Source organism: Ornithodoros turicata, chromosome 2 (genome assembly GCF_037126465.1).
Source record: "Ornithodoros turicata isolate Travis chromosome 2, ASM3712646v1, whole genome shotgun sequence".
In the NCBI taxonomy this organism is placed as follows: Eukaryota; Metazoa; Arthropoda; class Arachnida; order Ixodida; family Argasidae; genus Ornithodoros; species Ornithodoros turicata.
This window is the reverse complement of record NC_088202.1, coordinates 74,739,363-74,811,451: the sequence shown is the minus strand read 5'-3', so window position 1 is coordinate 74,811,451 and position 72,089 is coordinate 74,739,363. Positions and strand designations below refer to the sequence as shown.

General features: G+C 47.2%; 1 protein-coding gene across 1 annotated transcript; it reads right to left on the bottom strand.

The window, feature by feature from the left end:
- Nucleotides 1-23,501: 23,501 nt before the first annotated feature.
- LOC135384776 (uncharacterized) lies at nt 23,502-27,254 on the bottom strand. Its single transcript, XM_064613961.1, has one exon. It carries the CDS (start codon nt 27,252-27,254, stop codon nt 23,502-23,504), a length of 3,753 nt encoding a protein of 1,250 aa, XP_064470031.1.
- Nucleotides 27,255-72,089: the final 44,835 nt, after the last annotated feature.

Here is a 72,089-nt window from a genome sequence, read left to right as displayed (position 1 = left end):
GTCACAAAAATGGCTGCGCCCATGCCTTGTTTTGGTTCCTTTGATGAATTAATTTTCGTAGTAGGAAGACAAAATTGAGAAACGAAGGTGCGTTTCGGGGGCAGTTGGATGTGCTCGTTCTGAATATCACAACCGTTTCAGCACATCGGGAAATCGGCGGAGCTGACCTTTAAGCACAAACTGCAACCTGCGTCTGTATAGCGTACATACTGAGGTGCACACCTCGCGGCAGAACTCTAGGGAGATCTGCGAGTACGAGACTGGACAGAGTACCCCTCCTTACGGAACCCCTGCAGCTACCCTGTTGATATTGTTGTATTTGTGGGAGCTAACTAGCATTCAGCCACACAGGAGGAAGCCCAGAGATCAACTGTTTATTCTGCGGGCACGCGTGCCCGCTGTTGCGGTAGTCTTCTTCTCCGGTAGGTGGCCGCCACAAATACTACCCCGCCCAGACACAGCGGCAGCCGTGGTAATGCGAGCAAAAGAGCAGGTTGCAGCAGTAGAAGGAGCTGTGCAGGGCGGTTGTGCGGAAGGCTGCAAAGCAGCAATCGTGTGGGAGGCTCCGAAAGGTAGTGTCGCAGAAAGGTGGTGATGACGCAGCATGATGTGGTCCAGGAAGGCAGGTGCGGGGCTGAAGGAGTCGTGAAAAGTCGCTCGATGAGTGGCATTAGAGGCCCTTGGCGATGTGCGCCAGAAGGTTTGCGAGGTTTGCGGGGTTTGCGGGGCCGTGAAGAGAGGTTGGAAGCCGTGCTGGCTGCGCGTGGGTGGCGTTGTTCGCCGCGCTGGTGAGCTGCCTAGACGTCGGCTGCAGGAAGGGTGATGACGGCTGCCGTGACGAGCGCGACCGCTCGGCGAGCACGAGGCTCTGGTGTCACGGCCGGCAGGTGATGGTAATGCGGTGGTAATGAGGTGTCGTGCGTGCGAACCTTCCAAGCTGACCTGATGACGTGGAGCTGACGACGATGGCTGCCGAAGGTGGAATTTGCGCATGGTGGTGGTGTGCCGTGCGGGGAGTGGCTTCTGTTGCCGGGTGGAAAAAGGGAGTTTCCTCCTGGGAATGACGTTGAGTGGACCTGGGAAGCTCGGTGCAGAAGATGGAGAATTCAGGGTGGTAAGAAGGCCGAATAGTCCGAGGTGTTCGAATGTTCGGGTCACCAACTGTGGGAGCTAACTAGCATTCAGCCACACAGGAGGAAGCCCAGAGATCAACTGTTTATTCTGCGGGCACGTAGCGCGTGCCCGTTGTTGCGATAGTGGGGGAATTGTATCTGCGCAAAATGTCATGGCAGTCTGCATGAGCACGCGCTCGAGTCATGCATTTGCGCAAAATACAACCATGGGTCTCGCAAAAAGGAAGATGCTTTATTTGGGCGAGAGTTCTCAAATTAGGAATGAGCTAACGCGATTCACACAATACAGCGGGCGTAATGCATTAGCGCAAAATGCGCGTGCCCTGTTGCTCGTGCACTTGGACGCATTCGCGCTATAGTTTCACTTATTATCACCATGGATTTGGTTAAGTGCGGTAAGTGCGGTAGCGACAAATCCGAGGATATAATTGTTCTAGGTAGTGGCTTTAAGTTTCGCCGTGGCTACACAAGGAAAGATGAATCTGTAAGATGGCGATGCACTGTGAAAACTTGTAGTGCTGGCTTTTCCACTACCGGTCAAGAAACCATGGTGCAAGATCACCTAGAGCGTCTCTCCCACAACCACGAGGCATCGCGCCACAAGTTAGACAGACAAGTGGTACGAGCTGTAGTGAAACAAAAAGGCTGCGGCTGACTGCACAGAAAAACCGTCGCGACTAATCTGCGCGGAGATACGAAAGGCAGAAACACAGGAAGCAACTCTCAATCACACTGACATGAAATTACGCTGCTACTCCTTGCAGCGGCTTCGAGAAGCGGCATACCGTGCGTGGCGACGTATTCTCCCTTGTCTGCCAAAGTCCAGAGAAGACGTACACAAAATTTTGGCATCGTCTGCATCTTTAACAACAACAAACAGGGAGAAAGCTTCGTACTGGCGAACGACAGCAGTATGGCAGTGGTTGTCCTTTCATGCGCGTCAAATGTTTCGTTTCTTTGCACCCTGGACAAGATTTTCATGGACGGAACATTCAGATCGTGCACGAAGTGCTTCAAACAACTCTTCACAATCCATGGCCTCCAGAATGGTATTTACGTCCAGCTCGTGTTCAGCTTGCTGCCATCGAAAGAAGGAACATGCTCCTTGAAGGTGATGCAGTTGGTCAAGCAGGCGGCAGCGGAGACAGGCAAAACTTTTGAACCAACAACAGTTGTTGTCGACTTTGAGACAGCCATTCACAATGCCGTAAGACTCTCCTGGCCAAACGCTAACATTGTAGGATGCTGATTTCACCTAGGCCAGCATGGTGGCGCACAATACAGAAACTGGGTCTGTCACTGTCACCGTCTTTCAAACGTGAGAATTCCGAAGTGGGTTTATGGCTTAAACAGGTGTATGGTTTGCCCCATACCTTCCACCATCAGAAGTTGCAGACCGTTTTGTGTTTGATATGTGCTCGGAAGCTCCGCGGGAAGAAAAGCTCCGGCTATTTATGGACTATCTTGTCGATGAGTACATCAAAGACGGCTCTCGCTTTCCTCCGAAATGTGGGTTGAGATGACTGACAACATGCAGAAAACCACCAACGCCTGTGAGTCGTTCCACAGTCGCTTCAATGGGTGCTTCTACAGTCCACATCCAGATGTCTTTCGATTCTTGAGCGTTCTGTTGGACTTTCAGGTGGAGACGTACCTGAAGATACGTAGTTCGGAAAGTGGCACATGTATCCGTGACGCTGACACAGTGAACCGACAAAGAATTTTGAGCTCAAAGATAAAATACTATCGCCAGGGATCCTTCAGTCGAACTGAGTTCGTCCGTAGCGTAGCAAGCTACGCTCTACCAAGAGACATATGATACTACGTCCTTCGTGTTTCGCCGCTTTCGCTTTAATAAAGTTTAGTCAATTTTCAGTGTACTGCAATTCTCATCAGTTTAGTATCATTCAGAACATATATTAGAAAGGATGTGCACGTCATAAGGAAACATATATTAAAGGTGTTCGCTTATTTGCTTCACATGCTGTTATCTTATCAGAGGGACCTCCGTTACAGGCAACAGTATACATCAAATTAGTAAAAAAGAAAGCACTGCAAGGCTGCAGTTTCGAACCCAGCATATTTCCTTAGAAGTATTTTCCGGCAAGCGTGTTCCAGACGATATACATGGAAGATGTATCGCTAAGAAGAACTCTTGGAAATGTGTACTCTAGCTCTGTATCCCGAACGGCTTTCGGATTACTTGTGCACGTGGCATACACGGGCAAACTTTAACAATGAATTTAAGTATGTAAAATTTCGGTTTAGGTTCTTCACGCCTGTGCGTGAGTGGTGTTGTGACATTTTGTACCAAGTTATACCGCATAAATCCACAGGCAGATATCGACGTGAAGCTGGATTCGAAGTTTTACAGCAAAGGGAGTCGCACGCGTAAAAAATCTACACGCCGAACACCCAAACTCATCGGGCTGTGATATCCCCACAAGCAAGTGAGGCACCCACAGGAGAGGTCACATGCTTTCGGGAACCAATGGGAATAACCGAGGCTTTCGCACCTCTCGAGTGGAGCGTACATGATGCGGAAGTTTATTCCGAAATAATTCTAACACACCTGTCACACAGGCTAATTTAGTGAAACATGGGCGTGAACTGCACTCCCAAGCGAATGTCACGTTCACTAATTTGTTGCTACATGGCTTAAGTGTCACGAGTAGCAGTATGATGGCAATTACGATAGGCAAGATTAAAGTGCCTCAAATATTTTAGATGCGCGCCACAATACCTTCCCGATAATGTCTTCTTTTTTTTTTTTTTTTTTTTTTGCTTAGAAACACTTTCTGCACATCTTCTTCCAAAATAAAACAAATTCGCCTGAAACATGTGCCTCAAACATGCGTTCACAGACTGATAACTGTATACTAAAAGCAAATAAACACGCTGTCAAAAGTACTTGTTTAAAAATATTGTGGGCCCCCTTTTTTCCTCAACATTTTTACCTGTGCCACAAAGCATGCCGTCGAAGCTACGCACTCGGTTCGCCAAAGAGAAGTGAAGGGAGTTTGGGAAACTCACACTATCCTTAGTGCACTTTCTGCCAAGTGTCACGAAAGGTCCCGTGTCACAGCACACGAATGACACTAAGTGCAAGTGTAACTCGTTGAAAATTACTCAAAATAGTTCGTGCGACGGTTGTATAAATAACAAACTACGACATTACAATTCTTTTTTCCTCAAAACTGTGACATGTAGTACATCGTGTGCATGTGTAATGAATCAGGTCTATCAGAATGTCACAATCCCTTCAAATACGTAGACCATAACAGCAGCAAGTATTAGATCAATTATATGACAGTGTCAGTGTAGTCATTATACCTAGTCAGTAGTATACCATATAGTGTAGTCAGTACCACTTATTGGACACAGTATTTTTTCCTCCACTTAATATGAACGAAGGTTGCGCAGATGCAAATCGCGAGCTTTGGGCGCCCTGTTACCCTTTCCGGAACATGTTTCCACTTCTCGTTCGCTAGAAATTTGCGCAGATGCAACTCACATTTCAGGGAAAGACGAAGTTCATAGCGAATAACAAAACAATTTTGCGCACATCCATTACTCCCGCGGTAGTCGTCTTCTTCTCCGGTAGATGGCCGCCACATATTCAATCACCAGTGTGCATAAACTCTACCCGGTCTAATAAGTACTCAACAATCCACCTCAGCATGTAGCCACGAACTTGCCGTTCATATATAGGGCCCCCAGCACGTTTATGTGTCTTACGGTGCCGTATGCCCGTTTTATGTCCAAGCATATGGTCACTGCGATGTTCCACAGGCATGGTCCTCTTCAATATGCAACACAAGGTCAATGATGCTGCCTTCTGCTGCGTCTGTCAATGACTCATGACTTATTGGCAGACGCAGCAGAAGGCTTCAAAACACAAAATCCGCCCGTACACTATAGATTCACTCTGCATGGCCGCACGCACTTGCCATATGCACCCTGTAGGGGTGTACATAGTCAATGACACACGAAAGCACTTCCAATTGGCGACATAGCACGTGAATAACGAATATGGACGTATGGACGGGGACGTGGTCGCTACCCGTAGATTCCAAATCGGTCATTCAGGTCAAGTGTCTTTCAATATCCGCCAATGAAAATGAACGTCTATGCAACTGGGATATTCTTGGCTGCGGAAATATGTAGCAGAGAAGTCGTTCAGCGTCAAGATGTTAAATTCTTCCAAGATTGCTGAGAGCCTGGCCCCTCATATCAGTGTACAGACTTCCCCAGTTTAAATGGTGCACATTAAAGTTTCCGCAGATTAAACAGGGCTGGAACGCGGGCGAATAGTTGCCGCATTACGTCCTCTCCGATAATGTTTGGTGTGACATATACACTCACGATTTTGAGATCTTGATCTTGGACGCGTATGCGGAATGCAACAAATTCAGATGATGAGTCTGTAAGTGAACAGAGCTTACATCGGGCAGGAAGGGAGTTGCCTCAGGACAGAAGCCGCCGATATTTCGAACAGAGACTGTTCTTCTTCTGGGCACCGTCCGGGCACCTGGGCACCTGAGGACGGTGCCCAGAAGAAGAACAGTCTCTGTTCGAAATATCGGCGGCTTCTGTCCTGAGGCAACTCCCTTCCTACATCTTTATTTTATAATTGGGTGTTTACGTCGCGAGACAGCTGAGATCATGAGCGACGCCACAGCGGTCGGTCTGTGGATTGCTTTTGCCCACCTGAGGGTTCTTTAACGTGCGATGAAAGCTCATCACACGGCACCCCGTATTTAACGTCCCTCGCGGAAGACGGCGTGTCTAAGCAACTTGTACCCTGCCACCAAGTTGCTGGCGTCCTCGGCCGGGTTCGAACCCGCGATCTCGGGATCAGAAGGCGAACACGCTACCAACTGAGCCACCGAGGCCGGGCCCTTCCTACATCTCTACCGGTTCGCTGGATTTCTACCCATTTACATCGGGCAGGTTTGTCCTCACACAAAACCGTCATCCGTCATCATGGCCCGACTTGAGCCGTGATGTCTTTGCGACTAATACACCCCAAAGTTGGTCAGTCTAAAATAAGTCTTCATAGTAGTGGGAGACAAGTCACAAAGCATGCCTCCTTCTGAGGAGGAGATTTATCACGAAGGAAGCTTGTGATGCGAATAAGGTTGATTACGTAGTGATACTTTTTGCCACAACAACAACAATAAATGAAGGAAAAGTTATCATGACATGGGATGTCACACAGCTGTGCAGTGAATTCGAGAAAACAAATGACAACGTATTTACTGTATATATGTATGAGTAATAAGCTTGATGAATATAGTGTTTCAATTGTATGTGTATCTGTCACTTCCTGCGACATCCCATGGGACCTCTACCACGTCATCCTGGCTTGTGGGCAGCATCACCAAGAGCGTGTAGTCATGGAAATTGCTATGCAATTATACTGTGCAAGGTATTGACAACGGCCGTTCAACCTCACGAAGATTGTTGAACCGTGGTCGAACGCTGCCCACCACATGCAAGGCTTTCGTGCCCTTGCGGAGTTCTTGCGCTCCACCGGTCTGGCGACGTATCTCTTACTGTACTCCTCCCATCATCGTCCCCTCATCCGTTCCCATTGAACAACAGGACAGTGTACCGCCACAGTGGTGGTGAAACGACCACCTCATCATAATCCATTCTATTTATGTGTGTGTGCGTGTGCGCCTGACATTCACTTCACAAGCCGCTAGAAAATCCAACGACATGCACAGAACCGCAGCGCGCTCCGCCATGTTGGATAAACATGAATAACTCTCTTAAACGGATACGCTACCCGCATCTCTACCCAAAACCATAGCGAATGCGCGGAATTTGTCTTGTCACCACTAGGGTCGCTTTTAGTGCTGCAAGGGCTCGAAAAACGTGTCCATTGCGATCTACGGGAGTGTCCCAGCTTCGCTAAAATCCTTGTCTACACGCATCCTGTTGATTTCCGCTTTCTGGGGACAACAAAATTGAACGAGTTTCCTCCGTTCTCCCCGAGCACCCCTTTTAATTTTCACTGGATTCCCAAACCTCTCGGCTTCCACTCGCACTGAGCACCTGAAAGCAGAGCGTTCATTAGAGCGTTCATTATTGCTGGAAAAAGATTAATTTCGCTGCGCTCGGACGTGTAACTCGCTTATGTATGTATTTGTCCGTGTTTGCGTTGGCAGACGAGATATAGAAGCACAGCATGCGCGAAATGAATCCCCTTAAAACCGTAATTTGGAAGACTTTTAAAATCAAACTCCGCCCTAATGAACGCTGTAGACGTACATGGTTCGTACGAGGGACATGCTGCAGAAGGTGACGTTAATTAAAATTCCCAAATTTTTCATTTCGTGCAACGGCAGGGCGAAATTGGTTGGAAGCTCTACGGACTGAAATTCCGACACGCTAGAGAATGGGGTGCTCTTTCAACTGCCCATATTCGGATGTTTGAATCGGTGAGGTTGACTTAGCAGTAATCGACCTGAGGACGACAATTAAGGTGGGGGAGGGGGGTTAAGTATACTTCCGCTGATGGTGAGAATAGCGTTGCTTAACGTTGATTCTCAAACTCTTTCACGTCGATTGTGAGCTTCATTCTTTCCTCTCGAAATTGGCGATCGTACGGATTTCTTACCTTTACATCCTGTAACCTAACCTAACGTAACCTAACTTAAAGACGTTGTGACACTTTCATATAAGTGTTTATTACATAAGTTTTATTACACATTATTATAAGTTTATTACATCACGCACGCATAGTAATGCACGGCAGTGTATTGCGGGAAAACGATTGCATTTCTTCGTGTTGTACTTAGCGACATAGAAATCTTTCAACACACGTACGCGTTGGGCTCTGGCGTCAAAGGAGCGAGAGCTACTGCCATTCCCATTGGTACTTGTAAGCACATGACCTCTCGCGCTGCCTCACTGACGGAGACGCTTGCAGCTGTGACGTTGCGTCACATTACGGTGTATAAACGAAATTTGAGTGCTTCGGTTTCATAAAACGCAGCGTTCCGTTTCTTGGATTCGTAACAGGATTCTGAGAGCACTCAGGGACGCTGATCGATTCTCCCCGTCTTTGTTCTGTTAATTCCTGGAGCGCATGTGCAGTCTGGCATCTCTGTCATGTGGCCACCTCTGAATTGGGATTGACTTGCTGAGAGCGAATGTAAGTTACCTTGAGTTCGAAGTGTGTCAACAGATTTTCAGTGTCGCAGTATGTATACTGTATTCGACTTGTGGCAACTACAATGACGTACCGCCATGCGCCAAGCGCAATAAAATCAGTTTCGTACAGACCCCCCCCCCCCCCATTCATGGTTGTCGAATCGTTCTTCATTCAGTTTGCTGGTTCGCTACATTGGTGTCTCTCTTGGAAGTACTCCTACTGGCCTCCGAAAAACTCGGCGATCGCAGGCCATCTCAGATGCTTCGCCGCATGGAGAACCTTCTCTGCTCTCGAGCCGCCACCTTCGACCGTGGTCTACTCAAAGAATTGTTTCTACAACGCTTGCCCAGCCAAGCAGAGGTGATGCTTCAGACCTTGATCTTCAGGCACTCGCCGCCCTTGCCGACAAGGTTATGGAGGTGGCTAGGATCACCACTTCCGTGGCGTTTCTTCCACGCACACCTCGCCCGTCTGAACAAGAGCCTGTGGTGAACCAGTTGTACCTCCAAACACCCTCCACCATTGCCGTAGTTCCTCAACCGACTGACTTCTCTGCACTTGCGGCAGAAATACGCAATCTGTCCGAAGTCGTCGTGGCTGCGCTCCCTCATCGCCGACCACAAGCTCCTCGGAACCGTTACCGCGGTCAAGCCAGAAGATCTCGCAGCGGCTCACCCCCCCTCGTCTTCTCCGGCAACCGTCCCTGCGCTCGCGACAGCGAAACAGCGATCCGCCCTCCTTAGCTCCTTGTTGGTGTCACGCCTCGCATAACGCAAGTTTGGGGCCTCGGCATAACACTGCTGCAACCTTTCTGGGTGGCCGGGGAAAACGCGAGAGGATCACTAACGGCGACGTGCGATCCTCAATCTCCCGCCCCAGGTCGCGTTTTCTTTGTGCGTGCAAAAAGCTGCGGACTTGATAGACATCGTGGCCCAGATCAGCGTATTGCCCACTACTGCAAGCGACCTGCAGGGTACTACCTATCCGCCGTAAACGGGTCTCCTGTCAAAGTTTTCTACGAACGATCGCTCACCCTTGACCTGAGTTTACGCCGTGACTTTCCATGGGTGTTCGTTGTCGCTACCGTCTCGCACCCCATTCTCGGCAGAAATTTTCTCAACCATTACCGTCTCATCGTTGACACGTCTCGGCGCTGCCTCATCGACTCCACGACTTCTCAACAAGGCTTTTTGGCAAGTATCATTTGGATGTTGTAATATCTTTGGGGTGGGAGGGGTGCTGCCATCGCGCCCAATTAAAAAGCTTGTGCGCAGTGTTACCTGTGATTTGGCACCTCTTCTAATTTATCCATTAAATTTCGGCAATGCATTATGCAGAGCTGCGTATTTTCTGACCTCCGAAAAAAAATCCGAATAATCCAGAAATTGAAAATTTCGATAAACCCCCTTTCATTTTCGCCAAACGAAAGCTCGAATAGTCGAGACTACGGCTGCAGGTTACTGCGGCAGCTCGAGCAATCGGTCACCCACGTGTCGCACAGATAAATGGTATACTCTTTGCATAATTTGCTGTACTGCTATTGCAAGAACCGTGTCTAACTGCCTCTCTCGGCCACAAGATAAACAAGCGTTTGAGGAGGCGTCGTACGACATGCTTATCACGTGTAGCTTTGAACGGACACGTCGTGCTGAGATATGCACTTCATTACATAATCAATGCCTTACATGAAAACTATTTCAATAACAGTAGTACAAAGACATTTTTCTTGCCTTCAGGCAGAGCCCTCCGGAGGCGAGTGTCCACCTGGCGCAGTGTAAATTAAAGCCCTACAGCCACAACCATCGGAAGTTATGTCTGTAAACAAAGAAATGCTCCTCTGCATTGCCGAGATCCTATATTCTAATTAACTTGACTCCCGTTTTCTACTCTCCAACCAACCTTCACGACCTGCCGTGCAGCGCCCTCTTCCGAGGGCGCCCGTGGAGGCTGCCCCCTCTCGCCGCCCATTGGGACGGCTCTGCATTCAGGGACGCTTGGCTCGGCAAAAGAAAGGGCTCGCCACAGATCATGCGACCTGTACCTGCTCTGCTACAACAACAACTTTACTTGAAAGGGCACTAAAGTGCAAAAATATCTCTTCGCGATATGAAAGATTCTGTAATCATGAGAATAGTGCAAAAGGAACGAGATTCACCCGATGCGCCGTTTGTAATTAAAACATGAATAAAGGTGCCAGTTTGGAGGTTCCTCTTTCCTTCCTCCGAATCGGCGCAAAATCCCAAGCGTACTTTACCCCCAGCGCCAATTATCAAAGCAAACATATTGCGGGAACTGCCCATTCCCGCATTTCTTTGTCCAATGAACGCGGTGCGAGGGAAGCTCGGACTTGGCTGCGACGCGTAGGGATACACACCTCGACGGGGCGCACCTGTAGTAGCGGAAGCTTTCGCTAATACATCTACACAACAAGGTAACAGGCGCCGAATCAGGCAGCGTTCATACGGGGCAACTTTTTTCAGCAACTATGCTGTCAGTCGGCCGAAACCGGGAACCTCCAGCAACCCGAGTTGCTCGGCATTGTTCCCCCGAGTGAAATCTATTGACGAATTCGGGTGGTCATTTCGTCGCAACTTTTTTTCCCAGATCCCGAGCAGTCATATTCGGTTGGCCAAAGCGAAGTTATCTCGCATGTTCGCGAGACGCTTTCCGAGCGCACGCAGTTTGCCAGCTGGCACGTTTTTCGCCCGGAGTCGTCACATCCGCACTGTAACGGTCGCGAGTGCCCTCATTGGCTCGCATGTCGAAGTTAACGTGGTTTAGCAGACGGCGGAACCCAAAGACGGGCGACCGCGATGCCCCTAGCGTGATTCAAGTGACTAAAACCGCTAGATTCCTGTCACCAATGTTCGGGACGTAACGGTCATATGATCCAGCTCGGGTTCCGATCTAGCAATTTCCGAGCGCTATGAAATGACCAGCCGAATTCGCCAGTTGTTCGTGCACCTGCTAATCAGTGACGGGAGCATTGCCATGTGACTCCCGATGGCGTGATGTGATTTCGTTCGTGGGTTCATGGGCCAAAGTCCTGCAGGGTCAGGTGATATTTCTATCGTTTTTTTACAACTGCCACAAAAACATGTCAATAGCCATTTATTGAAGATAATGGTGATCTTTTGGCGTAATAAACCGACTAAGATTTGGTAAACAGCAGCTTAAAAAAACAGACACCATCAGTTGCATTCTAACCCACATTTTCCGATTGCATAAGGTTGCTTGTAGGTTGAGCCGTGGGGTGGAGCTACGTGCGAGCGCGGTCTCGAAGTGGCAAGTGGGACAGTTCGTCATTACGACGTATCCATTCGTCATTTTGACGTAAAACTCATTACACACACCTCACAATCGGCGCGCATCGCGACATAGCGCGCACTTGTTATTCTTCCTAAGTTGCATTGAGAGTGTATTCGAAACAATGAACATTAAGTACAGAATATACCTGCTTCCAGTGGGCTATGAGACCCACAAACACCAACCCCTTTAGAGCCCCTTTAAATGGTGATAAGTGGGGAGCTTCAATGCCATCTAGTTCAAACCGGCTGAGTGACGGGCGACAGCAAGCTACCAATGCCGCGACGACAGCCATCCACCACTATCCGGGGCCCCGTCCGTCCCTTTCTGTCTTGCCTCACTCTTCAGATGCTCCAGTCCAGTGATTACAACTGTGCTATCGAATGCACAGCATCAAATGAAATATTTTAAAACACAGCAAAATAATGACGGATCAGTGCGACCTGCGTTTACATTGCTTTTTCTTTCTACTTCTAATCTAATCAAATGACGAACTACATTGGGCAGCGGATGCAACGTATCACACAGGGTGCTGCGTCCGGTGGTCCGACCAAGCATATAGTTCCTGCCTGTTGGTGAGAGGGCAATGAAGTTACTTCTGGTTAATCACCATCGCCGACAGTGTCGCCGGAAATCCGACGCGAAAAAGTGGAGTACTTTCTGTCCAATTCGATGCAATGCATGGTAAGAGCTGGGGGCGGGTGTTGAGAATATGCCGGAATTCCCACCCTAGAAATCGGAGAAAACGTCACTGGGAGAACGACAATTAGTAAGCACCCTTTGGCGTGCAGTAAGTCCAATCACGGAGCGGCCAGTCGTGTGGAATGGCGTACGCAGGTCGCGGAGAGCCAGTGATCGGTAACGACATTTAAGGAGCAATAAGATGGCATTTAACATCGCTCGAAATCGTGCCTCGTCGGTCATGCTGTACACCAGGAGTCACCATGCAAAATATTTTCGCTCTGCGGTGCTTTATAACCGTGCAATAGAATTTACAAAGAAAAAAAAAACAGCCGAAGAAAGCAGCCGCGGGCGGCGACACGATGCTTTCGTGACGTGCCTTGTTTCTTTGTTTTTTCTTCGCAGCTCACGCGCCGCTTATGCTCGAGCTGTGCCGCTGTACGTCACTGGTCACGTGAGGGGAGTACACTCTAAATCCGGCACCCGATATGTACCGCATGAAAGAGGACCCGCACCTGGGCCAAGCGGTACACATGAGGTACAGTCCTCAACCAGCAGGCACAGTTCGCAGCCGCGAAATTCAAACCGTACAAGGGCTCCGAGACCCATCCGTACCAGCTAGGTACCTTTTAAGCGCGGTCTATAGCAGCTGTACCTTATGTGTACCGCGTGTTTCCGGCGCATGAGTACGAACGCCCTCTCACGATCTCGATGCGATGCAAAAATATTTCGCGTGATTCCGAATACCAGGCAATAAATTTCCTTATGCAGCGGTGCCGTAATGGATTAGCACTATCATTCTATCAAAGAAGTGCAATAACTCGAACCCGTGATCCTCAGGGATCGCACGTTTGGGAAGAATGCGTTTCTTGCAACCGCTGGCAAATCAGTTTGTTTTGAAACGTCAGGGAGCGAGGACGAGTCTGCTCGGTCTTTGAAGAAACTCGTTCGACGCTTTCAAAATTGGAGTCATTTAAGGTGCGTATTATATCTATGAAGTAATTATTCGTCCGCACGACGCATTTTCGTTCATCTACGCTCCGATTCCCAGTGGTCCTGATCACCGGCAGGCTGGACACAACGACTGAGGGACGGAGACAACGAACTTTGCGCTTAATGCACGAACGTTGATGCGTGAATTAGAGAAGCCTAGATTGCACTTTACACCTGGATTACACAAGCAACTAGGCATGTTTTTCAGGCAAGCTATTTTGGTTGTTGGATTTTTTTACACTGTATTTTCTCCTAGGTTACGTCCAGGCGATGTCGTAAATGGGTGAGTCAATCATCTTCTGTGGTTGGTGTTACGCTCTGCGGAAGAAATGGAAGTTGGGGAAGAACAGCAATCCAAAGGTGTGGAAGAGATAAAGAAGCGTGGCAACAGATCAGATGCAATGGTGAAGGAGAGATGCAGTGGTCAGCGTTCATCCATATACGTTGTGCCCTATGTGTTCGGCGTTTGTGCATCATGACAATGCACGCTCGCGATGGACAAGCATCATCCCTGAAATGGATATAATTTTCTACTAAAGGTATTTGTTTGTGATATTTATCGTACAGCGTAGCTTCCTGGGGCTGTTAATATATCGTAGAGGAGGGGAACCACCCCGACGGGTAGACCTAAATCACTGCGCGTTATGCGTTGCATGTACCGCATGTGAGGGTGCGTGTACCTCTTAAATTTAAGAGGTACATTTTTAAAAAAAATTTACCTCTTGGTCAAGCGGTACTTAACCGTTACTTAACCGTACATATCACCCCCAATACTGAACAGGCGCTCTACAGATTCGAACGAATGCTGCGCACAAACGACAGAATTTACTGTCGTTTTTCTCCTTACCGTTGCCTACCTCATAAAGAGTTATTAGTATTTTACGTGCCCACTCTCGCTACAGCTTTCGGCACGGGTCTTCTATCCTGCCTGTAGGGGCCTCTATGGTTTACTCGCACTAGAGTCCCTGGATCCAATTCAGGGACTTTAACTCGCATACCCTTCAAGACAACACATCGCCTCATGCTCCCAAACCCGACACGCTGCACGCTACCCCTTCAAAACAGGAACCGTGTATGTCTCGAATATCTCAGACGCTAAAGCATATGCACAGCATAAAGCGCATTGCCGAGACAAAGAGAGAATCTTTCGTTCGACCTCCGTGTCACGCAAGTAACTTGGAAAATGAGTATAGAAGTTATTGAAAAAAGTATTGAAGTGAAACTACTATATACTCACCTTTCAAAGCATTTCCAATATACCAAGTTGCCCGTCAAAGTATTTAAGGTACGTACTCAACTCAAGTTACTGAACAAGTCTGCTTCTGGGTTAGCGTCGGACGTCTTCGTACACACAGGAGCGTAACGTCGTGTTCCACGCGACATGGTCGTGTCAGAACTTACAATGTGTTGGGTAATCCTGTAGTTTATTTCTTCCCAACGGTGTTACACATCAATACACAATACATTAATTTGCTACACAAGGGATGAATCCGAACAACGCCGCTCACACCGATGAACTGACGCACCCTTTCGTCTCAATACACTTGAGAATACCCTTTGGATTCTGAGTATACGGTTACAGTCTCTTTCTCTCTCGCCTGGCGCTGGCTGGCGCTTCTCACTCTTCCTTCTGGCGTCTACATCTTCATTTTTGTTTTGCTTAATCCCCTACAAATGGTAAGCGAAAGTCGGCGTATTGATTGAGGTATTTTGACTTTGTTTATTGGGGTGCGAACGCGAAGCAGACGGCGCTTGGAGACAATCGTCGGCGCTGCGCTCCCATTCGTGTGCCTGGCTTACGTCATCATGATGCTGCTATCGCCGAGGCTTCCTTAACTGCAGAAGGAGTGCGAGACTTCAAAACTCGTTTATTTAAAATGCAAGCTGTTTCCGGAACACAAACTTGTCCAAGTAGACTGTGAAGCGGTGCGGAACATTGCCGTATCGTCTTACACACGTTTCCGGATGCGATAGCCCCTTTAAGCCGCACAAACAGGGAGCACACTGCCTTTGAAGAACATGCCTCCTAGTATGCGTTACAAGATGATTTGTGCCACCAACACAGACGGAAGGTCACGTATCGCCTAATATTTCCAGATGGAACTCCTAAAATTTGATTTTTCTTCTTGTAGGAGGCACGATACGCGTAAACTGGTTTTAGATTGCACAAAAAGCGAGTTGCAATGCCTTTTACGTTGGTCTAACTCCAGGCTGTTGTCTTAAAGTCACAGTCGCATCCGGAAACGGGTCTATCAAATTGATACCATAATGTTCGGTATCGCTCGTTGGTCTACTTCACCAATTTTCATGACCGGGAACTGCTTATATATTAAAAGAACGCATTTTAAAGATCAGAGCCGTCTCCGCAGCCGCGCAGACTCCAGCGGGACCGACATCAACGTGACGTATTTATCTAAGCGAACCAGAGGGCTGCGCTGGCTGCGAGCTGTCCACTGTGTTGTTATTGTCTCCAAGTTCGTCTCCTCTGCTTTCGACACTTGTGAATAATTGGGAATTCGCTGACATTTCTTTCACTTCTGGCAGCTCCGAAGTGATCACGTCAGGCGGTGCATGTTGTTACGGTCCTGGTTGTATGAAGACGTCCACCCAGAGGTGTTTCACAAGCCGAGGTACCGCGAGACGAAGCGAAAGTGGGAAGATGCAATTTCCTGTTCATACCATGACCTACGAGAAAAACTACGAGTCTGTTCTTCGCATTTTTCCGGATACGTCTACAGCTCCACTGACATTAAGCGAATGCTCGTAGGGATTCCAGTAAAAAGGAAGCGTTTGAGGTGACACCGTGCCGACAATATTCACTAAACAAAGGCAACTACTCGGCATGCCATTGCCCGAGGTAAGTGACATTTGTTTCGCAGCCTCAATGCGCTAATGATTTGAAGATATGCTGCTACGACGACGCTTTCGCGGAATTTGTGTGTACCAGCTAGGATGTACGGCCCGTCGTAAAACAATAAAATGAGCAGGGGCTCAGCCACACACCATGCGAGAAAGATAGATAGCTGTTCCAACCTGCAACAGTAGACTGCATAAGGCAACATCTCCACTGTAGATGTGCCTCATCCAAATGGTATTATGTCATTTTATTATAAATTGATGCAACATTACGATACAGTTACACTTTTCAGAAACCCACAACTGTTTGCAACCTTGCCTTGCAGGTACTTGCAGGACCCACTTCCTGATGCCAAGTGGGGCAAGCCTCCCACCTTGTAGCACCCTCCCTCTATAACATAGTATCAGTCGTTCTTGGGGTGTGCAGGGACGAGCACGGCTGAAAGTGTGCAACTTTCATCCTTTGACGATATCAGCTGTTCCTCATCACCACCTCGAGATCCTGATGTAACAGCTGCGTCAACGTGGTATCGTGAAGCATGTGTTGTAGAAGCATAATTACAAGAATTACTAGAAGCAGTACTACTGCTGATGTTTGAAGGGAATTGTCTCAGGACGAGAGCCACTGATATATCGAACAGAGACTGTTCTTCTGGGCACCGTCCTCATCATTGGCATGGTATTTAAAGGGTTAGGTAACCCTTTAAATACCATGCCAATGATCCGGACGGTGCCTAGGAGAAATATTGGTGGCTCTCGTCATGAGGTAATTCCCTTCATACTTCCTTATACTGGTTCGCTGGATTTCTACCAGTCTACGTACTGCTGATGTTGTGCTACATGCCACAGCGATGTGACATGTATAGCATGACAAAAGCAAATTAATCTCCCTTAGTGCAGCCCGACTGCGCCCAGGATCTGAGCTTCCCCCTTTTCGAAATAACAGGGAGCTCAGATTCCGAAAAGCAAGTTCAAGTCCTGTGCTGGCAGATCTCATATCTGAATACACCTTGTCTAGTGAGGAGTACAAAAAACAGTTACAGTCACAGCCTCGCGAAATCTCGTGTGCATGTGACGTAGTTCATACTTTACACAGTATGTCCATAAGCTATTTTACATACAAAATAGCTTATCTAACTGTCTACATTTTAGATTAAATCCAGAAGAATGCTTGTATCTCATGGCTGAGTTGAGACATGTGCCGTTGGAGATAAGGAGGTGCAATAGTAAAATTTGGAGTTTTCTCACACACGAATAAGATGCAATTGGCAATAGTGAAATAGATACAATTACATTATCTGGCACAGCGATTGAGCGTGATCTCTCTGCATCCAACAATCCTATCTGCCGTGCAGTAATATTTTGAGAGCTGACGAACTAGATTTCGTTTCCTTCTTAAGACAAAAGACCCCTAGTCCAAATAAATCTGTTGCTAGTTGAACGTTCTCTGTGTTTGTTATCCTTGTCCCTGTCCACTCTCCAATATGTTGTCCAAACAGACATGCTGTATTGTTGCACTGTAAAGTTCTCAAGATAAAGCAAAATTTCAGTCATGCTTTGCTTATCCTTTTATTGTGCAGTTCAGTGTATGTCTACACCACATTACAGAGCTGAAACAAGACATGGACGGCAGGAATGAGACAGGTCTCAATGTTATGCTGTATGACATGAGTTGCACTGGACTGATCAGAAAGATTTACTTGCAGCTTGTTAGTTCACAGCACGGGATTGCTGTGGAGCAAAAGGATGCAAAGAGGAGCAATTTATATGAACGAAACCTGCATCAAATGGAATAATTGTGCGAACGGTCATAGAATTTCCACGTCCTATGAATACAGGCAATCATCTTCAAGCAGCAAGAGACAGGGGCACAAACATGCACAACAAGACTATCTACTTCACTATAGCAACTGCGTGACAGAATGCACCAAAGGCATTTCTTTTACTTTCTTTTACTTTTAGAGTGGACGCGACGGCACCACAATGCAACGGACTAATTTCGTCTTTATGATACAGTGCCTTCTGCTGATTGCCGAGCCGTCCTTCTGCTCCCCTGTTGGCACTTGCACTCAGCCATATCACCTGCTCAGCGATATCACTACAGGCAACGGAGGCCATGAACCTGAATATCTACCGTCGATCTCCGACTACGGTCCTCCATCTGCAACTGGGGTCGAAATCCATCCAACACACTTAAAGGATCGTGCACCACCTGAACTCTTCAGTCGGCGCGACGGCATCACAATGCAACGGACTAATTTCGTCTTGATGATACAGGTCAGTTTCACTTTCACCTGTCACAACAATGACATCTGTCTTTTGGTGTTGCCGCGCCCACGGCTACATATCTTGTCATGCGTTGTTTATGTATACAATACGCTTCGGATCCTGTTGCTTGGAGCCGACATTGAGCTAAACCCTGGTCCTCCAATAACACGCAGTATTGATGAGCGTCTTGATGTTATGATGGACCTGCTGCAGAACCTAAATACTGTTCAGACCGATCTACTGGCGGAGGTTAAAGCAATCCAGGAAAAACAAATAGAGTTCACAGCATCTTTGTCCGCGCCCACTTCCAAAGTGAATTTCATTATTATTTCCACTGACTCTGTGCAACCCTCTGACGACTACAAAATTATTCTCCCTCGGTTCTCCGCCTCTGTAGACTTCAGTCTCTGCTCCGTTCTCCATGCCGATGTCACCGGTAGGCCTTACACTGTGACGGACTTCAAGCTCGCTCTTCGGCCCCTTCTCCAATTCTCTGACGTAGGAGATCTGGGTCAGTGCCACTACAACCACGTCTGGCTCTTGCAGTTTAGAACCCCTGCAGCGAAAACAAGCTTCTTGTCTCACCGTGCGCTCACAGTTAAGGGCAAGAAGTGTGTCGTATTAGAGGCCACCAATGCAGTTCTTCATTTGCGATTGAACTGGGTTCCTACTGTTGTAAAGGAGCACGATATACAAGCAGCGTTTGTGAACTACGGCAACGTCGAGGCGAGAGCTAAGATCACCTGGTCCGATCCTGAGTTGGGGAACGTTGGTTCTCTTTCCCGAGCTGTAAAGCTCCGCTTGAAGAAAGATATCACGCCTGAGGACGTCCCCCATCTAATCAATATCCGTGGTAGTCAAGTGTTAGTCCTGTGCAAAGATCGGCCTCAACTTTGTCTGCGATGCAAACGCCTGGGACATATTCGTCGGGACTGCAGCGTTCCGCAATGCAGCACTTGTCGACGGTTTGGACATGAAGCCACCTTTTGTCATCAGTCTTATGCGGCTGCTGTAGCTGCTCAGGATCAAGGGACGTGGCTAATGGACCACAGTGCTGATGAGGATGCGGAGGTGATGAATGAACACCCCAGTGCCAGTGTATGGCATATGTGCGCCGGCGGCACACCCTGAGTGCAGCCCTCCGAATCTTCCCGCACCAGAAACCGGGAGAGCTGTGAATGCTGATGCTGGTGATCGGAACATTCCACGGGAACCAGTGACCCAAGCGGCATCTTTGGTTCCTGCTTCATGCGCCGGCGAGGTCGAGTGCATGAGTTCATCCTCGTGGGCGGACATTATGGACCACCGTGACGGCTCTTCGAAGCGGAAGCCATCGACGTCACCGGCTGGGGTCGTCGTCAAAGTTTAAGACCTGATCCCCCAAGCGACCCCTTGGAGCACTCGAGCGACACGCTTATTAATGAAGAGGTGACGTCTGCGGGCGACATAGATTCGTCGGACATTGCGGACGGAAATGCTGCTCGGTGGATGCTGGTGTCGCCTCGAAGGGGCCGCAGGCAACGGCATAGCTCGTCATAACACTACCTCCACACCGGCCATATTTTGTTCCCCCTTCTCTTCTGCCTTCTTCTCTTCACTCTTCTATCTCTTCTCCCTACCTGCTACTGTTCCTTCCTTACTGATTGTGTGGGCACGGACTGTCTGAGAATGTTCAGCGAACAGTGCATGAGCTAGCTTAGCTGCAGTGGAGTACAAGTCGACTACCATCTTTCAGTGGAATCCGAGGAGTTTGCCGTCTAAGCTCCCCGATTTCCGCCAGTTCGTGTGTCGGCACAAGTTCCCCTTGGTATGCATCTCCGAATGCAGGATATCCGAGTCTTTTCGCTTATCTGGCTATACAACGTACAGCTTGGGACAAAAGTTTACGGAACACGGGGTTGTCACATTTCTCCATTTGAGCGACACCCTAGCAGAAAACAGAGGTGGACGCACTCATTGAGAGATGGACAAAATAGCCGGACACCCGTTTCTTATTTGATATCTTCTTGATATGTAGCAGGGGGCCGCTCCCATGAAGAAATACGCCAATGCCGTGTTCCGTAAACTTTTGTCCCAAGCTGTACGTCTCCAAGCCTGGTGAAGGTCAAAGCTCTGCAGCCCTTTTCGTTCGCTCTAACATACCCGTCATACATAGACCCTTGCAAACGAATGGCATAGGAGAGTGCGTCAGCTGCACAGTCCGTTTGGGCCCTATGGACGTCACTGTTCTGTCTCTCTACTTGCCGCCGGCGTCAGCCTTCAACACAGACAGTCTCGAAGAAATACTTCACTCTCTTCCCCCTCCCTACGTGCTCTGCGGAGACTTTAATGCCCACAACGTTATCTAGGGAAGTACGCGCTCTGATGCGAGGGGCCGGCAGTTAGCGTCTCTGTTTGCGCGTTTGGATCTGTGGCTCCTCAATGATGGGTCACCAACATTCATTCAGGCAAATCGCCTGTCTTCGTGCTTGGACCTTACGGCAGTGTCTTCATCTATAGCGCGGCGCTTCTCGTGGCAAGTTGGTGCAGAACTCCTTGGCAGCGATCACCTCCCTGTGCTGATTAACATTCGTGGTGCGCAGCGCTCTCCACTTACACGCTGCATCAAGAGCTCCGACTGGAACGCCTTTCGGTCCACCCTTGAGTGGGCCTTCAGAGACCAGCAGCTAGAGCATCTGAGTTCTTCCTCCTTTGCTGAAGTCGTAACCGATGCGGTGACTCGCACCACAATGGCGCGCCGTGTCCCCATCGCCTTCTCAGCTATTGATGCAGAGTATGAACGGTTGCGTGCTATTCGTCGTCGGGCTGAACGGAAAGCTCGTCGTACAGGTCTCCCGTGTCACATCGCTGAAGCACGACGCATTCAGAAGGCCATACAGAGACACCTGGCCACCCTTGCAAGAAACCGCTGGCGGCGCTTGCGAGCTCTTTGTCTCCGCGGACGCCACTTTCCAGAATATGGAGCATACTCAGGGCACTCTCCACACCTGTTGCTCAAAGGCGCCCTTTTCAAGCACTCGCGCTAGAAACCTCACGCTCGGAAATCGACGTTGCAAACGAGTACTGTGCCCGTCTAACGACAGCTTCGATGTCGCAGGGATCGTCAGCTCGTGCCATTCCGGTCGTCCTGGAATCCTCGCAGGAGCAATGCCTGGATGTTCCGTTCTCCTTCATGGAGTTGGAGGCTGCCCTAAGGAAATCACCCCCTCACACCTCTCCTGGGCCTGACTGTATTACGTACAAGGCCCTCCAAAATCTACCCCTCCAATGCCGACACGCACTCCTTAGGCTCTACAATAATTGTTGGCGGGATGGTGTTTTCCCATCAGAATGGAAGAATGCAATGATAGTGCCGCTACTGAAGCCAGGCAAGTCTCCACACGCCATACACGCCATTGATGCCTTCCGCCCAATTGCCCTCACCAGCTGTGTCGGGAAGGTTATGGAACGGATGGTATCCGCACGATTGAACTGGTATTTTGAGAGCACTCGATTCTTTCCTGAAGCTATGGCTGGTTTCCGGCAAGCGCGGTCCGCGATTGACAATGTCATCGATCTCGTCTCCTCCATCCAGCAAGCAAAGTCTGATGGGCTTCTAACGGTCGCTGTCTTCCTGGATGTAGCGAAAGCATACGACAGTGTTCTCCATAATGTTGTAGTCGCGTCGCTTCAAGAAGCTGGTGTGGGCGGCTGTACCCTTACCTGGTTGCAAGCCTTCCTCTCTGACAGGTCTGTGTTCGCACGCACAGCAGATGGTGACAGTGCCAACTACTTTGTGCATCGTGGAGTTCTACAAGGGAGCGTCCTCAGCCCGCTCCTGTTTAATGTCATTGTCACGAGATGTGGTCGGGTTCGTCACCAACTCCGAGGGGATGGCCTATTAGGGACAGACCACTCCGCTCTTAGTTTAAGTTTCCCGGGCAGTGACGCCACATCGTGCAGGTAATTTGGACCTCGGCAAGAAGGAAATTGGGAGGCTAGCAAAGAGTCGACATTTGCAACATTTTACTGAGAAATACAACAAATGCTAACAACGATATCAGTGCAACAGTACTGGTGTGGTACATATCTGTCGGACTCCTGCGAAGGCGGGTGCTGGGTGCGTCTAGTGGAATGCTCGACGATGATGGGTCACGACACTCTTGCGCTGGTGGTTTCTTTGATGTCTGGAAAGTCCACAACCGCACGCGGCTCCCTTGCGATGTTCTCACTCAGTCCATCGCATCGCAGAGTTCTCACACACAAAGTCCGGAGTCGGCACCACGGCCTCAGCCGTCCTCACTTCGCGGCCACACCTTGCCAACTACCCTCTTAATCCCACTACGCTCCCAGAGGTTTTTTTCTTTTCTTTCTCCCTCTTTGTTTTTGACACTTGTTCTATGTGTGGCGCCTTAGCGTCTATAGGCCTCTTATTATGTTCCTCGGGGGGGAAGACATAGTGCGCGAAGATACGTTTCCCGTTACACACCTCGGGAAGATATACGATACACACAGGCACAACGTGCTTTTCCCTTAAACAATCCCACGGTCGGCCGAAGTCAGTCTGAGTTAATGGTTCCAACGACCGCAAGCCCAAGACTCCGGATCACTTGTACGATGGCCTCTATAAACAGAGTCCCCCACACACATACATTTTTCGCCAAACACTTCGGGGGAGCCAGACCACGGTCTGTTGCCCTATTTTTGGAGTGAGATGGCAGACGATCATGACAACTTCCCCCCATTTCAGAAAACGTTACATTGAACGTTTACCATTACTTCTTTGATCGACTGACATCTGTCCTTCACTTATCTTAAGGCCCGATATGACTCACATGATCACCCCAATGTGGTACAACTGTTGAACAAAAACATGATACAGTGAACATCTGTTGCCTTGGGTACAATTACAGGCCTCGTACAATGCTACAATACAGAACAGTATCTTAACACACATCTTATAAGTGCTTATGGAGCCCATAAAAAATCAGTCATCAAACACAAAGATAGGATAACAATCCTGATTATGCCCGCATTCAGGTCGGATACAATGTAGTTGACATACAATGTCGTTCCCACAGATAAATGATGCTCAGTTCCGAATCGCGTTCACAACAATGTTATATTACCTCAACCCTACTGAGGTAGTCTGCGCCAACGTTCTCACTACCCTTGATATATTCAACTCGGAACTCGTACTCTTGAAGTAACAAACTCCACCTGAGTATGCGGCTGTTCAAGTGCTTTGATCGATTGATGTATCTGAGTGGTTCATGGTCTGATTGCACCGTGAACTGTGTCCCGTACAAATAGATGTGAAATCTCTGTATTCCCCAAACGAGCGCGAGACCTTCACGCTCTATAGCTGAATACGCTGCCTCTCGGGGAAGAAGTTTTCGGCTGGCGTAGGCAACGGGGTGGTAGACACTTTCGTGTTCTTGAAGTAATATGGCCCCTAGGCTCACCTCCGAAGCGTCAGTTCTCAGAGTGAACGGCCGGCTGAAGTTCGGCAGCCGTAGAATAGGTGGCTCTGCCAACATTCGCTTTAGTTCCCGAAATGCCGTTTCATGCTCTGCGGTCCAGACCACCTGATTACTTTTCTGCTTCTTGGTCAGTTCCGTAAGCGGCGCCGTTATTGCGGCGTAGTTTGGGATGAATTCCCGATAATAGCCGGTGAGGCCGAGGAACGATCGCACTTGTGTTTTCGTTTTGGGCTGGGGAGCATCTCGGATCCTCTCAAGTGTTTCTGGCATCGCAGACAAGGTGCCCCGACCCAAATTATGCCCAAGAAAATTTATCTCTGCGAACCCGATTTGGCTCTTTGCTGGTCTCACTGTCAATCCCGCCGTAGCGACACGTGTCAGCACCTCTCTCAACAATTCCAAGTGCTCCTCCCATGTGTCTGTCGCCAGCAGAATATCATCGAAGTAGTGATGAACGCCGCTCATCCCGTGAAACAGCCTCTGCATCAGACGAGAAAACACTGCTGGGGCTGTTTTAATACCGAAGGGCATAAACTTGAACTGAAAGTGCCCTGCAGACGTTGAAAAAGCCGTCTTCTCTTTCGATGTTTCCGTCAATGGTATCTGCCAGTATCCCTTGACGCAGTCAAATTTCGAAAAATAACGTCTTTGCCCCACCCTTGCAAACACGATATCTGCTCGCGGGATGGGTTCTGAATCCGGCACGAGCACGTCGTTCAGGCGTCGATAATCGACGCACAGTCGGTTCGTTCCATCCGATTTCTTTACGATGACAACCGGCGAGTTGTACGCAGACACAGATCGTTCTATTATTCCCAACTGGAGCATTTTATCTACCTCATCGTCAACTATCTCTCTGGTTGCAAATGGCAGCGGGTACTGCTTTATGTTCACTGGGAGGTTCGTAGTTGTCTTCAAATCACATTCTACAAATGATGTCTTGCCCGGAATGTCAGTTAAGCAGAATGCGAACTCCCGTAAAATGTCATCTGCCTGTCCTTTCTGTTCAGCGGATAAGTCTCCACAACACGTGACGTCTTTATAGCTTTCCTTTGTTTCCAGGCTGGGCACGGGCAGATCAGTCTCATCGCCCGGATCTTGTAACGTTGCCATCCCACAAACCCATGTAGCTGATGCTTCTTCTGCCGCCTCTTTCCGTTCCTCATACCGTTTTAGCATGTTGATGTGGAAAATCTTCCTCTTTGAACCTAGATCAACCTCATAGTCTAAGTCGCTCTTTCTGCTTGTGACTGGAAATGGGCCTTTCCAGTGCACGACAAGCTTGTTGTTACTTGTGGGGAGCAATATATGAACCTTGTCATTCACCTCCAGCTTGCGCTCTTTCGCCCTGCGGTTGTAGTACCTTTCGTACTTTTCTCTCGATTGAGCCAATGCTTCGTGTGCCACCTTGCACGTATCTTCCAATCGATTCCGAAGGTCCAGCACGTACTGGTACGTTGTTTTAGTCTCAGCGTCCAAATCGGCGTTGGTCCAAATGTCTTTCAACAAGGAAAGGGGGCCCCGAACATGCCTCCCGTATAAAAGCTCAAAGGGTGAAAAACCCAAGCTTGTCTGAGGTACTTCCCTGTAGGCAAAAAGCAACGCTGCTACGTAGCGATCCCAGTCTTTGGGCCTTTCTGCACACATGCGCCGAAGCATCTGCTTAAACGTTCCGTTGAACTTTTCCACGAGGCCGTTGCGGATTGGGTGGTACGGGGTTGTAGTTAAATGTTTCACCGATAATAGGCGGTCGAATTCCCGCATCATCTCCGATGTGAAATTGGATCCCCTGTCGCTTAGAACTTCCCTGGGCACACCAACACGAGAGAACATCTCCATAAGGGCCTCGGCTACCCTCTTCGACTCTATGCTTGGCAATGCCACAGCGTCCGGGTATCTAGTGGCATAGTCTACCAAAGTGAGCAGGTACCGATTCCCGCGATCAGAAGGGGGTGAGATTGGACCGGCGATATCCACGGCGACTCTCTGGAATGGTGTGTCAATGATTGGGACACGACCCAAGGGGGCTTTCGTAACCTTTCCTTTCGGAGTCGTCTTCTGGCAGACGTCGCAGGATTTCACATATCGCTGTATGTCCTCCTGCATTCCCGGCCAGTAAAATTCTTGCGTGACACGATCAGTGGTTTTCTTTATTCCTTGGTGCCCTGACATCATACCGTCATGCGCTGCGCGCATAGCGTCTTGCCTCCGCCCCGTAGGTAGCACGAGCTGCTCAAGACAGCGCCCCGATGGCAGTGTAAATCTCCGGAAAAGTAAATCATTTTTCATGAAGAACTCCTGACTCCCTTTCGACCGCTTGCACTGGATAACCTTGCCGCGTTTGTTGAAACACGCCTTTAGACTGGAATCCTCTGTCTGTTCCTTGGCGAGGTCTGTTCCGGTACTGTGAACGGATGCGGGGACCTTCAAAGCCTTAAGCTTGGACTCTTTCCTTGCCTGGGCCCTCGTTTGCACAGCGGCACTTTTATCTGGGTCGCAACTCGGCTTGCTGTGCTGCTCTTGGACTTCTTCGTCCTGGGGGCTAACTGGTGTTTGCACCGAAATCTCGCTCTCCGTTCGCCAGTCCAAGTTCGGATCAGCAACATCTCGTACCCCGGCAATGTTTCCAAGTACCAAATCATAAAGGGGGTCATCCATACACTTGACCATCACTTCTCCCTCGTAATATGGCGTGCTTACTGTCACCCTGGCCTCGGGCAGGTATCTGATGGTGCGGTCTACCAGGTAGACAGCGCTTCGCTTTCCTGTAAAACTACCCTCCGGCACCAAGGATTTTCTAACCACGACGGTATTACTTCCCGTGTCCCGAAGAACCCTTACGTGCTGGCCCTCGACTTCTCCCGGTACAACTGGCAGTCCGTTCCCCTGAAACATTGTAGCCCTGGATGACAACGCGTTCACCACCGGCACTTGAGTGCCATCCTTTAATTCCACGTAGGGAGCGTTTCCTGGCACCGCTTGTTCTTCCGTCACGAAGCAGGAGCTCTGGCTGCCTGCGGTCGGCTGGTTGGAACAGTCGTTAGCACGATGTCCATTCTTCCCGCATTTCCAGCAGGACGTGCTCCGTTGGTTTCTGGAGAAATTACTTCGGCAGTCAGCCGCACGATGTCCAATCTTATTGCATAAGAAACACTTTACGGGGGGTCTGGAGTTCCCCTTGCTACCCGTAGGGTTATCTGCATTGGCCCTGCCTTGGGTCTCAGGTCGCTTTGGATCTGACTTTACCTGTCTCCCCAGTCTCGTTTGACGTTGTGCTTGCTGGAAATGGTCGGCCAGCTCCAACATCTCAGCTGTAGTCTTTGACTTTCTCTCCTTCAGATAAAGCGCCAAATCCTGCCTACAGTCCTTCAAAAACTGTTCAGAGAGCATCAAGTCTCGCAGGTCGCCGTACTCCTTCTTAATGCTTGCCGTTCTATCCATCGGTCGAAATAGTTTCCAAGACGCGGGTAATACTGCGATGCCGTTTCTCCGTCGGCCGGCTTGCTGTTCCGGAGCCTATCTCGAAAACCATCAGCGGTAAAACGGAATCGCTGCAACAAAGCCGTCTTGACCTTTTCGTACACCACCGAATCTGCTGGCGTTAGCCGACTAAATACGCTCAGTGCCTCACCGGTAAGACACATGCTTAGGGCAACAGCCCACTGATCCTCGGGCCATTTTTGTCCCGCTGCGATTCTTTCAAAGCGGAGAATGTACGCGTCAAGCTCGTCCTTCTTTTCATCATAGGGCGCGAGCAGCTTGTTAGGACTCAGGTTCCACATTATTCCACTTTGACTGGTCGCATTACTCTCAGACACGACAGCGCTCCCATTTTGACCTTGCTCTTGAAGTCGGAGCTTCATCTCCAAAATCTTGACTTCCATGGCGGCTGCTTCCCTAGCTCGCTCTCTTTCGGTAGCCCTTGCTTCCCGTTCACGCTTTCTTTCTTCATCTACCCACGCCCGGAGCTCTTCTCCTTCCAGACCGAACTCTCTTCCCAAGACTGTGAGTTTTTCTATCTCCATGTTTTCTTGTTACTGGCCTTCTTCTTGGCCCTCAATCACGACACTTAACAACGCTTCTCTTTCTCTCACACACTATACGACCTAGACGGCCTCCTGAAGCCTCTACTGTAGCCCTTGCACCTCTTCCGGCGCAGCTCACGAATGACTCGCCGCACGAGTTCCGTATTCTCCCAACTCAACCCTGAGTTATTCGGGTGCCCTTCCGGTACACTATCGTCACAGCTAGAACTCTCCCAGACCAAGTTGCGCGACACTGCTCGACACTGCTCAAACTCTATGCAACACAATGCTCGACAGTTTCCCAAATGGGTTCCAACTCGCACACAATCTCTCAGCAAAAGTCAACTTCGCTAGCTCCGTCTTCCACAATGACCGAGGTCCTGTCGCGGACGCCAGATTTGTCACCAGATGTGGTCGGGTTCGTCACCAACTCCGAGGGGATGGCCTATTAGGGACAGACCACTCCGCTCTTAGTTTAAGTTTCCCGGGCAGTGACGCCACATCGTGCAGGTAATTTGGACCTCGGCAAGAAGGAAATTGGGAGGCTAGCAAAGAGTCGACATTTGCAACATTTTACTGAGAAATACAACAAATGCTAACAACGATATCAGTGCAACAGTACTGGTGTGGTACATATGTGTCGGACTCCTGCGAAGGCGGGTGCTGGGTGCGTCTAGTGGAATGCTCGACGATGATGGGTCACGACACTCTTGCGCTGGTGGTTTCTTTGATGTCTGGAAAGTCCACAACCGCACGCGGCTCCCTTGCGATGTTCTCACTCAGTCCATCGCATCGCAGAGTTCTCACACACAAAGTCCGGAGTCGGCACCACGGCCTCAGCCGTCCTCACTTCGCGGCCACACCTTGCCAACTACCCTCTTAATCCCACTACGCTCCCAGAGGTTTTTTTTCTTTTCTTTCTCCCTCTTTGTTTTTGACATTTGTTCTATGTGTGGCGCCATAGCGTCTATAGGCCTCTTATTATGTTCCTCGGGGGGGAAGACATAGTGCGCGAAGATACGTTTCCCGTTACACACCTCGGGAAGATATACGATACACACAGGCACAACGTGCTTTTCCCTTAAACAATCCCACGGTCGGCCGAAGTCAGTCTGAGTTAATGGTTCCAACGACCGCAAGCCCAAGACTCCGGATCACTTGTACGATGACCTCTATAAACAGAGTCCCCCCCACACATACATTTTTCGCCAAACACTTCGGGGGAGCCAGACCACGGTCTGTTGCCCTATTTTTGGAGTGAGATGGCAGACGATCATGACAGTCATGCTGGCACATCTCCCTTTTGTTCTGCCCAAGCATACCCATATCACGATCTATGCCGATGACATTTGCATATGGACCTCTGCAGCGCGCTGTGATGCCATTCAGCGTCGTCTGCAACATGACTTAGACCTTCTTGCGGCGCATCTTGCTGACCGTGGGTTGTTTGTCTCGCCGGCTAAGACAGTAGCTATGGCATTCACGCGCCGCTCCTTCACCAAGTACCCCCTACTGCTAGCTGGCTCTAGACTGAACTACGTCTCGCATTATCGGTATCTAGGCATCATCATTGATAGGGGACTGACATGGTCGCGGCAGATCAACTCCCTTTCTGCTAGCGCCCGCATCTACTGTAATGTGCTCCAGCACCACTGTGGATCCACATGGGGCCTGTCCTGTGCTGACCTCCGTCGTGTGCACTGCTCCCTGTTGCTTGGCGTTATGCGCTATAGCCTGCGTGTCCTTTATGGGCTCTCCAACACTCACGAGCGGGAGCTGCTCAATATTCAAGCCAGAAGTCTCCGTCTCTGTTTGGGAGTGCCAAAGACAACGGAAACCTTCTCTGTTTTGGCGGAGGCACGCGAGCCATCGGTGCCTATTATTCGCGATAGTGTCGCCTTACACGCGTATCCAGCCCGCCATCCAGCCCATTACCTCTGTGACATTGCGCAACGTTATCCCGCATCTGCATTCCGTCAAGCTATTTGCCGTTTACGAAGCAACTTCCCTCAACCTCAACCTCCGCCCGGACCTCCTTTGCGCCACCCATGTGGGCACTTCACTACCCCACTGTACAAACGTCAATTCCGGGCCTTAGGAAAAAGAAGGTTGTGTCAACAGTTGTGGCCTCCCAACTGACCTTGTTTCACATCTACAGTCACCACCGGCATCGAACCCAAATATACACCGATGCTTCAGTTTCTCTAGTTGGGTCGTCTGCTGCCTTCTGCATCCCAGAGGATGGAGCTGAGAACGGCTTCAAGCTTCCTCTTATGTCATCTGCTGAGGCCGAGGCATTCGCACTACTGGCCGCTTTGAGACATGTCTCCTCGTGTGCGCCCAGGGCCTGGTCTATCCTCACCGACAGTAAAGTGGCTCTGGAGGCACTGGCCTCTTACTCTGCCGCAGTCATCAGTGACACCTACACCACGATCATCGCTCTGATCTGCACTCTGAACTTGTATCACTGGAACATGAAGTGGTGTTCCAATGGATTCCAAGCCATGTCGGAATCTCAGGCAATGATCGTGCTGACGCTCTTGCTCGGCAAGCCCACGACGCTGAGCAACCAAGGTCTTTCCCCTTGCGCACTCTATGTGCCAGCTGAAAATCCGCCGCTTCACTGCCAACCGCACACAGCTCTTTCAGCAAGAAGCTATACGAACCAATGCCTTCCTTAAATCCATTGACCATTTAATGACATATGCTCTGCCTGGCCGCATCACGCGCATCGAGGAATCGCTGCTTCATCGGCTGCGGCTGAATGTGGCCCGAACTCCTCTCCTCCTATTTAAGATGAATCAGCACCCATCACCTCTTTGCCCAACGTGCAACGTAGAAGCCGATGTAAATGCTCTACGTTGCATTGCTGGATCGTCGTGGGGCCCTTCATGCGCTGACCTCCGTCACGTGCACACAGTGTTGATTCTGGGCACATTGCGGTACAGCCTGCCTATTCTACACGGCCTCAGCGTATCCGGAGAGCGTGAGCTTCTCAATATTCAGGCCCGAAGCCTCCGCGTCTGTTTGGGAGTTCCTAGAACGACAGAAACCTATTCTGTCCTGGCAGAGGCACGCGAAACTCCAGCAGGCGTCCTACGAGACGTGGAAACACTCCGGATATATGCGCGGTACCTCACACAGCATCCTTACCATCATCTTCGGCTCATTGATATTGACTGTTCGGACTCCAGCATTGGTATTGCTGTTGACCGCCTGAAAGTGCACCTCCCCACCACGCCATCAGTGCTTTCCTATGCCCCGCCGATGTGGACTCTTCGCAGGCCTCCTGTATGTGATCACATTCCTGGTCTTCTGAAGAAAAACTCTGTGCCTCCCGTTGTTGCTCACCAACTTACACTGGAGCACCTTAACTCAGCGTACTCTCAACGACTCCCTGTGTACACTGACGGATCAGTGTCTCAAGGCGGATCTACTACAGCCTTTTATATGCCAAATGAAAACCTTGAAGTGGCGCACAAGCTCCCCTACGAAACATCATCTACAGAGTCCGAGCTCTTCGCCATACTGACCGCGTTGAACCACATAGCGGTATCACCGCCTGGCGCTTGGGTTGTGTTCACGGACAGTAAGGTGGCGCTAGAAGTTCTAGCAAATTATTGTTCCAGAACAATCGGCGGCCTCGACACCATGATAGTCGCAATATACAACCGACTTCTATCCTTTGGTCATAGCCTGTGTTTCCAATGGGTACCCAGTCACACCGGCCTGCACGGAAACACCCGCGCAGACGCCTTAGCACGTCGGGCACATGGGGACGGCACCTCCAATAACTGTCTCCTACCACTTACAGCCTCATCGTGTCGGTTACAGACACAGCGACTCCGTTATAACGGCACTCGGCAGTTTCAAGAGGACGCTGTCCGACTGAACGACCATCTCCGGTCTATCGACCCGTCGATGGATTTCGTTGCCACACACCACTGCTCGCGTCAAGAAACGTCCATTCTACACCGACTACGCCTTAATGCCGCCAGGACACCTCTACTCCTCTGTAAAATGGGTCTTCTCCAGTCGCCCAAATGCCCCACTTGCGCTGTTGTAGCTGATGTGCCACACCTTCTTCTCGACTGTCACAGATTCGACACCCCTCGAGCCACGTTGAGACGACGCCTACTCGAGCTGCGGTGCACGGACTTTTCTCTGGCCACTCTGCTCGGCCCAGTACGAGATCACACACAGCGGTCTGTGACCAAAGCAGTTCTGACTTTCTTGAGAGATTCAGGTCTGATGAACAGCCTGTGAACTCAATCGTGAAATCTCATTCTTCTTCTGTGATTCATCTCATCATTCCTTCACCGTTTGTTAGTCATCTTTTTTTTTGTCGTCTTTGTCATTAATCTACCTCATCCTTCTTTGATCATCTGTTAGTTTTTCATTATTTCAAAATTCTTTTTGTTTATTTCTTATTTCTTAATTTTCTTCCTTTAATTCTTTCTTATTCCTTCCTATTTCTTTCTCTCTTTAATTCTTATCTTTTCTTTTTATTTATTTATTATTATTTCTTATTTCTGGAATAGCAAGCCGACGTCCCGTTTGGCTGACCTTTCCCAGTTTTTTTTTTCCTTTCCCTTTTCGTCTAATAAATATATCCCCCCCCCCCCGATGTACCACACATTCTCATTGACTGCCAGCGGTACGAAGATCACCGATCGAGTCTCCGGCGCCGCCTTGCTCATCTAGGCTACCGAGAGCTTTCCCTCGCGGTGCTACTTGGCCCTACCCAGCACGCTGAAGTCACGTCTGCGCTGACACGATTCCTTCGGGAATCTAAACTCCTGGGCATTATCTGATGCGTCCTATGCGGAACGAGTAGTGAAGGAGCTGTTTTTTCTGTATTTTTTCATAATTTGTGTACCCCAGCTGTTTGTGTCTTCTTTTGTTTGCTTGAAAGCTTTAGGAAATAGCAAGCCCACACCGTGGCTAACCTTTCCCTTCTCTTTTTTCTTACTTTGCATTAACCACATTCCCCCATTCATTGATGTGGATGTTTCGTCTCTGAAATCAACGGACGTGGCTGTACAAGACCTGAAACAACAGGTAACAGACTTACAAGAGCGATGCGAAGATGCGGAAAGCCGATTATGCAGAAATAACATCCTATATTACGGAATACCAGATGAGGAGGCCGAGTCGTGGAAACAATCGGAAGACAAAATATTGTCGTTTTGGCAAGACAGATTGGGAGTCCCTTTGGACAGCACCGTAATAGAACGTGCACACCGTCTTGGCCGCTACTCGCCTAACAGATCGAGACCAATAATTGCTAAGTCGGGACAGTTCAAGATAAAACAACAACTGCTTCTCAGTGGACCCAAACTAAAAGGCACACCTTACTCAGTAGGAGAGGACTTTACAGCCGCCGTGCTCTAGGCAAGAAAGAAATTGATAGAGTTCGGGAAAAGCAAGGGTTCCCCGTTCAAACTCCGCTTTGATAAGCTAACAATGAATAATACTGTTGATAGACATCAACAGTACGACTCTGTATCATGTTCCATAAAACCGCTTTCACGGTAGCAACCACAGCCCTAGACTCTCCGCTCCTCCTCTCGTAAACTGTCTGGAATCTACACCAATATGAGAAGTGTTTTGTCTAAACGTGATGACCTTGAGAGTGTCATTCGGACCACCGTCTCTGATTTTATGGTCCTTACGGAAACGTGGCTGCATTCGGGGATCCCGGATAATGAGGCATTTCCTCTTTGTGACGAGTTTACTGTCTATAGGAGCGATCATCAAGATCGAACTGGTGGTGGTATAACGGTTGCAGTAAATGATATCTTATCTATGCCGATAGCTATTCCAAGTGTCATAGAAGCAGTATCGGTTTGCATACAACTAGAACATCGTAGAGTTGTCATTGGTGCGTGCTATCGCCCCCCGAACAGTGGAAGTACATTCAGTGATGAATTACATGATTGTCTGTATAGTTTGCAACAACTGTGTCCGAATGCTGATCTCGTTCTCGCGGGGGATTTCAACTTTCCGCTAATAAATTGGAAGGATGGAATGCCATCGCTGTAATCTAATCACAACTTTTCTGCGGAATTCATTGAGAAAATTCTCCTCTTTAACCTCACTCAAGTGATCACTCAACCAACGAGAGTTGTCTCAAGCTCCTCTAGTCTGATTGACCTCGTGTTCGTCTCTGATCTCGCCATGGTACAGTTCACGACGCATTTAGACGGACTAAGCGACCATAAAGTCATCCACCTGGGGTTGTCACTGCTAGTTCAGGGGAAATCACGTGCACAAAAATTGGTAAGGTACTACAGTAAGGGCAATTACAACGTCACGCGCGAAGAACTAGTCTCATTTGCCAATACATTTTCTACCAATTTTTTTGCCGATCAGTGGAGGAGAACTGGCAACTATTTAAAAATAAGGTTAATGAACTGATAGACAAGCACATACCATTGACTACTCTCCGCACCGATAGTCGCTGTCCTTGGTTTCATAGGAAGTTAAGGACGTTGACAAACAAAAGAAAGCGAAATCCACAAACCATGACGAGGCTTGGCGACGGTATTATGAAACAGCACGAGAATTAGAGTTAGAAATTAGTTAAAAGACGGAGTTAGAAATAAGCAAACGTAAGTTCTACTCTGAAGACCTCCCTTCCTTACTCACATCAAATCCAAGGAAGTTCTGGCGAGTCATCTCTCCGACTTCGTCAAATGACAACCTTGCAATTTCCGGAAGCAATGGTATGCCCCTAGACGTCTATGGTAGCGCTTGTGCTTTCAGTGATTATTTTTCCTCGGTCTTTCACATGAGGACCTGAGTTCGATCCCATCCTTACCGTTTTCTAACATAGCAGAAATGTCTGTGGTCTCGATATCCGTCAGTGGTATAATTAAGATTATAGATAATATGAAACTGTCATCATCAGCTGGCATAGACAATATCAACAGCAAAGTTTTTAAAAAAATATACTGGAGCCCGTTTCAGTCCTACTGGCGCAAATCTTTACACAGTCCTTGAGTGTTGGGCATGTACCTGCTGACTGGAGAGTGGGGGAAATTATCCCAATTCTTAAATCAGGTCCACGCCACTTGGTCGAAAGCTATCGCCCAATATCATTAGCGCCTGTGCCCTCTAAAATACTGGAGCACATAATATTTTCCAATGTTATGTCTTTCCTTGAATCCCAGAATATGCTGTCGCCCCATCAACACGGATTCAGGAAAGGGTTCTCGTGTGAGACCCAACTTGCAGAGTTTACTAACGATATACATGCAGCAATGAATGCTAACACTCAAACCGGTGTCATTTTTCTAGACTTCTCCAAAGTGATTGACCGCGTACCATATTCTCGGTTACTGTACAAATTGTCCTGCTACGGAATTCATCCTGTACTAATTAACTTGATTCGCCTCTTTCTTACTTCTCGTGTCCAGTTCTGCTTAGTTGACGATTCTTCATCTCCGCTAACTAACGTAACATCTGGTGTACCACAGGGTACAGTTCTCGGTCCCCTTCTCTTCCTGCTTGACATCAACTATCTCCCCCTATCATCCCTCTCAACCATGCGCCTTTTCGCGGACGATTGCGTCGTCTACAGAACAGTGTCGGATTTGCAAGATCAAGTTGAGCTGCAACGGGACCTTTGTAACATAGGAAGGTGGTGCTCCCTATGGCAGATGCAACTCAATAGCTCCAAGAGTAATATAGTTCAGTTCTCCAGGAAGCGTGAAGTCCTGGCCTACAATTATCGCATCGGCGACGAAACTCTCAGCCACAGTAAATCATACAAATATATTGGTGTCACAATTACAAAAGATCTGCACTGGGCCACTCACGTGAATTCAATAACAGCGGATGCCAACCGAGCCTTAGGCTACATCAAACGGAATCCGCGCCTCTGTCCTCCTCACCTTTATTCGAAAAAATTACATCCACTCCTGGGGCGATGCTTGTCCATCGCGAGCGTGCATTGTCATGATGCACAAACGCCGAACACACTGGGCACAACGTATATGGATGAACGCTGACCACTGCATCTCTTCTTCACCGTTGCAGGTGCTCTGTGGTCACGCTTCTTTATCTCTTCCACACCTTTGGATTGCTGTTCTTTCCCAACTTCCGTTTCTTCCGCAAAACGTAACACCAACCACAGAAGATGACTGACTCACCCATTTACGACATCGGCTGGACGTAACCTAAGAGAAAATACAATGTAAAAAAATCCAACTATTGAAATAGCTTGCCTGAAAAACGTGCCTACTTGCTTGTGTAATCCAGGTGTAAAGTGCAATCTAGGCTTCTCTAATTCACGCATCAACGTTCGTGCATGAAGCGCAAAGTTCGTTGTCTCCGTCCCTCAGTCGTTGTGTCCAGCCTGCCGGTGATCAGGACCACTGGGAATCAGAGCGAAGATGAACGAAAATGTGTCGTGCTGACGAAGAATTACTTCATAGATATAATACGCACCTTACATGACTCCAATCTTGAAAGCGTCGAACGAGTTTCTTCAAAGACCGAGCACACTCGTCCTCGCTCCCCGACGTTTCAAAACAAACTGATTTGCCAGCGGTTGCAAGAAACGCAATCTTCCCAAACGTGCGATCCCTCATGGTTACAGGTTCTAGTTATTGCACTTCTTTGATAGAATGATAGTGCTGATTGATTACCGCAGTGCTGCATAAGGGAATTTATTGACTGGTATTCGGAATCACGCGAAATATTTTTGCAGCGCATGGAGATCGTGAGAAGGCGTTCGTACTCATGCGCCGGAAACACGCGGTACACATGAAGTACAGCTGCTACAGATCGCGCTTAAAAGGTACCTATCCGGTACGGATGGGTCTCGCAGCCCTCGTACCGTTTGAATTTCGCAGTGGTCGCGAACTGTACCTGCTGGTTGAGGACTGTACCTTATGTGTACCGCTTGGCCCAGGTGCGAGTCCTCTTTCATGCGGTACATATCGGGTGCCGGATTTAGAGTGTAGACGTAGAATTGCTAGGCTGTGCTTAATACACAAGATGTACCATCATTCCACGCTTTCTCACTGGTTGTTTCTTAACCCAGATTACGTTTCTAACCGCATCGACCACTCAAAAAAAAATAAAATAAAACAAGTTCCTTGCCGCACAAATCATTTTCTTCATTCTTTTGTTCCATCTGCAATATCAGATTGGAATGGTCTTCCACAGCGCATTGTAGACATTGTACATATTTTCAGTGAATATATTTTTGGAAAGTTTCACTTTTCAGTCTCTCTTCCCCTCCCCCCCCTTGCTTTCTAACATGTTATATAACAGTATGTGTAACCTTAACATTGTATAACATTTAAGTTTGTGCTATAATTGAAGCTCGCGAGTGTTGTTGTAGATTGATTTTGTACCACTTACTGAACTCGACACTTTTTTGTCCACCCCTCATGTAATGCCCTGGGCCCTTGAGGTACAAGAATAAATAAAGAAATAAATTCTTGAAGAACAATTTAAGAACACATGCGCAAGATCAGCACTCTCTTCTGGAAAAACTGTGAGCAACTTGTTCTAGTAATATTTTACTTAGTTGCTAGTAAAGCAGATTGTCTTGTTGTTCGTGTCCCTGTCTCTTCCTGTTGGAGGATGCTCGCTCAGTACAAACTACCCCACTTCGCAAGTTTGCTCCGAATACAGGAAAGTAGCAAAACTCATAGTGTTAACAATATACTGGATTGTAAAAAAAAATTGGTATCCATAGTAAAATAAGTAAAAGGTAAGGTAAATGGAATATGTTATCCTTCTGAATATTTTAGTACCCTCAAATGGCGATGGGACGAGCAGCAACACATCCAGGTAACCCCAGATCCAGCTGGTGAACCTAATAGACACCTGTGAGAAAAAAACATCCTTAAATATACTGTGTCAATTAAAAACGGTAAAACCACTAAAATATACCTTGTGCCATGAAAAACAACCAAGCTAAACTGTGCACAGGATATAAACATGAAGCAACACACGAGGGGCGTACAAGTCAAATCGGGACTTTTCATTTTTCGCAAAAGCAAAATGAACCTACAGGCGAGAAATTACTTTTATTTTTCAACGTGATCTCCAGCTGCACTAATGCACTTGTCCCAGCGTTTCACGAGGGCCTGGATGCCAGCAGCGTAGAAATCCTTACCGGCGCGTAGCAGCCGAGATCGGACCGCATTCTTGACCTTGTCGTCGCAGATGAAGTGGCGGCCCCCAAGGAACGCCTTCAGTGGCCCGAAGAGATGGAAATCGCTGGGAGCGAGGTCTGGACTGTAAGGGGGATGTGGCAGCAACTCCCAGCCAAGTTCCTGTAAGGTGGGTGTCGTGAGATGCGCGGTATGCGGGCGTGCATTGTGCTGTAGGAGGAGGACTCCTTTTGTGATGAGGCCCGACCGCTTTTGCTTCAGCGCCTTATGCACATCTCTGAGAACCGGGCAGTAACATGCACTATTGATGGTGGTACCACTGGGCAGAAAATTAACATGAACAACGCCAACCTTGTCCCAGAAAACCGTGGCCATGAACTCACCCGCAGACGGGGTGCTTCGGAACTTCTTGGGAGCTGGCGAGCCCGCATGCTTCCACTGTTTTGATGCGCGTTTAGACTCAGGAGTGAAATGGTGCACCCACGTTTCATCGCACGTGCTGATCCCATCAAGGAATGGCTGTTCTTCAGTGTCGAAACTGTACCAGCTCTTGGGAGATTTCCAGTCTTCTCTGCCGGTCAAACACGGAGAGCTGCCTCGGGACCCGACGGGCAATAACGTTCCGAAACTGGAAGTGTTCATGAATGATAGCGTTCAACGTTCCCACAGAAAGGTCCGTCTTTCGAGCCAGTTCGAGACTTGTTATCCGTCGGTCCTTGAGGATCAGGCGCTCCACAAGTTGAATGTTCTCAGGAACTCTGACACTGGGCTCTGAGCCACCCCGGACGGGATCGTTCTGCAGTGATGTACGTCCGTCTGGGAACCGTTTGCACAACTCAAAGGCTTTGCTGCGGCTAAGTGTATCGTTGCCATACTGAGCCTGAAGTCTTCTGTGAATTTCAGATGACTTTACTCCTTCATTCACGAGAAACTTCATGACTATTCGCTGTTCGATGTGTGCACTCACCTCGTTGTCGGCCATCTTGTCCAGCAGGTGTCTTCTGTTTTGCACAAACTTTGGACCACCACGTTTTGAACGCGGGGGCCTGTCGCGTGTGAAAATAACGAAAAAGACGTAGCGCGAGCCATTTGTACACTCAGGAGACAGAAAGTCCCAGTTTGACTTGAACACCCCTAGTATATGCAGAGTATGCCACCAATGGGTGTGTCCCTTCTTAGTGTTTGCCCTGTATTGCTAGCACTCTTACCCACTTTAATATCGTAGTCCAACAAGATGTTTCACGTAATATAATAAGCAGAGTGGGACTTGTTCAGGTGGGATGCTTTTCTGAATTCAGGCGATAAAAAGTGGGGTGTTAGTTATGGAGAAACATGCATTTCATGTGAAATACAGCACAAAAGGAAGAGATAGACGCAAGATTTGATACGGAATTTGTAGTTTCTTTCACTTTTTGACACCACTTTAACGCGGTACTGGTATAACTGTACGATTAGGTCAGCGATGAATGCGTGTTTTCAATTTCTCTAGCTATCATTTGAAAGTGATAACCATTGCCGCTCAAAGAAATCGAAAAACCACGTTACTGTACCTGTTGTCTGTTGGAGCAGGAAGTTGCAGCCGGTAGCATAGGTCGGGAAAAAAAAGAGGATGCTCCGTAATGCACTAGAACGATGTGCTAGTGCAGAGCGTCGCTACCGGGCCCACTGCACGGCAACACAATACACGACCGTCTCCTCTGACCGCAAAACCCGCAGATGCAGCTGTTGGGCTGTTGTTTTTGAAGTGGGCGTCTGTCAAGCACTGAATCGAGAAGCTGCTCGTAACTGACGAACGGCGTGATCGTCGCGACCAGTTTCGTCTCCGTATCTCTAGTATACAGTGTCGTTGCAACGGATCCGTAGAATAAGGATCATTGTCCTCTACTACTGCATCACTGCTGCCCCCGAGGAAATCGCTGGATAGCGACGACAGGTAACATTAGCTCGAGTCGGACATGTTGACATCCAAATGCCTTGCAGAGCTTGCAGACGACAGCGAATCAAACGCGTCCCGGTTCAGATTCTGGAGGCTGCGCCCTGATTGGTTCTTAAAATATGTTTATATAAATACGTTTCCACGCTTTTTCAGAGAAGGATTAGCGGAATACACAAAACATCCGGCGTCCGTTCTTGTCGTGTATTCCATCGAATAACAGCCGAACAACGCCACTATTTCGTGTGGGGTTTTCGATGGCGTGTTCAGCAGTCCATACGGAATAAAATGACACCAGAGTTTCGAAATCGGTCGAAACGGATGCAACTGTCACTTTAACTTGATCACTGAATTCGAAGCGGTGTACGACGGGGAAAACCATTCAGTGCATAATTTCGCTACAGAGATTGAAGCGTGATACATACAAAAACGAACAATGAGACGCTTGAGCGGCCAGAATAATGATTTCCAGGGACCTAGGAAACATTACGTCTGACCCTTCTTTTAATTGTGGCCATTACACAGGGGAGCAGTAATGGGGGTAACTAGAAAGAAGAACACTCGGCGGCCGCCAATCAGACGACGATTACTGGCAATTGAAAGCGCAGTCATTTTTGTAGTATCGACGAAATTCGGACGCATGAGCGTGCATAGGAATTGTTTTAATGCGGTGTCCTAGAGCTCGTGAATACGCGTCGAAAACTGGCCGTCGCGGTTTCGGAAAATAATTTCAAAAATGACCAGGATGCGACAGTCTTTTTGAGAGCTCTTGAAAGTACATACTTCAGTTGTCTTAATATGTGTGTATTTTCTCTTCTGCTTCTGTCATTTTGCTTTTTTAGCGCTTTCCGTTCCTATTTGCTAGATGATACAAAGGAGTGTAACTGACACGCACAGAAGACGTAACGATTTCATAGTTTCAACCGGTACAGCCATTTAGACTTGCCATCTTGATGATAATGATGATGATGGATAGAAGAAAAAAAATGGAGGGATGAGCCACGACTAAATCGGACTGGCTATCTCAGTACACCTACGTAGAGCAAAAAAAGAAAGAAAAAGAAAGGAAAGGGGAATAGCGGTAGGAAGAAGAGCTCCGTCGGTGACAGAAAACAAAAAGTCACAGTCAAGCACAGTGTCAAACACTATATGAGTCGAAACATAGTGTCACGGTTGTCGATCACAATCAAAGCAATAGTCCCGTAGTTCTAATCTATAGAAGTCACAAGTTATAAAACTGATCAATTTGCCATCTTGATAGGTTGATAAGTGAATTGAAAAATATATGAAGAAATTGAATTCGGCACCCGGCCAATTCTGAACTTCATGTTGATTTGATTTGACCGATTTGATTTTAAGAAAACACAAAATGGAGATTTTGGATCCACTAACTCTACATCACTTTCACCAGTTACTTTAGTGGAAAACTCCTGCAATCACAGGGGTGGCATCCAATGTATTGCTCCATAGACGAAACGTGCTGGGCGAACGCAATGCATTCTGGACTGTTCCTGGTCGCTCGTCACAGCAAACGTCAACGCACACGTGACCTTAAAGATGGCCGCGCCCGTGACCGGCTGCAAAATCGTTTGCAAACAAAGCGTTTACTGTTTCTGTGCACCGTTTCGGGCGTCTTTCGACGTCGGCAATTAATTTCATCCGATAATCTCGCATTAAACGCGCAGTTTTGTACATGAGGCCTCGTACTGTTGACCACTTTCAATGATGCGACGACAACCCGGCATTATGACACACTTAGCCGATGCGATTTGCTTAAACTAAGGAGAAATGGGCTACCGCCCATTTCTCCGGAAGGACGCGGAAGAAGCACCGTATAGTTTACGCTTTATTGCCGATCGGAATATGTTGGCAAGCGCTAAAACGAGATGTAAACAAAGTCACATGAGCTCAATATGACGTTTCCTATGACGTGTGACCAGGACAAGATGGCAGTTTTGCGAAAAGCACCCACTTGAGGGTAGTTACAACAATGGCGGGTTTGTGTCACCCCTGTGCCTGCAACGATGAAGAAAATGAAGAGGGATGATGGCAATGCTGATGATTAGTGGTGATGGTGATTCCGACAGAAACACCATCTCCATCGTCTTTACGCGGTTCACATAGATAGTGCCGAAATTTGGCGTCTGCAATCTCTGTTCAGGTGAAAACTTGAGCTGGCGGCCAGATATAGGGGAAGGATAGGACTCACTAGCTTTCGGCTGATCAATGACGGCCCTTACAGGTGACGAACACAATATTAATTGCGGGGAGGTACAACTAAACAGGGCATGCCATAAGAACACTTATGAAACGATGACTATAAGTCTGCTCCAAATTATTACGCCTGTAGAACCACAGCTTTTCATTCAGTCAAACCAACATTCCACCATGCAGCCATTTTAGTGGAGAAAGGAGTTGACATTTAACGTCGCTGCTTCATTCACCAAACAATCAATCTGGAGCCACCATGCACGATATTGTTTTTCTGCACGGTGACTCGGTACTGACCAATTCAATTTGCGAAAACACTCTAAAAAAGCAGCCACGAGCGGTGCACGCGACCTAGGCGACCTTCCGTATCTGCTGTTAAGACTGGCCGCATGACACTACGCTGCGGCAGAAAGTGCTCTCCCCTACTGATGGCGCATGGTGGCGCAGCAGTATTTCTACTGGCACGCTATTGTGTCTATACTTATCTCCAACGGCGTATGTAGGTAGTTGACGGACTAGATTAACCCGACTACAGAGGGTGTGAAAAGATCGCTGTGCCCTATCCAGTATGTCCGTCCATGGAAAATAGAGCGCCTCGTGAGAGGGAGGCGGGGGGTAACGTAGAGGCGGTCTGTCTGCCTAGATTGGCGGCACGTTGCTCGGGGAAGGAATATAAAAAGGGGGGGGGGGTGAGCGCAACGCATTCTGCACAGGTTCAGGCCCAAAGTCATTGCAAACGTCATCACACATGCGACCATAGAAATATATATATAGAAATATAGAAATAAATATATAGAAATATAGAAATAAATATATAGAAATATAGAAATAAATATATAGAAATATAGAAATAAATATATAGAAATATATAGATTACTCTGGTGTGCTGAAACTGATGGATAATAGCAAACTATCTTCTTCCTGTGGCATTGATGTCATTAATATCAAAATCCTTAAAAACACAAAGGTGATATCGTCTGCGTACTTTACTCTAATATTCCAACAGTCCCTAGCAACGGGTAGTGTCCCAGACGATTGGCTGATCGGTAAGATCATCCCAGTTCATAAGTCCGGTGACAAACGAACTCCAAGCCACTTTAGGCCGATATCTCTCACCAGTGTCCCATGTAAGCTGCTGGAGCACATCATTGTTAAACATATGGTCACCTACCTTGAAACGAACAACTTCTTCTACAAATATCAACATGGCTTTCGTAGGGGATATTCCTGTGAGACTCAGCTGGCAGGTCTAACACACGACATTCTCCATAATCTTGATAAAGGAAAACAAGTCGGTGCAGTATTCCTAGACTTTGCCAAAGCTTTCGATAGGGTTCCACATTCTCGTCTTCTAACCAAGTTATCAAGTCTTAAAATTGATCCAATGGTTCTTACGTGGATTCGGAACTTCCTTACAAACAGGAAACGGTATGTCGTTGCAAATGGTACCACCTCCAGTCTCGCTGATGTAGCTTCTGGTATTCCGCAGTGTTCGGTAATAGGTCCACTCCTTTTCTTGATTTACATCAATGACCTGCCTTATGATCTATCGTGTAGGGTGAGACTGTTTGCAGACGACTGCGTTATATACCACCCAATTACTAATTTCTCTGACATCCAATTACTACAGTCCGACCTTCAGAAATTTTTTCAATGGTGCACGGCCTGGCAACTCCCTGTTAATTCCGAGAAGTGTAAGGTTTTGTATTTCTCTCGCCGTTCAAGCTTAAATCACCCGTACAACCTCGGACCCTGTGAACTACAACATGTAAAAACCTACAAATATATTGGCGTTCACCTCACTTGTGACATGACTTGGACTGAGCACGTTACATACATCACAGCGAAAGCTAACCGCTCCCTTGGGTATCTTCGCCGCAACCTTCGTTCTTGTCCACCTATAACAAAAAAAGCTGCCTACACGAGCTTCATCAGGCCCATACTTGAGTATGCCTCCCCCATCTGGAGTCCTTACCACTCCAACCTCTCTTGTGCAGTTGAGGCGGTGCAGAACCGCGCAGTTCGATTCATTTTAAATAATTTTTCTCCATATAGTAGTATAACAACAATGAAGTCGTCTATTGATATCCCAACATTAGATTTACGTAGGAAAGTATCCAGTCTCTGTCTCTTTCATAAGGTATTCCACAACACAATCTTAAGCACAGACTTTTTAAGAAATGCGGCGTTTATCTCTGCACGACTGGATCATGACTACAAGGTTGAACTAACACATTGCCATCATGATTTCTTCCTTAACTCATTTGGTTGTTACGATCATTACTCGATCGATCGATCGATCGATCAATCAATCAATCGATGAAGAAGAAGACTTTCGTGCATGAGCCTGCACTTCAACAGGTTACAAAGATGGGGACTGAAGATCGACCAAACGCCGGGAGAACACATGTTTATAAAAGCCATAAAAGCTCACGGAGTACACAACAGGCTAAAATATAACAAGGCATTGACTGTATTGACTGGCAAGAGACAGCTTTCAGACCAATGTCACGATAAGAAATATACTATGTCATCCTAAGAACAACACAGAAACTGGTGACGAGCGTAGAGCTACGTCGTGGAGCTTCGTCGTGCAACGACTGTCAAGAGGTGTACGTGGTTGAAATGGGAACAACGACGAACACGAGAATGAACGAACATTACAGAGATATCTACAAGAACACTGATAAACACACGGAATTATGCGAGCACACCCACAAGACAGGCCACCATGTGGATTTAGATACTCCTGTTGTTATAGCACGAGAAATCGAGGGGAGGGAGGGGGGGGGGGGGCTTCGCAAACAGCTTGAATCTTCGTTTATAAAAAAAAGACTGCCCAAGCAGCACAATGTACTGAAAGTCGAGTGCAATAGGGGTTGACGGTATGTGTCTTATCGATGTCCCTTAGTTTCACGAGTCTGTTCAAGGCCTTCCACCTACCCGTCCATTTCAGTCCTATCAGTCATTTGGTGGTTGCTAATAATTTGGTGTGTATAACTCAGCCAACGCGGCAATTTTCCACCCACACAGAGTAAGAAACAGCGCTTCTTTCTTCGCAAATTGTGCCCTATGTATGGCGCAAGATTTTATATCACTCGATGTATCACGGTTGACGGTTTCATTCAAAGTATGTTCTTGCATGCACACGAACTATATACCTGGGACTCTTACAACAGAGCGTGAAATGCAGTCTCCACTCTGTGACATTCATGTACTCCCGTGCATTTACTCCCGAAAGGGACTATTTTGTGTGGCAATGCATTTAGTCCCGAAAAGGAGCAAAATTACTCCTTTTTTTCTTCATTCCGATGAGGAGTCCGCATAGACTCCGAAACGTCAATACCTTGTTATGTTTTAGCCTGTTGTGTACGCCGTGAGTTTTAATCACTTTTACAAAAGATGGGGTCGTAAGGCATCCCTCTGGTACAGATAAAGGACATCACGCGCGCGGGCACTATGCAGGTCAGACTATATGATCAGGGAAAGGTAACAGGAACGGACATCGCACACTACCTGAAACAGAAACGGAAACAAAAATAATTTACGGTAACAAATCGGGAACTGCAGGAATATCCGTTGCAGCTAGCAGGATTGTAATAATACGGACACTGCAGGGCCGCAATTATTATAATCCTTTACTGTATCATTTAGATAAATATATGAAATAAACCTGAATGAAGCGAACTAAACTTCACTGAGGAACTAAAATGAACTAACTGGAGCATATAAGTAAACAGTATATACATAGTACATAGAAGAAGCATAGTTTTTATACGCTTTTGATGACTTGCAAGTTGCAAGCGTGAGTAACATTCGTGAAAACCATACTCATATATTAGCTTCAAAGAGACCAGTTCAGAGAAACCAGTACTATATATATATATATATTTCTGAATAAGTGTTATCCGTTGTGTGCACGTATCCCTAATGTCCTCCAAATAGATTTCAAAACAGATGCATAGAGGTATTAAGTTTTGTCACGGTCCCAAGGCTTACAAAAAAAGTAGGAAGGCAAACAACAAACGGAGGGCGGAGGCAGAGCTGAAAACTGAAAAGGAAACGTAACGGAAAAGAAAACAGTCATATGGTGGTAACGGATATTGTCACACAGACAAATGTGGGCCAGTGGCGGTAACAGAGACGGAAAATATTCCATTACCTTCCCCTGGCTACGATTGTTCTCGCGCACGAACACATGTTATTCGTTACACAATAAGACGCAGCCAAACATGAAAAGCTTACCGAGGGGGCGTTCGCCGCTCGTTTGAGGAATAACATTCCGGAGGGACACATTCTACACGAAAGGATGGATGTTTAAAGAAAAATATGAGGATTATAGTTCCACAAATGCGGATCCGTCTACGCGATGGATAAGACGGCACGGGCTAGCTGAATGTGATCCGTGAAGACAATAGCCTGAGCTTGGGCAGCAAACACTAAAGAAGACCTTTTCTAAAGACTTGTCCCCTCGTGCCTCTCCCGCGTTTCCCGCGTTTCATTGATGAATAGTTGTCCGGTGAGCAATTGTTTGTTTGTATGTTTGTTTCTTGTACGCGCCCCGAAAGTGTCACGGAGGAATTGACACGGGGGAATTGGCACACGGGAGAAACGGCGTGGGGGAAATCAGACGGAGAAGTAGGAATTTTCTTGCACTCGACGAAAGCAAGCGAATCGGTGGTAAGCGCAGCCTACCGCGGTGGAGGTTCTCTGAAGATCAGTTATCACCACACTAAAATCCAGGAATTTGCGAACAATTGTGTACGCGGAACACCAAAACGCAACATCTAAGCGTAGCTATGTACTGCCTGGAAAGGAAACTGCATTTGAATCAGCAGAATATTCGCCAACAGATAGTGTCTCATTACAGCAATAATCCTTTAATCCCGAAGTGTCTTATTACGACAAAAATCTCAGTTCAGCCAAAGGTGTCGCATTACGGCCGAAGATGTTTCATTACGACCAAAGGTACAGACATTCAAGTACAAGTCAAAATGTTGTCATGTTTATTGCAACCTGGGTAGCCATAAGGGCACACTGCAGGGCGTATACCCTGCTGAATGCACGTTCCCACCGGGCTGCGACGTTGCATCATATCGTATTACGGTCCGAGAGCAGTTTAGCCCACGGTAGACATATATGCACATCTATATATATTGTGAAGCAAACAGTATGTTATCATACCATAGCACAATTAATGCCGCATATGGTATAATGTGTTCATCACGAGGTATTGTTGATGTTGTTGTGAAGCACGCTGGTATATGAGGTTTAGAGTTACATGAATACTGGCTTTGTTGTGATTTTTTGGGAGTAATCCAACAGTCACTGCCCAAGAAGTTCTCACTCGACCTCGATTTATTTCCATTCGCCTTGCAATTGTACAATTCTTGCACCTGAGTAAACCTGCAAGAAGCAAAAACCAACCGTGAATAGGCTACAATATTATCTTATCTCATGCAAGGCTAACATAAATATCTATTAGGACAAAAAAAAACAAAGCTCTAAAACGTGACTTCCCGGAAAACAGATAGCATGACCATGATGTGATGCGATATGATAGACAAAGAAAAAAAAAAGGGGGGGATTTAAGAGCATGACCATGAAATGAATATAGCTTCATTAGCTTCATTGAATATTCATTCATTTATATGAAAACAGAAATGAAATAGTGATATATATTCAATGAAGCCAATGAAGCATGACCTTGAAATGAATATAGCTTCATTAGCTTCATTGAATATTCATTCATTTATATGAAAACGGAAATGAAATAGTGATACAGGAACATTGACAATGAAATATCACAATTCATGAGATACGTGCAAGTTTGTTTTTTTTTTCCGCGATTCTTTCTCAAGGATGCACGAAGGTTAGACAGGTGTAACTTCACAATATCTCACTTCACAACAGAACCGGTACTTTTGTAGTGTTCAGGGTTCACCTCTTCAGCGAGGACACCCTGGGCAGCAACATCCTACTACTCATCCGTTTTTTTACTCCTTTGCAAACCCAGAAACCATTACTGGAATATAACTATAAGTAACGAGATATTTAAATGAGTTTCTCTTGAAATGTTTGTTCTACTCAGATGTGAAGGGAATTCCCTCAGGACGAGAGCCGCCGATATTTCGAACAGAGACTGTTCTCCTGGGCACCGTCCTCATCATTGGCATGGTATTTAAAGTGTTAGGTATGACGTTTTAAAGGCTCATGCGAATTGTGGGTCAATTGTGGGTCAACAGGATTCGAATGAACCTTTAAGACGTCATACTTAACCCTTTAAATACCATACCAATGATGAGGAGGGTACCCAGAAGAAGCACAGGCTCTGTTCGAAATGTTGGCGACTCTCGTACTCTAGCAATTCCCTTCATACTTCCCTACCGGTTCGCTGGATTTCTACACGTCTGTGTTCTAATCAGATGCTTTTTTTGCGCCGAGCATGGTGCGCGGAAGAACACAGGCACGCACAACAACTGTCTGATATATGTTCGCCGCAAGCAACTCAAGGAGATGAGTTCAGTACGCGGACTTGTGCTTTTATTTTTGGAAAAATATGAAGATGAATTTTAACAAATGAACCCAAGCAGCACACAATCAAAGTGCAAAGTTGGGGTAGTTGGTGTGACATTACTAGTTAAGGCTGCCAAGGGGGACGTCGGACAAAGTAGGAGACACGACAACAGAAACAGCTTTGTATTGTCGTCTCTCCTACTTTGTCCGACGTCCCCCTTGGCAGCCTAAACTAGTAACAGCACACAATATTGGGCCCATATTGGCTGGTCATTGGCGATACGGGTCCAATATGGGGCCCGTTTCGGCAAAATTTCCCCCATATTGGCTGAAACTGGGCAATATGGGCCCGATATTGCCCAGTTTGAGCCAATATTGGAAAATCCTGGCAATATGGGCCCCGCATATTGCCCGTGTACACCCCATATTGACTGAAAATACAGAAAATGGTACGTACCCGTGTTGCACAAATGCCCAAGTAGCACGGCAAGATTGGAGGTTGAAGCGTGTGAAATGCCGTTGCATCCGACAACTTCCCGCAGATGATACACATTGTTCGAAACAGTCGACATACGTGGCAATCCCATTGTAACGTTCACTAGAACTCGACAACTCAACCAGGGATAGGACACTCCCATTGATCGCAATGGGGATGTTTTTCGGGTGGCAGCAGCGAAATACGACCCCAGTGGTTGCAAGAGCAATTCCGCGCATGCGCATTCACTATGATTTTGGATACGGCGGCGGGTACCGCATTCGTCCGAGGACACTGTTTTTCATGCTTATCCAACATGGCGGAGCGCTAAGCGGCCTCTCCGGTGCTGCGGTTCTGTGCCTTTCATTAATTATTCTACTGGTTTACGAGGCGAACGTCAGAAAGTGACAAACACAGATATTGGAACGGAAACACTGTATTCATCAAGCTTATTCATAGATATGCAAATATGATGTCACTACTTTTCTGGAAATCGCTGCACAGGCATTGCAAAAAACACATCACAGGGTTTCTTCGCAACAAGTCTCTTCTGGGGGAGGCATGCTTTGTGACTTGGTTTCCAATATCATGATGCTTGGCTTTCAGGCGATCTTTATATATTTGCAAGGTTCTTTGGCATGCCAATGTGGGTTTCCGTACGTACACAACGCTTTCGGGAAAGCAGTTTCGGTGCTCTGCACCTCGAAAGACCTGAAAATAATCGATCAAATGTGAATCCTGCAATTCCGGTTTCCGCACGTACTACCTAACTTCGCAGAGATACGAGTATTCTTATCCTTACCAGTGCGATTTTGCTTGGCGTATATCCGTGTATCCGGACCTGGTGTCTATCACATCTGTGCAATACAAAATCGCATAACAGTTCACGCACCCACCCAGGCACATTCATCATAACTCATAATATTTCTACGGTTGCCTACTTTGAAAAATACAGGTTGATACAACGCGCAAGCTAACGCACCAGCTTCCACCTTCCACTGCTGCCACTCCAACGCTCAACGGTTCGAAGCTCGCGCCCAATGTTTCGGATTGCTTGCTGGCGGTTGAAAGGAATGTGACCACGTGACACACACATTCTAAATCGAAGAGAACGAGTTCACTCAAAGAAACGTAGGCTCGCAGTTTGTTCAGTTGTTGTAGAAGAAGTACACCTATTAAGTCGGGTTTTGTTTCCGTAATGAAGAAGTGATGGCGCCCCAATCGATCCTATCGTGACGACACACTTGGCGCGGCCGCGAAACTCTCGCAGTGGCCCTCCTGTGACACAACTTTCTACGTTCTGGAAGTAGCCGCCATCTTGCTTCGCGATGCCAATGCCAATCGGTCGAGCCGACTGAGAGCGAGCGTGGTCGTTTGAGCGAAATCACGCGTCCTACTAAAACTAATCACTACAACAACTACAACGAGCGCGACAGTCGGATCGGACGTTTCATACGGCCTAAAATGTCGCTGGTTCCTGTAATGATAACGGAATTGCGGCAGGTCAAGTAAAAAACACATTGTTTGATAGGAAGGGATGGCTCTTCTGTAAAGTTAGGTGCTTTCAAGTTACTGCAAGCAGTGTGAGTTGCTCTGGCGTATGTCCGTCACCGTCACGAAAGTGTTTCGCTCCTTTGTACTGTCGGAGCGGGTTGGAAATTTTTGGTTGATAGAGTATGGCGATTCCAATGAGGGCTTCTGAGTGGTGTTTGACATTGGCAGTTCCGTGGGACTGCTTGTGTCCTTCGGCAAGACGGGCGTACCACCCGTTCTTCGTTTCTGAGGTGATGCAGTGCAATAAGACCTGCAGAAATGAAAAAAAGCAAAAAGAAGAGAGAAGTAATATCAGTGGTGGATATTGAACCGGATACTGCTTTATTATTAGACGGACTCCCCGTTGGCGTTATCCCAGAAAGATTGGCAATATTGGCGCAAAATGGGCTTGCCAATATGGGCATCCCATGTTGGTCCAATACTGGCAGCCCGTATTGGAACAACATTGGCTATCTTGGCAGCCCATATGGGTACAATATTTAATATAACTACATAACTCATTTTCGCACTCATGCTCTCCTGTTTTCCGGTATCTATGTACTATGTCTTTATATTTGTTAATTGTTGCTACTTTATTTATTTTGAGGCTTCATACTGTGGCTCTTTTGTAATATTTAATAATTTTCCATCATGTACTCGTACACTTATATGCTTACAGTCTGTAACCCTGCTGTGTGTGTTCATTCGGCATTCTTTGAGCGCCCAGTGCGCCTTTTTGTAACTGTATGTATGTGTTTGTATTGATGTATTCAAGCCCCTCCCCTCTTTTGTGCCCTTGTGGCCCTGAGGGTATTGAAAATAAATAGATAAATAAATAAATAAATATTGGACCAATATTGGCGTGCTGCTTGGGAAATATGGCTCACAGTGATAAACGCTGCTGGGTCATTCCACGCCAAATGATCCAAAGGTCCTGCTCGACCCCCCGCACTTCTGGACCAAAAAATTATCGTGGATGCCCTATGGCATTAATAGACATTTCCCAAAGTTTTACTGGGAAATATTGAGCCCCTGTCATTTTACACGGGGTCAAAGTTTTCGGTAAGCACCAAAACCATACTACGCTTGAAATAATTGGGCGAGTGCATCGCTCGCGTTACACGCATAATTATGATGCTGAAACAGACGACTGGGTTCGGAAAATGCACTGAAGGAGGAATTTTTGGGAAATTTCAACTTTTAGTGCCCTAAAGCGCTCCGGCTATCGGCGCTTTTTCTTGCGAATTTGCGTTTTTTTAAATGTACTTTCCATAACAGCTGGAATTCTTGAAAACCTTGTGGTCGTTCACGAGGACCCATTCTACAAGCCTGCTGGTTTTCAAAGCCGTCAATGCAGTAGTTTTTGCCATAGTACACCTTAAACATGGTGATTTTCGTAAAGTTTGACGTGTTTATGGCCAATTTTGAAAAGGAAGCGGCCGTCATAGAACAGTCATTTGGTATACATTAGGTAAAGGAAACCATCGGCCAAAACATATAAAAAAACTGAAGAGGTACTTTTTGATAAGCGCGAGAAAACATTTTTTTCGCTGAACATACTACGCGGAGGCGCACGCACTCACCGGTGGAGGAAGAGCGTTAGTGAGCATCGCGGGCCAGGCGCGCTTCAACGCGACAACTCAGATACCCCGCTGCTTGTCGCACAATGCCAAAAACGATATTTGGGACTTGTGGGCACCTGGCTAGTGCATGCACAAGCTACTGCCAATGTGACAACAAGTAAGCAAACCTGCCTCCACCAGTATAGCAACGCGAGATAGATACTTTGCATTACAAATCCGAGCGAAGCATATAGCCGCGTTAAAACATTTTTGCTTACACCTATGTCTTATCATTTTCTTACGAGTTGTACAAAAGCAAAACGTCTGCAACCCAAGTAAATGGCCCTGCTCAGTACCCCAGTATGCGCAAGGAACCCAATATGACGTCCCATAGTTGCGTGCATCATATACGTAGTCTACAAAGTTGAAAATTTATCAGTGGAAAAGGGTTGTTATTCTGGTCCCCCATTGACAGTGGCCTGCTTTTCGAGACAGTAGCCTGCGGTGCAGGGGGCAGCACTCCACAGGCTCTACACGTTGGTCAGCCTTTCATATGCCGCCAGTTTATTGCGCTTGTAAAACGCAAAGATATGGTAAGATTTGTAGATAGCGGCTCTGGGGGATATACAAATCCCTCTGGAATGCAAATCCCAACGACACGTGAGCATAGGTGTCCTCCGTTTCATTGCTCTGTGGCGGACAGAAAAGACCCTCCGGGAGGGCTTGGTCGATCACTTGACGCATAAATTAGTATCACTGAAATACCACCACTGCGCGGCAAAGCCACAATCAGAGTTCTTCGGAATCTAAAAAATTCGCTGCCCACTGAATCCTAATGGTGTCATCCTAATAGATTTTGCCGAAAACTACAACTTTGTCGTACAGGACACTCCCCTATCTTTCTATTGGGATCAAGGACAGGCCATCATTCATTCGATGGTATTTTGCAACCGCATTCCTGGTGACATGAACTTGCGTCACCGTACATTCGTTGTGATATCAGATTGCTTACGGCACGATAATGCCGTGCTCTATACCTTTCAGACAGAGCTCACACGCAGAATAAGAGCAGACTATCCCCATGTAAATAAACTTCGCTACTTCACGGACGGCGCAGATTCGAAATACAAAAAAAAAAAAGTTTCGTCAACCTCTGTCACCACTACTCGTATTTCAGCACAAGTGCGTCATGGTACCTCTATGCGACCTCACATGGGAAAGAGCCGTGCGATGGAGCTGGGACTCTGAAGAAGCTTGCTGCTAGAGCCAGCATTTAGAGGCCCTTAGAAGGTCACATACTGAGACCCGTGGATCTGTACAGCTGGGCAGATGCAAATCTCGACGCCATTACATCGATCTGGGTGCTGGAGGAACAGGTAGTGCGGCAGCAAGGGGCATTGAAGAATCGCTACGACAGCGCAAGGGCCGTGCGTGAAAGAGGGAGGTATCACCGCTTCGAACCCATTAGCCGCACTGAAATCACCGTGAAGACAACACCCATTTCCAGCAGCATCGGGTATTCCGGGTGTTCAAAGCACATGCCGGAAACGCGGCATCAAACCATATACTGGATCAAGTACTGTACATAATCTTGAGCGCCTTCACCGTGGTAGTGTACTGAGCAAGGGCCATTTATTTCCGTTGCAGACGTTTTGCTTTTGTACAACTCGTATGAAAATGATAAGGTAAAGGTGTAAGCAAAAATGCTGTTACGCGGCTATATGCTTCGGTCGGGTTTGTTATGCAAAGTATCCACTCGCGTTGCTGTACTGGAGGAGGCAGTTTCCTTACCTGTTGCGACATTGGCAGTAGCTTGTGCATGCACTAGACCAGCGCCCACAAGTCCAAATTATCGTTTTTGGCATCGTGCGACAAGCAGCGGCGTATCTGAGCTGCCGCGTTGTTGCGCGCCTGGACCGCGATGCGTTTTAGGGCACTAACAGTTGAAATTTTCCCGAAAATTCCTTCTTCAGCGCATTTTCCGAACCCAGTCGTCTGTTTCAGCACCGTAATTATGCGTGTAACGCGAGCGATGCAGCCGCCCCATTATTTCAAGCATAGTATGGTTTTGGTGCTTACCGAAAACTTTGACCCCGTGTAAAATGACAGGGGCTCCATATTTCCCAGTAAGATTTTGGGAAATGTCTACTAATGCCATAGGGTATCCACAATAATTTTTTGGTCCAGGAGTGCGGGGGGTCGAGCAGGACCTTTGGATCATTTGGCGTGGAATGACCCTGCTACATTACTGAACTTCGAATCAAATTGTTGTTCCTAAGCGCGCAACAAACTAAAAACGGTGCAAATCTGCTAACATCTACTACAGGCAATCGGCTGTTTCCATTCAGTAAAATTACTGGTATACGAATGCAAATACGTGTGGATAACACACTGCTAAACGAGCCAAAGTCTATTAAAGCATAACTCACCAGATATGTTGGTTGACTTGGCCTTTGTTGAGACTGTGACGATTCATTTATCAAAATTTGCACTGGAACAACACGCGCTGCTCGAAAGGCAACGACGGAAAACAAAGAACATCCGAAAGTAACGCTATTCGCACACTATAGCAACCAAAAAAGGAACACATCAAGAACACAAAACACATATACAAAAGAAACACATCAGAAACTGCTACAACCGAATCGAGAAACGCGTTGCACCCGCCCAGTGTTGCTCGACACCACCTCGCTGTATTGTGCTTATGAAGTGAGCGAAGCATAATAACAATATATCATTACACTAAATTATTCCCCTTCTGTCATTTGTATAACGTGAGTCGCACCGAAATGAACATATTTGTTCATGACGCGAGCCATTTTCACTGAACAAAAGGAGGTCACGTGGGATTAGTTCAAGTTACCAGTGATTGCGAAATGCACGGCAACGCGACTTGCGGATGGCGCATTGTATTCCATGGTACGCTGCCAGGAGATCGAAGTAACCTTATGAGACACTGAAGTACAGGTATGGTGGCATCTTTTTTTCATTCCTACCCATCATTTCACACTATACTGTCATCATACGGGGATACATGATGTCTCGCGAAGCTGATGGATGAAGCATGGTTCTAGACTTTTGTTTTTTTCTTTTACGCGTCTGTAAGTTCGGTTTGGTAGCTAGGTCTCAATTTACGACGCTACGAAATTATGCCACATTTCGTGACCCATTAACGAGGTGAGTAATAAATCGATAGCAACCAAACGGGTAAATCAGATAGCTTACACGTGTAAGATTCTAGCTAACCAGGTCATTGCGGCGGCTGACGCAATCTCTGGGTGTGGCGGGCGCGTGTTAAAGACGGAAATATAGGGATACGCGTACATTGCGAGCAGTCTATCTCGCGGAGGAGTGAAACTAGGACGCCGATCGAGGTGTCGTTGGAAAGCGCTTGAGAGGTTGGATATCTGGATGTACCTGAGGTGGGACCTTAAAGGAGCTCTGAAAGCCATCTAAAAAATTTTCCGTTCCGAACGCGTTGTTTAAGCAGGTGATTTAACTTGATGATTAACACGAAAATTTTCTCTGTGCGCGATGTTTTTCGTAGAAAAAAAGACACTTGAACATCGCCGCGCGTGTTCCCACTCGACTCGCTCCTCCGGGTGAAACGAGGAGGAGAAAGAAAAAAACGTCATTGGTGACGTAATAAAAGTGGCGCGAAAGCGGCGACCGCGCTTCTATCCGGGTCAGTGCTGACTGGTTTTCTTTTCTTTCTTTCCGTTTTCTTTCACCCTGCTTTCTCTTTGTCAAGGGATGAATAAGGGAGGACCTCGATATTCATGGTCGTGAAACCCCCGTTCTCGAAATTCATTTTCTGGAAACAAGGAAAAGGGGAAATGCTGCTTCGTAAGATGTTATGCCACGATTAAGAATATAACATCACTATTTAACCACTCAAATTCAGGAATTTTCTATATGTGTTCAAGTCGCCTTAGCGAACGAAAGAAACATTTAGAAGCCATTTGGCTTAGCAGGGCGGCATGTTGGTTGGTTAGTTGTGTGCTGATAAACCAAAGAAAAAGCAAAAGAAACGTCTTCCACCGTTGCAGCGGGGTTCCGAGTGAAAAATAGCAGACGACGTTCTTCGACACCAATCAGGGGCTCCACCTTTCTCACGTCAAAATGACGCAAGCGGCTCGACGGCTCGTTCCGGGTATTGCCACCGTTGCGCACGGTCGCGATTTTCAAAATCGAATTCTGGGATATTAATGCACCTGTTGATAGTATTACTTCGCATGGTGCATTTTAATATGCTTATTAACCACTTGGTTTAAAAAAATGCTAGTGATTAAAGTGCTTTCCTAGCTCCTTTAAAGGGAGGATCCGCAACGGTTGTACCCAAAATTAAGTGAAGGTTGGTTTCAGCAGAGACCACCCCCCAGATGCTGACAACAGCCTCCGTTTCGTATAAACGTGCGCGTATAATTTATAAACAGCGAAAGCGATAAAACGAAACCGAAACTATGAGAGCAGGCGGTGGCATCGGAATCGAGGAGCGCCACGCCGTGACGTCGTCGCGAGATTCGTCTGCTGTGATTCCCATGTGTTGTATTGCATTGAGACGCAAGGAAGCAAGTGACGCTCAACGTACAATCATGGAAACCGACTCCGCATCAGAATAGAACTCCACGGGACTTCAGCCCGATTCAGACGTGTATTCTGATGAGGAGAATGACTTGACCGTCACCACAAACCACAACGACTCGCCGTATTCGACGGACCCTGTACCAGTGCGCGCGTCGCTTGAAACCGAGGCCTCGGACCCGTACACTGAAGGCTGTCGAACTCAAAGTAACTAATGATGAGTTTCTAATAGGTTGTCGCACATTCTTATACAGGGTACGTGTCCCAGAAAACGTGTAATTGAATTATAATAAAAAAAAAACTACACCACCTATAGTCATGCGGTCAATGGCATTTGTTCTTACTGGGTTTTTGCCACCTCCTCATGTGAATGTCGTGTAACGTAAGTTTAATTATGTAAATTTTTGCGACCTTAAGTCGGAAATTTGCCTAGTAAATGTCACTTTTTCACCCCACCAATGTGAAGAGCGTGCCTAATTTAGTCAAATTAATGATAATTGACAGGAATATTCAGGAGCTATCCCATCGGAAAAAATAGCCGAACATCATGATCTACGGAGGTCGCACAGAATAGCGCACGATGAATTTTTCAGCGCAATCTTTGTCAGTCCAACGAAAGGAAGTTGGAAACCCAGCCCTCCCCGACATCGCAGAAAGAGATAAAACAGGCACGGCTTATCACGTCCGACTTTCGCAGGGATAATGCTTTCCCTCTCCCAATTTTAGGAACTGTTACTTTTTCTACTATCACTCTGTGGGCTGGCTTCGGAGCCTCCTTTCGTCGCACTGATAGCGATTGCGCTCAAAAAGTCATCGCGCGTTATGGTCCGGTGCCGCGAAAAGCATGATATTCGGCTATTTTTTTCTATGGGATAGCTCGTGAATATCACTGTCAATTATCGTGAATTTGAGTGAATTCGGCACGCTCTTCATATTGGTGGGGTAAAAGTGACCTTTACTTGGCAAATTTCCGAGTTCAGTTCGCAAAAATTTACATAATTAAACTTGGAGTACATGACATTCACATCAGGAGGTGGCAAAAACCTAATAAGAACAAATGCTGTTGACTGCATGATTCTAGGTGGCGTAGTTTTTTTATTATAATTCAATGACACGTTTTCTGGGACACCCTGTATATGTGCCACGGGTGCACGCGTAACATGAAACATATTGCAGGTGCACGTGCGGTCGGTGCCTCCCGCAGGTGCCACTCGAGTTCCCGCATGAGCCGTCTTTTCGTGTCGAACATTCCTGGCTCAAAATGATGAGAACATGTCGTTCTCGAGCTGGTCTTCCTCCACTTGATTTTGCGCAGCGCCATTTCCCACTCCAAACGACGTTGTTTATCCGTCGGAAACTGGAAATATGCTACGTCTGTTGTATTCGACCTGTTGCCACAACTGATTATACAGCATGTCTTACCGGCCATCCTGGTTGGTGTAAGATCAGTGTGTGACGTAACGAACACAATTGCTACGGAAAATTTCGTTCGTCAAAACTGCCAAAACACACAGCAAAGCAAGGCGGACGGCGCGGGATATCTCGCGACTTACATCACGCTCAGTGTTGCTTGCAGAAAAGCGCTCGTGGCTCGCACTACCCGGTCACCGAGCGCGTCATAGAAGAAAATCATTTTTATCAAGTTTGACTCAGTTGTCGAAGGAGATATTTTGCAGGCATGGTGGTTGATGGCTCAAGGTGACGAATATTCGAAAATCTCGGAAGGGACCTTATGCGGATTCTCCCTTTAAGCGATATCGGCTTCAACAACAGTAACCTTTTTTTCAAGTTCAAATATCAATATTTTGCCAGAATATCGGCATATATGAAATTACAATATGATCAGAATCGAAGATAACTGCAATCAGATATAGGACGGCTCGAGAAGAACCCAAAAAGCCCCCAAAGTCCAGCACCGAGCGATCGAGAGAGCTCCGGGAGCGCCAAAGAAGAGTAGCCGCGGAGGCAAATTCGACTGCCTGCACGCACAGCGAGCCCTTATCGTCTACCAGTGGGGCAACAATAACAACCGATAAATTAATGATGATGAATGGGGAAATTCGCCACATGAGATGCGGCTCCCTACCCAAAGGCACAATGCACTCTAAATCGTTTCACGCCTTTAAAGGTGTAAAATAGGTGTATTAACAAAGATCACTCCCCTTTCACACCTTACAACTTTATTTTGGAAGTACCTGACGGTGTAACAATGGTATACTACACCCTCAGGTGAAATATGGTGATAAGTGTGTCACCTGGGTGTAGAAAGGGAGTATGTTTATTTTCGTTTACATGAACAAAAGTAAATATATAAAACAACAGGGGGCGGGAAGCTACATTACAAAAGTGCATGGCGTGGATTTACAACACGTCTACCATCCAGTAATGTATGCAGATTTAGAAGATCTGTTGAGATAGTGCTTAAATTTCTTAAACCACGTTGGTCCTCATTGCAAGCCAGAAACAAATACATGATTGTGCTCATCATACTCAACTATAGTATGGGAAAATTGGTATCAGGGTTAACAACATATATGCCTGTAATCTCAACGAACACGGGTAAGTCCTCCTCTCAAGATTATTTGGCAACAACACAGCCAACAGCAAATGTGTTATCATTATCAACTGCACCTTTCACATAGACTATAGAATTTCTTTGAATATCACGGTTATGAATGTAACTCTGAATTGCTTCTGGGGCATGTTGTCCTTGGGACCATCAGTAGATGTTGCATTTCTGATGAAGGGCTGCGACCCCACATACATTTGATAAAATTGATGTCTTCTTGCTAATGAAAGGGTTATGTTCTTAAAATGGCGAGTTTTTCTAGCAACATATTTAAAATGCTGGTGTTTCCCTTCGAAACGCATACACGAGACAGCTAGGAGAGGAACCAAACATCCTGATGAGTCGCAGATAATGAACAATGTAATGCATTGTACAGGGGTTAGATATTTGTGGGTACAACACTGCAAATCCTTGAAGAAACGAATAAATGCAACGTTCTAAGTAATGAACATACATATGGGGAGGTGCCTGCTCATGAGAAGGTCTACAATTTCACGAAAAGCAGGCCATGCTTCATTGCCATGCACAGCTGCCATGCCACACATGATTTTCTGTATGTCGGCTGTGCATGGTTACACACATATTTAATCACCTTGATGTGCATACATATATGGACCTCAATGTGATTATATGCAATATGCTGGTAATTGTGAATACACAGTTACCAGCATATTGCCACGAGTTTTATTCGGCGTTACAGCCTTTACACCCCAATTGCCATGAGGGTATTAAAATACACCTTAAAAGGTGTGCGCCATGCACATTTTGATCTACACCTTTTAAGGTGTAAAACGATTTAGAGTGTGGGCAGGGTGAGATGTGTCCTGGGGCGGATTACTGGCCACTTGTCGGTGCGTAGCGCAGCGTCGTCTCCATAGTAACGCGTGCTGCACGTGACCCGCTTCGTCGTGAGAAGGAAGAAGTGACCTTACTCGCAGCCTGGCCACCATCGCCGGGTGTGTGGCGTTCGTAGCCATTGGGCGAGGAGGTCAGCCGACGCAAAACGCTGCGATGTTCGTCGTTGAAAATGGCGCTTGTGTACGGGTTTCTAGAAGACCAAGTAGCCACTTCAGTGCAGTCAACGAGGACATTTCGTGCTCACAAGGATGTCTTCACGTCGTTGTCGGAAGAGCAGTTTGTTTCCTTCTTCCGACTGTCCAAAGCCTCGTGTATACACATACAGGATATATATGGAAACATTGACATGACATCGAGTGTTCCCCATATAGGGAATGTTATATACCCGCATTAGCTGAGTTCGTGTGTATGTAACACACCATTGTGAAATTAACTCCGTCTTGCACAAGCATGACATTTCTTTGTTTATGAAATATTTGGACACAGCAGTAAAAAAAAACTTGCAATACTAGCGCTATTCATTTGTATGCCTTTTCTGCAGAAGCTTGTGCGCAAAATATTGTGATATTGGAGCCAGTGCCTGCGGGAATGAGCCAGCACATATTTTATTATCCGTATTGTTAGTAACTCTTTCATTGGGCATACTTGGCATAGGCGATCAATGCTTCCTGCGGTCCGCCGTTGCTGTTCCACGAGTCTCCTTCGTTCTTCAAGGAGTTGGTGGACATTGATGGTGTCACCTGACTCTTCATCCGTCGACATCTGCCTCCGCTCTGCACATTTTGAGCTTGGCTGCTTGTTGTAGCCGGCATTTCTCTGGAAGCCCCAGCAGGCTGTGTAGTTCCGAGCTGTTACCCGAATCACTGCTTAGTTTAGTTGTAGAACTAAAAAGGAGGACGAGATCACTCGACAAGCTCAGCAAGCACACCGTAAGTCCACCAAATAACTTTATCCTCGTCAGTATAGCAATCTTCCACGCGGCGTATGGTGCACAGATCACCGTCCTCGTCTTCTACCGAATGTGATGCTAAAATAGAATACGAAACTAATTCTCAACACATGTGTAGAGTGAAAAGAAAAAGAGACACCTCCGAGCGCCGAAAGATTCCCTTCGAGCTAGAGTCACTAAATAAGCTACGCTTCAGAGTATCGACACTGAGCCGCCATGTTGTTTCGGATGACCTCCAGCGCCATCCATTTAGCGCTCTTCGAAGTGTTGTCTTCTTCCACTGCTGAACTTCACCTTCTTCTATTTCTACTGCCAAAATAGAGATGGGGCTGGGGGTCATCCGAAACAACATGGCGGCTCAGTGTCGATACTCTGAAGCGTAGCTTATTTAGTGACTCTACTTCGAGCCAGCGACGGCAGCAGACGATACCGCACTGCATTCGCATTGGCTGATTCGTGTATTACGTGCTCATCTAGCGAAGTATGTGCAAGAAGGTTTCTTTCCACGCGGTAACAAAATTGATATTTGTTAGAGGTAAATACAAAGTAAGTTAATGTCGTCAAATTTAGGCTTTTTGCTTGACAGACTTAAGTCTGCCACCGAGAGTAGCGTCATTGCTCCTCGCGCCGGCGAGGCTCGCCTATCCAGCTGACGACGGTGGCCTTACTGACCACTTCAGATCGTGCGTCGGCAGCGCGCGCTTGCCCGACGGTGGGCGTTGCCACGTTAGGCCGACGCACCGATGCAATGGCCAGTAATCCGCCCCTGATGATGAGGTGAAGAACGACGCTGAATAGGGGTCGATAATCAATGGAGTGAGTGAGACATCAACAGAACGCTAGGCAAAAACACACACACACACAGGCACATCATAGGGTAGAGAGGAGACCGGTGTCCCGGAGAAAAATCTGGAAGTACCCAAGAGCTTGGCGATGGTCGATCACAGTAAATCATTTTACACATTTATTTGCTCAAAAAGGTGTATTCTTATAAAAACACCATTTTCTATTCCGCAAAGGGTGCAAGAAGAGCATTCCTAAAGGTGTAATATCGACATACACCACGTTTTTTGCAATGTCGATCCTTAAGGATGTAAAGTGGGGTGTTGAAACAGGTGTTTACCGTCTAATACACCTTTTTTGCATCCCATTTGAATTGGGAATATGGTGTTAAAAATGGTGTTTTATTTCGTGAGAGAAAAAATTATGCTGGTTTCACAAGTAATCTTCAGCAAGTAATCACATTATAGACGATAACCTGTGTTAAAAACACAGTATTTGACAGGCAAGGATGTTAGGTATATAGCTGATATCTTTGACTCGTTGCAAGCGTGGATGTTAATTGCAAAAACGCAGTCCCGTCACCGTTACAAACGTTTCCCGCCACACCACATGTAACGAACGCATTGCGCTCCTGTTTAGGTTCTACGATGGAACCACGGCTGGAAATCTGCCGTGTTCAGGGTGGTGCTTGCCATAGAAGAAGAACGTCGAACTGTATGTCTCGGTCACTGGTCTCGGCATGCTGCCGCAGAAGCTTCTATTACACTAGCTATTTGCAAGGGCATATTTGCCAGCAAACAATTCCATCGTAAAAGGTGTTTTAAATAGAATACTCCCCTTTTAATGGTGTTTTTGTTTTGTTTTTAAACGCCCATTATAACAGTGTTTTATTAGGAATACACTTAAGTAAAGGGTGTATTAGAAAACACCCATCATTTGAGTGTAAAGGCAACATCAAAAGGGCGTGCGCTATGGGACAAGCCATTTACACCAAAAGAGTGTAAAAAAGTTTACTGTGATGGTTAGACCAAAGGCCGAGGATGTTTGCCAATGTGAATGGTGCGGCTGCGATCGATTGCAGGCGTCACTGCAGAGCTGCTCTTTGGGAGGTGTAAAGATGGCAGTCGAGAAGCACATGCTTGGTATCCGCCAAAACAGCAGAGCATAGAGTCCGAGCGGCCGATCAGATGCTTCAAAATGGTAGTAAATGCAACCCCGAGACGAAGCCTGTGTATCAGCGATGCAAAATGGCGGGGCACACGAGAAGGCATGGTGAAGCAAAGGTCAAGGTCCACTTCATGCATCAGAACTCTTGATGGAACGTCACGGGATCATTGCGCATGTGCGAGAGTCCTCGCCACATCATTGAGGAAGGTTCTCTTGTCGCCTTTGGGGAGGGTAATCCGCACGCTTGATCGGGAATGGTACGCAGCTGTTGCAGCCCCGTCAGCCTCTTCATTGCCGCGGATGCCGCAGTGTGCAGGAACCCACTGGAAGTAGATAGAGTGCCCACTCATCTCCAGACGGCTTAGTTCCTCCAGTATTTCCACAACCACTGGCGCCGGTGATCCACGAATACCCATGTTCGCTATACACTGAAGAGCTGCCTTGGAGTCACAGTATATCACCCAGCTGCTGATATCGGCGGATGGAATGTGCTTGTGGGAGAACAAACTGGCATGCGACTTTGCAGACGTGGATGAGGTGCGGTGCGAGAGACGATATCCGTGGCATGATGACACAATCGGAATCAGGGTTGCGGAGTTGCCACTCCGGGGTTGGAATGATTCCGGAATTATTCAGATTTATCAGAGCCCGGAATGGAATTGGAATGCAATGGCGGAAACCGCCCTAGGAATGGAATGGTAATGGAATTAGGCATTTTTTCCCAGGCAGAATGGAATGGTCTGGGTGCCCTGGTGGTAGTTTTGGTTTGAACACGCTTGTTTTTGCCGTCGCGCCCTTTACACACACGCACCGCACCTGCACACGGTCATGGGCGATTGATTGATTGATTATTTAAAAGAAAACCAGTGAGAAATTGAACTTGTCTCCTGACTAGTTCTGCTACTCCCAAAACAAAACAAAAACAACAAACAAACAACACAAAACAAAACAAAAGTACATTCCCCATCCCCAACAATTAGTGTGTTAGTACACTAGGTGCAAGTGAATAAATATCACTAGAACATGCAGAGAAACAGATACACACTAATGCAAAGGTACACACTACAAATACACACTAATACACACTACAAAGATATACACTGATACGAGGCATTCACACAAAATCCTAAAAAAATGAGTTCCATGCCGCAGTTCACAAGGAAGTTCTCAAGTGCCGCAAAGGCAGTGTCTCGCTTTCTTGGGTCCCACAGTCCGAGCACTTTCACCACGTCGAAACGCCTGTTGTCCAGGCGGTCGAGGGTATACCTCAACCTACGAAATAACCTTGTCTTTGTGCTTTTTCCGTGCTGAGTAATGTCAATCTCCTCTAACACTGCTGGGCTACCCAGCACGGTTACCGGTCCCTTTCTTTTTATTGATGGAATTAAAGGAATGGAATGGGCTTGCCAAGCCATTCCAGGACTGGGAATTGGCCATACCTTTTCATTCCGAGGAATTGAAAGGAATGGAATTATCACAAATCTCCATTCCTCGGAATGGAATTGGAATGGAATGGATCCGCAACCTTGGTCGGAATTGTAAAGGCAGCAGTAGAGCAGTGTACGTTGGTGGACCCATCCGTGAATACTGCAGTGTGCGAAGGGTAGCGGCACTGCATCATGTCTAGCGCAAGTTGTTTCAACACGGGTGCTGCAACGTGATCCTTCTTGTTCTTGGGCCCAGGAATGGTAGTAGAGATTGAAGGTATCGAAAAGACCCACGGAGGGGACCTGGGGACGATTGATCTGCCAACAAAGACCGGTAGCAACGGCTACCAGTGGGACAACTTCGACTTTTGCGAGTGTGAAAGTGACCTACAAAGACGATGGAGTGCATCCAGACGGGGGGCTCAGCACCGTAGAGGAGCCAGAGCCGAGCAAAGGTATCGGAGCCCGTGGCCATGTAAAACAATACGGCTCGGAGACGACTGATACCGTTTACTGCTCTTCTTGTTTCGTTTTTTGTCGTCTTTTTTCTTTTTTCGCGTAATCGGGATATCAGGACATCTCGCGTTGTGGCCGTACATGTGACCAACTAAGTGTCATGATGACCCTCACCAGCGCTTCCTACAAAAGACAAAACCAAACATGTGAGAAGGTATAGCGGATGTAGAAGGCAGCTTTTGATGTTTCATATATAACGAGAAAATATGTCGTTTTCAGATTGCGGCTGTTGTTCCACGTTCCATGTGTCCGCAATTCTACTGCGTGTGTGACCAAACCAACGACGTTGCCCACCACTGCGAAAGTGTTCTGAGCACACACGTTTCAGCATGGAGCCTACAGGTTACTTCTGCAACTTTCCCTTCTGACATACGAATTCTGAATTTGCATCTTGTTGCTTAGGGTAACTCCGAATGGCCAGGATGACACACGCTTAGAACGTTGTGACATCAGTGCAGTGGCATAGCCACAAAGGGGGGGTCGCAGCTCAACCCCCTCTCCCCCCGAAATGATACCTTTGGCAGTGCATTTGGGGGTGGGAAGTGAGGTGGGATCTTCCTCTCCCATGTGAAGTCCTCATAGAACCTCTCCCGAAATATTTTTGTGGCTATGCCACTGCATCTCTATGTTGTGATTGAATGGTCATTCATATTTTAAAAACTCCTTGTCTTGAATATGTCCACCTATAAGCAGTAAGAAATTTCTGGTTGGAGACATGGCTTATCATCATCACCAAAAAAGAGTATATGTCTTTATGTACGGCTTTTCTACTTTTTTTTCACAAGGACATAAATAGTAGAAGCAGCTCCTGTCGTATGCCCCTGTGGCTTTTTTTTTTTTTTTTTCAGAATGCAACCGACAGTCTGCTCACAGAATCAATGAGTCTATCGTGTTGCTTGAATATTGGGAGAAAATACATGTAACAGATACATATAACATATGACACAGTAACGAAACATAAAACATTTTTCACAAGGGATGCACTGTCACGTAGTACGTATATTGTGTGCATGAACGCTTGAACATGAACACATATAGCACTTTGGGAAGCATACGACACAGTGATTGCATGATTGCTAATATGGAGGATGCTTTTTATTTATTTTTTGCCGCAATGAGACACCTTTTCCCGAACTGCGATTTTGGTTTGTAATCAGACACTTGAGGATTAAAGGATTATGTACCGTAATGAGACATTGGGCCTAATGACACTTCGGTCGTAATGATATGTTAACCCGCCAATGGCGTCTCATGTTCTGACTATACATCTTTCTGGCAGCTGAAAACTGCGACTTTCACAGAACTTTACAAATATCGAACGGCTATTCATTAAATTTTTTAGATGTGGAGTCATATTGGTAGGGGATTCGGAAAAATCTGAGAAACTTAGAATCGGAATTGACACGGAATGACAACAGCAACATGTATGACGATGGGATGAGGTGTTTTACCGCAGAAATTGACGAGGACGGACCACCATCTTCGGTGTAAAATCAATTAGTTGCATGTTCTTTCGATTCAAGTACAAATATCGCATTGTGTTGCTTTCCGCATCGGTGACGCATCTCTCACATGAATATTCGGTACGGCACAGTTGCCATATCGTGACACTTCCAGACATGTCACATTTCGCGCACTCATAAAAATCTTGTGACACATGTCGGGGGTGTCACAGCCACAGTATTTGCCGCTGGCCAAAGCGTCACTTAAAAAAAGTCTGCAAGAAAGTGACACTTAGAAAGTGTCACAAAAGTATCACCGGGGGGGGGGGGGGGATATAGGTTTATTGCAGGAAAAAAAAACAAAGAAAGAGGGGTTAGCCTGGTTCCGGAAGCCGACTTGCTATTCCCGCTTACAAAAAAGGAAAAATAGAAAGGAGAAAAAGAAAGAAAAAACGAAAAGAGCGAAAGAAAAGAGGCGCAGTCACAGACTCAGCGCGAGCTTTGTGTCAGTAAGGAAGCGTACGAGTTCCCTTCCGACGCGCCACTGAATGAGACGTTGCAGAGGGCCCAGTAGCGTTGCCAGGGAGACCTCCCTCAGCCCTAGGGCAGCTAGCCGCTCCATCAGAGTGGCACGGGGGGCAGCGAACAGGCGACAGTGGAGGAGTAGGTGGGAAGTGTTGCCCTCGGTAGAGCAGGCTGCACATGTAGGGGTGTCAAGCGTGCTGAGTTGGAAGAGCCACGCTTAACCGCAGACGGTGGATAACAGACGCCTCCCTCCTCGTGATGTTTGGGGGAGGGACGTATTGCATTTTTGGGTCGATGGAGTGCAGAAATATATTGGGCGAGATGGCACGTTCTATGAAATCTTGGACACAGCGAGAGCGTAAGCGACGTATTTGGAGCAGGCAGGCTGACATTGAAAGCGGGATGCTGAGACTCAAGGCGGCCGTGGTATGGGCACGTTTCGCAGCATTGTCGGCACGGGTATTTCCGTGCAGCCCGTCACCGTGTTAAGAATGTGGGAACAACCCACTACGCTTGATTCGTACGTATTGTATCCTCGACCGATTGTAGAAAAATTGAAAACGTGACTTCTGAAGTGGAACTCCTTCTTGTTGCATCCATGATGCCGAGAGAAAGGACAGAGGCTGATGGGGTGACGGTGATATGATAAAGAAACAAAAATAAGGATGTGACTTACGACGAAGTCGAACTGGCTCCCCAGTGCTGGCCCCATACTGATGGGTAATGAGCGTTAAATTGGGGATGAGAATGGAAAAGTAGTGATTTTCGTGGATATCCAAATGGCACTTACCCTTGTCAGACGATTCGAATAAGCCCGCCCCCGCCCCTTCTAACCTTATCCAAACTATTGATTCTATAGATGATACCGAGCGTTACATGGTACTTTTTTTTAGTAGAGGCTTACTTTATTAATTTTGAATTTCAGACGTGCATAAAAGATAGAAACACTCCGCTGCATGTCCATGCCATTCCTCATTCGGTTTTTTTTTTTCGTTTTGCCGTTCTAACATGGGGTAAATTGGGTAAATATTTTCACGCACCGCTGAATTATCTTGCCAGTGATCCCCATGCAGTGTTTAAACATCAAATTAAAGCTGGTCTTAGGTTTCCTTCTGAGTTTTATACAGGGTGTTTCATTTAAGTTGAACCCGACCTTAAAAAAAAAAAAAAAAGAAACTGCGCATCGCACTGGAACGAGACCGTCTGCATAATGTTACCAGCCTCGCATGATATTCAGCATATTTTTGTTGCCTAATTAATTAAGAAATTAATTCTATAACTTTTGAATTTTTAGGATTGGATAAAAGTGTCCAATAGTGAAGTTGTGGAAGCTGACATGAGGTGACGAATGCCAATAGATGCAATTCTCTACCCGCTACGCGTTATTTTTTTTTAGCGTGTTGAAAAAATGTGCGCGTGCGTCCAAAAATACCATGTGACCTTTGTCCGTCGCGCGAAAGGTGCGTCTGATCGAAGTGGTGTATGGTGCCCACTTGACGGACAAATGATATCAGCACCATTCCGTCAACTGCTTTTGAGATATCTGAATTGCACGTCTGATACCTGCTGAACGATAAGCTCAACACGAATGGCAGTATACGGATCATTTCTTTCTCTCTCTCTCTCTCTCTTTTTGTTCTCAATGAAAGAGAACAACATAAGGGAAACTGCAAAATTATCTCTTAACAGCGCAGCTTGCGCGTTGAGCATCCTGCTGTCGTGTGTCTCTGTTATTGACGTCCATTTCGATACAACTGTTAAGGCTGGTTTAGAGTCCAACGGAGCGGGGCGTAACGACGCGCATCGCGAGCCACCGGCGGTGAGTTCATAGTTCGACGGTACTCGGCGAAGCGCGGTGCGGCGACAACTTGCGACTACGTCAGCCGCCACCGGGGAAGTAGAGCAATGCTCTACATCTGCCGTTTGCCAGCGAAATGTGCACAGCGTGGGCTCCAGTGGACTCACATTTCCCAACATGGCGTCGTCCACTGAGCTTTTGATCGAAGTCGTCCGTGCCTATGTAATACACGACAGATATATACCATAGAGACAAGCAAAAGAAGGAGAACAGCTAGGAAGACGTGCGACTTTCTTCTTTACTTCAGTGTCCATGTTTGGGGGTACCAGCCGTATTACAGTAGCACAAAGTGTCTCTAGACAGTCAAAAATGAAGACCCAAAACCGTACTGACTTTCCCATACCTTTTCCGAGAAAGCAGGGACTTGAAGACAGGGAGAGCGCAAAGGTAGCCTGGAATTAAGCTCCCAAAAATCCGTAGCCCAACGCCAAACCTGTGATCAGCGAGTCTCAAGCCGATGCCATACCTCTGTTCGTGCACATTATTCCTTCTCTCTTTGCCGCCTTAAAGGCAGTAGCTGCGGCCCTGCCGAACGCACAAAATCTCCCGGAGGTGCAACACGTCTTTGCTTTTGAGCCACAGTTATACAAACTTCTTCCCCAGCCTCATCATGGAAAATCCAACTAGGCCTTTCCCACTTACTATTATTGTCCTGCACTTGCTATCTTATAACGTCATGACAGCTAAACCTTTCTCTCCAAAAATACTACAATGGAACGCCAGAGGACTCTCAAACAAAACTGCAGACCTCTACGTACAAGTCACCAAAGAGCAATACGACGCTCTAATTATATCTGAAAGCATGGTAGCAAGCAACGTCCGCTTCTCCCCATATGTCGCTTACCAACAAGATGGACACTCTCTGGCATCGCTCTTCATTCATAGAAGATTGAGACAAGCCCCGGTTGACCTGTCACATCTCTGCACCACAAATATAGAACTGGTAGCCTGTAAGATTCAAAAAGGAACTCGCGAAACAACAATAGTCTCCATATACAGATGGCAACAATCCAGATTTCCAGTCTCAACTTTCAACAGCCTTCTCGCGATCTGCCCAGGTCCCATAATAATTGGTGGTGATTTCAACGCCAAACATACTGAATGGGGAAATCTAACGGACTGCGTCAGAGGGAAGCAGCTCACCGAATGGCTGAACACCACGAACCTAGTTCTGCTGAATGACGGTACACTCTTAAAGAAAAAGGTGTACTTTAACTTCTTTCCTTGCCACATATATAACACCCTTTTGGAGAGTACAATTACGCTCAAAAGGGTATCTCCTTACTCCCTCAAGGGAGTAACATAACACCGTCTCCCTTCCGGGGAGAAATATTACTCTCCACTAGGGAGAAAGGTGTTATGCTACTCCCTTGAGGGAGTGAGGAGACACCCTTTTCAGCGTAATTGTACTCTCCAAAAGGGTGTTATATATGTGGCGAAAAAAATAGTTAATGTGCACCCTTTTTTTAAGAGTGTAGTCCAACCTTTTCCGACCTCCAAATTACAAAAGTGCTCTGGATATCACACTCTGCTCGCCTGACGTCACCCTTGACTGGAAGACAGAACTGGACATCTGGAACTCCGACCACTTTCCAATCAAAATCTCCAATCTCCAAGACAAAGCACAACCCACGAACGGGGTGACTACGTACAAAAAATATCGTGGGCCTTCCGACACAGAGCTGTTCCTTCGCAGAGCTGTTGCACATAACAGCGAGAGCACTCACATCCTCGACGCGATCAAAACAGCAGCCACCACGCTGTTAATTTGCTGTTGCGCATAACAGCGAGAGCACTCACATCCTCGACACGATCAAAACAGCAGCCACCACGCTGTAAATTTGCGCCGTACTCAATGGCGGCAATTCTCTGAATCGCTTAACCAGAGTTCACCTTCTACGAAAATATGGAATGTCATTAAATCTCTTGAGGGTGTCCCTGCTCCTGAAAGGCCACTAGCCACTGTTGCTATAGCGACCAGCTCACAGCCCAGAGATATCGCAGAAGCTTTTGCTGATTCAGTCTCCGCGTCTCTGTTATCAAGCACATCTACGCCTCTAGTTACACACAGTGCATCTACACCACCGCAAGCCTTGGGCTCCGAGGATGACCTGTTTACCATGAACGAACTCTGTGATGCTCTGAGACGATGTAGAAGAGCAAGCGCCTGCGGATCAGACCAGATAACATACCAGATGCTCAAGAACCTTGATGGTTCAGCCCTGACCAAACTTCTAGATCTTTACAACGAAGTCTGGACATCAGGTCACATCCCCTCTGACTGGAAACATGCTACAATCATCCCCATACCAAAACACGGCAAGCCTCTAGATGACCTAAAGTAGTACCGTCCTATTGCCCTCACGTCTTGCGTGGGAAAATTAATGGAATGAATGGTGCACAGAGGACTCACCATCCCAGCAGAATTTATTATATACGCAGATGACATATGCATACTCTTCCAAGGCCGTTCAAAAAAGCGAATTCAAAACTCTGCCCAAGTAGTCCTTAGCCAGGTGGCTGAAAACCTCTTAGCCAAGGGACTGACCATCTCCACTTCAAAAACAGTCACTCTGGTCTGTGCCCCACCAGGAAAACGCCTCGACAGCAATTATCCAGGTCTTATAATCGGCAAATAATACTCTGCGAAGAGTCCCACGGGCTTGATACCTTGGAGTAATATTCGACTCCAGACTCCAATGGGCATCCCAAGTAGAAGCAATGGTGCAGAAATGCACTCCCCTGCTAAACATACTCAGACGTCTTTGTGGTAAAACCTGGGGAAACCACCCGCGACACATGATCACTCTATATAAGAGTCTCTTCTTGAGTCGGCTTAATTATGCTACTCCGTTCATGGAACCTTCGATGCACGGTTGGCAATCACTGTAGCGTCTTCATCGTGCAGGCATCAGAATCACACTGGGTCTCCCAAAATATTCCGAAATGAAGCTACCCTCGTCGAGGCCGCCGAGATACCCCTGAGTCTGCACGCAGAAAGAACGGCACTCGCCATAATTGACAGAATCTACAATGCATCATCTGTTTTCAGCTACATCGATAGCTTATCAAAATGCTAGAGCACAAAGACCGGCTCCTTAACCAAGTTATCTAGAAAAAGTCGCGATCACTCCGGCTCCATCACAAATTCAAACC

Bases quoted from the DNA above. Each gene is read 5' to 3' on its own strand.
- LOC135384776 (XM_064613961.1), bottom strand. From the start codon at position 27,254: ATGCTCTCTGAACAGTTTTTGAAGGACTGTAGGCAGGATTTGGCGCTT.